Genomic DNA, 72,089 nt, shown 5'->3' on the forward strand with positions numbered 1-72,089 from the left:
AACGCTGACCTGGTGACCAGAGCAAAAAAGTAAACAGTGCTCCTACACCCGCTGCAGTTTCACTTCCTGTCCCACCCCCACCCCCTGCTGACCCTGTTCAGCTGACTCCCTCCTAATTCAGCCCAAGACCCAGCTCTGGAAATAGTGTTTCCCTCTCTTGGGGGGAGGGGGGTCTGGGGGGCGGGTCTTCCTACCTCCACCTAATTAAAGAATCCCTCATAGGTGTAGTAACAAATGGTGTAGCTAATCTAGACAGTTCCTCGATGAGACCCCCTTTACACCACCTTTTCCTCAATCATCATTCTAGCTTTAGCACCTTGTTTAGTTCAAACACATAACTGATCTCTTGGTTCACTGTGGTTCCTGTAGCACACAAGCGCCTAAATTTACTTTCTGACACCCTGAAGAATTTGATGCATTGTTTTGTATTCTGCACATCAAAGTTGAAGTCCTTATCTTGGCACTATGACAATCAGTCGATGGCGGAGTCTTCAATTTTGTCCTCTCACATTGCTGTGGTCACCACAGGACTGATCTCTCTCCCCCCCACCTCCTCCCTGCCTCCTTCCCCTCTCCCTCCCCATCTATCTTGATTCAAATCATTTCTTGACTGTCTCTAGCCGCTTTGGTAAAGAACGGTGACGATGAAAACCCAGAAAACCAGGTTGTATTTTCACCGCTTTCATTAATGGTGTGGCAAAAGCAGAGCCCAAAGCAGAGTTCCTGAATGAAAGACTTACACTATGCACCTCAATACATTAGGTTGGGAAAGTACTGTCAACCTGACAGACAGAAACAAAACACATTTTCAGGGAAAAAAAATTAAATGAGTCATCCTTTCCATTTTGTGTAAGGGCTCTGTGGTGATGTTTTCATTCATAAAAACTTGCTTTGGAACAAGGTAAAATAGGGAGAGAATACTCATCTTTTAAAACTCTGCTTTCCACTTAACCTCAAAAAGATGTTTAAGGTTAAATATTTTTTACATATTAGATCATACGTGAATAAAAATAAGATTAAGATAAATTATGAAAATTGAATCTACCGGGCAGTGGTAGCGCACGCCTTTAATCCCAGCACTCAGGAGACAGAGCCAGGCAGATCTTTGTGAGTTCAAGGCCAGCCTGGGCTACAGAGCAAGTTCCAGGAAAGGCTCCAAAGCTACATAGAGAAAAAAAAAAACAACCCTGTCTCAAAAAACCAAAAAAGAAAAAGAAAAAAGAAAGGGAATTGAATTTACATTTCTCCAGGGATGGTAGTTCGAATGTAATTGGCCCCCATAAGCTCACAGGGAGTGGCACTATTAGGAGGCTTTGGTTTTGCTGGAGTAGATATGGCTTTGTTGGGGGAAGTGTGTCATTGTCGAAGCAGGATTTAGGTCTCATTATATGCTCAAGCCACACCCAGTGTTTCAGTTCATTTCCTGTTGCCTGCATACTATGATGATCATGCATTAAACCTCTGAACTGTAAGCCACCCAGTTGAATGTTTTCCTTTATAAGAATTGCTGTGGTCATGGTGTCTCTTCACAACAATAGAAACCCTAGCTAAGACACCAGGAAAGGCTATTACATAATCAAGTTTATTTCAGATAACAGTAATGGCCTTCCTGATATAGAAACTGGAAGATTCAGTCTGATTTAAAGAAAGCTTTGTTGTTTTTTTTTCCTTTTATTGGAAATAGGTTTTTTTTCTAATAAAATATATCATGATTATAGTTTTCCCTCCCTCTGCTCCTCCCAGTTCCTCCCTGCCTCCCTCCCATCTGGATCCCTTTCTGACTTTCATTAGAAAACAAAGGGGTTTCTAAAGGATAATGATAAAAATAAGCTAAAACATTCAAAAGGTTGTTCTGTAGGAAGAGGAATAGGTAAACTTTGAAGTGACTCACAAAGAGAACCAAGACAACAGGAATCAAGTCCGTGGAAAAAGATGTCTCCCTCAGGATGAAAAGGAAACCAGTCATGTGCTCTCCTGTCTTCCAGACACAATAGGACTGACACATGTGTGAGCTCACAAAGACCTCGGGGACAAGCACCAGGCCTGAACAGGTTCAAGCTGGAAGGGGGTCCAGTGCTGAGAAGGGAAGTAGACACTAGCCCCACCCCAACCAAGAAACTGTCAATCTCCAACTGATACCTGCTTGCCACTGTGAAATTAGTTTTCGCCAATGGAGCCTCACTGGATATGGCAAGCACACTTGAGAGTAGACCCCATGCCCAACAGCAGATGGCCAGCACAAAATGAATTTAATGATGTGTTTGTAAACCTTTGTCTCAGATTGCTTTGTTCAGTCAGATTTTTGTCTTATTGGTCATTTGTTTATATATTACTGTTTCCAGTTTATGTGTCTTTATGGATTTTATTTTTGTGTGCATATTTTTATGCTTTTTCTTTCTTCCACTTTTTAAAAAATTCTTTTTTTAGGATGTATGTATTTATTTATTAATGTGTTCTTTCTGCATGTATGCCTTTATGCCAGAAAAGGGTGTCAGATCCCACTATAGATGGTTGTGAGCCACCATGTGGATGCTGGGAATTGAACTCAGGACCTCTGGAAGAGCAGCCAGTGCTCTTAACCTCTAAGGTGCTAGGAAAATCCCCAGGAATCCACAAGGAAGACATCAACTAAGCCTCCTAGTAATAATGGAGAGGATGCCTGAAATGGCCATCCCCTGTAATCAGGTTAGTGACTACCCTAATTGTCATCATAGAACCTACACCCAGTAACTGATGGACGCAGATGTAGTGATCCACAACCAAGCACTGGGCTGAGCTCCTAGACTTCAGCTGAAGAGAGGGAGGAGAGATCAGAGGAGCCAGTGAGGTCAAGATCATGATGGCGAAAACCAGAGACAGCTGACCCAAGCTGGTGGGAGCTCATGGACTCTGCCTTGTCAGCTGGGGAACATGCATGGGACCAAACTAGGCCCTCTGAATGTGGGTGATAATTATGTGGCTTGATCTGTTTGGGGAGCCCCTGACAGTAGGAGCAGGACTTATCCCAGGTGCATGAACTGGCTTTTTGGAACATGTTCTCTAAGATGGGATACCTTGCTCAGTCTTGACATGGTGGGAGGGGCTTGGTCCTACCTCAACTTAGTATGCCAGACTTTGTTGACTCCCCAAAGGAGACCTTACCCTCTCTGAGGAGTGGATGAGGGGGTGGGATTGGGGGAGGTGAAGAGGGGGCAGGACAAGGGGAGGGAGGGGGAACTGGGATTGGTATGTAAAATGGAAAAAATTTTTAATTAAATAAATTAAAAAAGAAAAAAATTTTGATGTTTGGTTTGTTTGTTTGTTTGTTTTGTCTGTTTTCTAAAGGGAGTTGGGTGGGTGGTAAGGTGGAGAGGATCTGGAGGAGAAACCATGATCAGAATACATTGTAAAAAAAAAAAAGGTATTTTAAATTTTAAAAGAGAGAGAGAAGACAAAGCAGCTTCGGGGCTGTCCCACCGTGGTCACGTGAGTGTGGAAAGTGTGCTCTCGCCAAACACAGCAGTTCCAAGTTGCTCTCCACGTTCCAAGCTAGCTGCTGCACGTCCTCACCATCTCAGCCTCCGGATCCCTGGGTCTCTCAGCATCCGGGTACCTCTCAGCACCATGTCACTCCACAGGAGCATCGGCTTCTTTTCTCAGCTGCAAGGGTGTCTCTGTGTCCCCAAAGCCCAGCCCGAGCCCTTCAGCATGATTCCCAGAGTTCTTCACTGTTCCTCGTCACTTGGCCCAATTGCTCAATTCTAGGTAGGTAAGTGTGCTGTGATACGGGTCAGATTTTTTTAATTTTTCTTTTTTAGATAGAATTAAAGAATTGTCCTGAGGCAGCAGAGCCAAGCCTACCATAAAGATCTTTGCAGTCAAGTTAGATGACTATGAACTCAATTCTGGGCCATGAGTGAGTAGAAACTGACCATCAAGTGTTGACTAATGAAAGACTTGCCAGCCCTAGAAGGGTTAGCTAATGATTGTGAATTTCATTACCTCACAGAATTATTTCCAACGGCATAGTCAGAAATATCCAACTGCTGTTCAGGACATTTGCAGACACCAGTGCTAAAAGGGAAAGAAAATATGCTAACTGGCAGAAATAAGGAGCAAAAAGCTACAACGCCAGAACACCAGATAGACAATACCAGCTGCAATTCAATTAATTAGAAATCCAAACTGTCATCCCAGAAGTCTCTGAAGGAGAAGCATAAAGATTTTAATTCAATTATAGGCTTAATGCAAGCCAACATGTGACTTTCCCCCTCAAAGAAGAAGCTAATATGATCCTGGGTCATATGAATAGGCATATGGTAGCTATTAAAAAGAAGATAAATGGGCCTCTGTCCTCTAGAACCTAAATGAAGAGGAGGTGGTGACCTTTAGTCAGAACAAAGATGGTAGATGGACTGACTGCTCTCTGTGCGTGTAGAAATGGCTCTCAAGTTCACAAGTTCAGGGAGATGAGTAAAACGTAGATCTATGTTATGTGAAGCATCATGGGGTGGAGTAAGTTCTCCATTACTATACTGATGCACACTGGAGATGACTGTTTAACTCACACATTCTACAACTTGCAATAACCCACAAAGCTGAGGGCCAAGGGCCAAAAGTGTGTGATATATCGGTAGCCTGAGCAGGGTGGGATTAGTGAAACACAGTAAAACAGTAAACCAGTCTCAAGAATTAAGAAGCAACATTCTCCCCTGAGCTGCCTCTGAAGGTCTAATAGAGATTATTAATTACACTTCCATACTTACTTGAAACAAATCAAATAATAGAATTCTAAGGAGAAATCTCTTTCTGTATTCTGCTTTATAAAAATTTTAAACTGTTTCCTTATCCTAAACTTACTGTGTAAGGTTTCTTTTGAAGTTGTGAGAACAGAGTTGCTGGGAATGTTCCAGTTGAAAGTTTTAAATTGTAATCAATTAAAACTTGGAATGATAAATTATAAATTAAGTCTGATCTGGAAAATTTAAATTTTTGTTTTAAATTGTGTGTGTGCAGGTGTGTAGCATGTGTTTGCACAGATGTGTACTGCCACACCCAGCTTTCTACATGGGGATATGAACTCAGGTATTCAAGCTTGTATGACAAATACTGCTATTGACCAGCCCATCTCACCAGCCCCATAAACGTTTTTTAAAATCACTTTCCAAGACAATCAAGTAAAATAAGCCTACTCCCTATGTGTCCTATGTATGTGCACGTGCACACACACATACATGTGTCCTCTCTTACACACGTGTCAAATAATGACTGGATTGGTCTGCGTGTGTTTGCTCAACATGAATGATAGGCATACAATCACTATTTCTCCAGGATGTACCTGTGTGGGCTGTGTATCTACAGACCTTGAACATGTTCATTCTCTTGGGTACTTCCTAGAGGCTTCCAGGAACTTCTTTTCTGCTTCCTACTGCTTTATCATGTATTCTTTGAGTCAGTGAGCATCTTGAGAAGTTTGCTGTACTGAAAACGCAGCCCTCAGCATTTCTCCTGAAATCTTCATATGTAATTTTCCCTGCATGTCAAATTCCATACTTTCTTTTTATTCTTACCCAGCGAGCTTGTGACACCAGCCTGTCCCTCACTGTACAGGGGATAATTGTAGGTCTTTCCTTTTTTAAAGGAACAAAATATTCTTCTGTATTTTCTACATTTTCAAAAGCTACTTTTTAATTTTGTTTTGTTTATTTTTAAATAATATGAATGCTGGAGCCATGAAACCAGGAAGGAGGCCTACTAAAATTTTCACTGAGGTAAACCTTATTCACTTTCAAAAGCCTTGTAACCCCAGAAAGCAAATCTGAGCCTCTCACCAGCCTGCCAAGCCCTATGACTGCAAGTTTTCTGACTTTCTGTCTATGTGCCTCTCTGCTCCTTGCTGGGCTCTCTCTGCTTTACTGGTGGCATTGCTGGAGTAGTGACCCCTCCGGCTCAGGCTCACCACTGCCCTGGGACTCTAACTGTTAATATTGTGATCTAGTTCTCCATCCTTAACTCTCTCTCTCTCTCTCTCTCTCTCTCTCTCTCTCTCTCTCTCTCTCTCTCTCTCTCTCTCTCTCCTCTCTCTCTCCCTGCCTCTCTCCTCCCCTCCTTCCCCCCAAGCTGGGTGTGGTGGCATACACCTACAATCCCAACACTTAGGAGATAGAAGCAGGAGGCTCTTAAACTTGACATTAGTCTGAGCTACACAGCAAGATTCAGTCTTAAAAACAACAAAACCCCTTTTCAGTTCTTTTCACAAATATACAACAACGCCCTGTATCTTGAGCCTTTCATTTAGTGTTACTACAGAATTTATAAGCATTGAACATGTAGACACATTTAATTTTTACATGTTCTGCCCATGTTACCAGACTTTATGCCATCTTATCCCACACTAGTTTGTACTTACGCACTTTGCTTCTGAAATATGCATACAGATACAGATATAGATACAGATATAGATTTAGATATAGATATAGATTCAGATATAGATATAGATACAGATATAGATTCAGATATAGATATAGTTCAGATATAGATATAGATACAGATATAGATACAGATATAGATACAAATGCAGCTATAGATACGCTCATTTCAGTCTTCCAACCCTAAACATTTCTCATCCTCTGAGTAGGCACTTGGTCAGCGAGAGTGGCCAGACATGGGCCTTGGGAGACTCTGTGGGTAAAGTCCTTGCCACACAAGCATGAAGACGCAAGTCAGATTCAAGCACCCACATAAAAAGGCGGGCATTGCAGTGTACATCTGCAATCCCAGTGCTGTTGACATGAAAACAGGCAGATCCCTGGAGCCAGCTGTCCCCCAGCCTACCCCAATCAGTAAACTCCAGATTCATCAGAAACCCTGTCTCAAAAAATGAGACGGAGAGGGAGTAGGAAGATACTCTGACTGCCACGTGCAGAGAAAGGGGGAGAAAATAAAATATTTTGAAAAATGAATACATACAAGGTTTTAAAAACTGGAGAGAAACAAAGGGATATATTTTCCTCAAATCTCGAGGTATGCACCAATTTTAGGAAATTGGAAAAGCAAGTGTGCATAAATTGAAAATAAAGGATGGGGAACAGGGAAGAGAAGGTCCAAGGGAGCTGGGAAAGATGTTCCTTAGGCTGGATGTTAGAAGACTGCCCCTCTCTAGGGAGAGAGTGATGGTGGTCACAATGCTGACATAGAAGAGAAGAAACACTGGCAGGGTCCAGGAAGTACACTGAAGAACCCGAATTGAAAGTAGGCTTATCAGAGGCCGTGGTGGGGATGGCTGTATTGGCCAGGAGTCACTTGCTGCATGTGATGGATGTTCAAGTTGAACAAGCTTTGTGAAGGAGAGGAAATCAGAGTCAAGTACGCCTTACACAGTTCAAGAGCAGAAGTTGGTCCTGAGCCAGAGGACATGCATTTAAACTAATGTATCTCATCTGTCATTCGTCTTCTGCAATTCCATACTTCATCTTTCCCCCCAATTCTGCAGGCTGAGTGATGGGAAGGAATGCTAGGTCCTCACATCTCACAGCGTCAGCACCTCAGAGAGAGGAAAAGGGCCTTGGCTTCCATTCCTAAAATCCCCAGCAAATACATGGACTGACGGAGTCTAGGATTCATCTATTGACATGGAGACTCTTTCAGGAAACCCAGGGATTTGTATGGAGGATGCAAAGCATGTTAGTAAGAAGTGGAACCATTTGGAAAAAAAAAGTGTTAAAGAAAAACAACAGAAAATATATACAGGCTACCCAGAGAATCGGTATTCATAAATATTCATATTTATGCTTAAAACCTACAATTCTACATTTTGTGTTCTTAAACTAATCAGTTTGAATTACAAATGCTTACAGCCTCATATCACAGTTTTAACGTGAAAGGAGAGTGTGGTGTTGCACACCTATAATCCCAGCACTTGGGAGGAGAGGGAGAGAATCACAAGTTCACAGCCTCTGGTCCACAGAGGAAAACTTTGTCTTTAAAAAAAAATCAATCAATTTATTTATTAACTAACCTTAAAAAGCTATGCTGAAATAGAATTGATTCATTCCTCTTATTCTATACCACTCCCAAATAATGGCTCCCGATTAATGGTTTGATTTACTATTATTTTTAACTTTACAATGGTGCTTAATTATACCCAAATCCATTCTGATCTTCACTGTCGATATGGTATTCAATAAACAAAAAGATGTCCAACACTTTGTTATGAAGTAGATTCTGTGTTAAATCATTTTGGCCGACAGTGAGCAAATGCAAGCTCTCTGGGCATGCTGAAGGCACACAGACTGAGTTCTGCCTGTGTTTTGACAGTGTTTTTAGCTCACAAGGGGTTCATCAGTTTATAATCCCACGATGAGTGCAGAACCACCTGCAATTTCACCTGCAATTATTAGATAATATAAGCTTGCTTTTTTGTAATCCTTTGCCAACATTTTGCTAAGTCCACATCCCCCCTTCAATTGTCTCTATCTAACTAGAGCAGCATACATACTTTATACATTTATCCGCTCATTCTTCTAGTTATCTTTTTATAATGATAACTCAGGGGATCTGAGCTAACCTCTAAAATACATGTCAGCTTTGTATATATTATGGTTTGAGGCCTAATGCCTTACCAGTTTTATACAGTAAGCCACATTAGAAAGGCCTGTTCCTGCCTTTATTCAGAGAAGACTGTAACAGCTTCATAGTTAAACAGAAACTCTACATATTTCAATGCTAAAGCAAAAAAAAAAAAAAAAAAAGGGGGGGTTACAAGAATGATAGAAAACTGATCTTTGTCTTATGGCATCTCTGAAATTAAAAAATAAAGAAGGCTCTATAATCAGATTGGCTCTGCCAATCTCCTTTGGGATGGCTTTGACATCGGATTTTGCCTACACGCCAATGCCTCCAATCCAGGTCCATCTTCCCTGTGCCCTAATGGTTGAGGTTTTGCCTCCACAGAGCCAGGAACCTCGTCTGGCTCCCTTGGCATTATATTTCATTTAGCATTTAACCAGTATGAGGTCATAGTAAGCAACCAGTAAGTACTGAATAAATGAATGAATTGCATAAAATGTTTGTATTCATAAACAGAGCTAAACATCTTCTGAGCAAAGTAGAGATGGAGAGATACAGGAAGCAGTGACGAAGCATCCTGCTTGCTGTAACTGCTTTCTTCCTTCAAATGTGTTCTTTCATATGTGTTCTCAGTAGGAGACCCTTCACATACCAGAGCTCAGTGACCCCAAAGCCTTTCCTTCCAGAGTGGTCTTCCTTACAAAGAGCCGTCTGTGAAGACAAAACAGTTTCTTGCTGAGAGTCTGCCAGATGGTTCAGGCCACAGGTCTGTTCCGATCATCCAGGGTTTCTTTCGATAAACAGCATGATTGCTTTGCCTAGATAAGTAATTCCTTCCACCAGAAGATGCTGGCAATGAAGTTATGCTGGAGCATGAAAAATGGCCAAGGAAATCATAAGAGAGCCAGTAAACTCAATCAGCAGGATGAGCTCAGCTTTTATTTGTTCCCTGAATAACCAGACAGCACACAGCATACCCTGCAAATAAAATCAGTCCAAGCCCAAACACCCAGTTTCATACAATACATCACATGTCTTTCCTTTTCACCGCAGACATTGTCCTAATGAGCAGAAATCACTAGCATATGGTGGGGGAGTGGGAGAACATCGGTACTTTGAGGCGCTCATAGACAATCAGGGTAAGATATACAGCAGCAAAGACAAAAGGCTAAAGACAGTGATAGCCTGTATCGGAGCCGACATGTAGTAAGGACAAGCTCTGCAGTGTGGGATAGGCTTAATCCATGACCTCACTTACACCCTCTGGTAATCTTCAGGTGTGCTTTACCTGAATCTTCGTCTTGTAGGCAAGAAAAGGTAGGCTTGGAAAGATTAAAATGAGGTTAATAACAAATTTAGGATCTAAGCTAACGCTTTTCTGACTCCACCTATGGACAGATACACGTTTGTGTCCACTAAAACCTTACTCATCACAGGAAAGAGCCATAAGCAGGAAAAAAGGGGGAAAATAAAGAGGAAGAGATCAGAAATACAGAGACTAGAGCCTGCTTCAATGGAAGTCAGTACAGGAGGGACAGAAAAAATAGAATCATTCTAAAGACAGTAATTGAGGAAGAGCTTCAGGAAGGAAGGGAGAGAGAGAGAGAGAGAGAGAGAGAGAGAGAGAGAGAGAGAGGGGGGGGGGGGGATGGGAGGGAGAAAGGGAGAGGAGGGAGGGAGGGAAGGAAGGAAGGAAGGAAGGAAGGAAGGAAGGAAGGAAGGAAGGAAGGAAGGAAGGAAGGAAGGAAGGAAGGAAGGACATCCCACTCCCAAAAAAGCAGGTAACTGACCCACAAGCACACAGACTCTATGTCCAGCAGCAAAGGGAATATGCAGCCTCCCTGGGCCACATCTGGCCTAGCAGGGCACCAAGCATGTGGCCACCAAGGGATGTCTTGTAAAGAACTCCAGCACCTGGCTGGGCACTGCTGAAATCCAAATAGGAGGCTGGCAAGTCTCCAGCAGACATAATGCCAGATGAAGGGCAAAGGACTTTGAAAACTTTCCAACGCTCACAACCCCCCATCCAGAGGAGCAAACAGCGTGATCGAGGGAACCACAGGAATGGACTAGACCCAAGCAGAAATCAGACTCGGGAGGAGCTAACCTTAACCATCAAGAATTAATCGCCAAGAGAAAAGGGCTCAGGGGCCCAAAGCACAGTTCCAGAGCACTGTATACCCTCTCTCTCACCCCTGCTAGTGCCCTGTGCAGGAAGAGACCCTTCAGAAGCACAGAAGGCATGTGGGCACACTAGGAAAGATGTTGCTGCCGTCAAGGTGAACAAGCCCCAGATCGTGAAGACAGCAGAAGGGTGGTAAGGGAGGCTAGAGCTGAGAAAGCCTCGACACGGGGCAGTCCACAGGGAGGAAGGAGAGTGAACACAAGAAGTGAAGGAATCCTGCAGCACCCTGATGTGAGAGCACTAAGGTAAACCCAGGAGCCAGGCTCTCCCGCTCCAGGAAGAACCACTGACTGAGAGCACTCCATCTATTTCAGCGTTTTCCTTGGGCATATTTACATACTTTGTTTCAATTTTTATTTTCCATATTCTAAGCACATTATATGCTGTTCATTTTTTAATTCTTTGATTTTTCTCTGAGTGCATGCAATGTTGTATTTTAAGTGCTCAATATGTTGTAATTAGTATTTTATTGGAAAAAGCTCCTACATTTTTCCTTGTCATCTCCAAATCTATTATCTCTCTACTGCTTTGCAATTCCCACTCTATCTCTTCTTACCCCATACTCCCTTCCTCCGTCATTACTTAAATATGCTACATTTTTCCCAAGCAGAGCCCCAGTACTCCCATCTGAAAACCTTTTGAGGGGACAGGACTCAAGAGCTAAATGTCTTCTCCAGCTAACAATGACATTTGTCAAACCAGTAGATGTTGCTGCAGTCAGCTTTTCCCCAGACATAAATTCAAGTGAAGATCGCCCACAAGGAGGGCTCATCAAACAAGCACACACACACACACACACACACACACACACACACACACACACACGAGGCAATACCCCAGTATGACAACCCCCAAGCTCACAGCTTCTCAATACTGGATAGTTAAATAACAGACACCAATTTCAGAGTTCTATTTTTTAAAAGATTCAAAGACCAGGGCCAGCAAAATGGCTCAGCAAGTAGAGGCATTTGCTGCCAAGCCTGATGACCTGAGTTCTAGCCCACGGAACCAGGTGTTAGAAAGTGGTAACCAGTTCCTGCAAGTTGTTCTCTGACCTCCACATACAAAATCAATCAATTAAATATAATTTTTTAAAAATGTAAAGGCTCAGTGGCCAAAAGGAGGACTGAAATAAACAGAAAATGTAATTAGAGATCTAGAAAATAAACTTAGGAAATTAACTAAACACATAGATCAGAAAGTTACCAAAGTAGATGAAAGATTCAGCAATTTGGAGAAAAAAAATAAATATGGAGGAAAAAATCACCAAGAAAATAGAATCACTGAAAAAGAACCAAACAGAAATTTTAAAAATGAATGAATGTGTCAATCAAACAGTCTCCTGAGCAGACAAGACCAGGCAAGGGAACGAATCTCATGGCTGGAGGATAAGGTCAGGGCAGTAACACATACAGGCACACATAAAGAAAAAAATCAGTGAACATGACCAAAATTTCAAGAATTCTTGAACATACACACAAAAAGAAACCAAACCTAAGAAGTCATGGAACAGAAGGAAGTTACATAAAATCAATGGTCTAGGCAATCTGTGGATGAAATTATAGCTCAGAACTTACAAAACCTAGAGAAAGAAATAGACATCCAAACACAGGAACACTTTACAACCCCAAATAGACATGATCAGAAAAGAGCCACCTCACAATATATCACAGTCAGGATGTCCAAAACACAAGGAAAAGAAATAAGACTAAAAGCTGGAAGGGAAAAGCACCAACCAACATGCATGGCGGAAATACCAGAATAAGATCAGATCTTAACAAATGACCACAACAGCTAAGAAAACATGGAATGATATATTATTTCAAGCCTTGAAAGTAAATAAAATTGTTATTCTAGAGTGTTACACTCAGCAAAATTATCTATGAAAATCAATGGAGAAATAAAGTTATTTAAAGAATACCACAAGTTAAGCAGTATGTAACATCTAGGGCAACATTATGGAAAGTTCTTTTAAAAATACCAACATGGTTTTACACATGAGGACACAGGAGGGGATGGAGGCAAAGAAAGCAGTAGTTGAACACGGATAACTAAGAAAGAACTGATTATGTCTCAAAGAACAAGCTACCGAGCATCCAACAATGCCAGCGAGGAGCCGGGGGTCGGGGTGGGGAACTACCAGCTAACCAGCCAATAAGAACAAAAAACATCAAGTTCACAAACAAGAGCAAACACTTCTTACTTACAAGCTTGAACACAAATGGTCTTAATTTCCCAATTAGTAGACTCTGACTAGTACACTGAATAAAAAAAAAAAAATGCCAACAAACTATCTGCTGTCTCCAAGAAACTCATGCGGTTAAGACATCCACAAACTGCGAGTCAGAGGTTGAAAATCAAATCACTGAGCTGAGAAGAAGCTGCCCCAGTAACTCTCATCTCTGATAAAGTATACTTTAAGTCAAAATTAATCAGAGGAGATAAACAGAGCGATTACATATAGTAACAAGAGAAACAGCTTCTCAAGAAGACATTATATTATAAATGTTGATGTCCTGAATATTGGGACCCCCAATTTAAAAAAAAAAAAGTATAAAAGGCATAAAGGACCACATAGTCCAGACACAATAATGACAGATTTCACCACCTGCTCTATTAGTTACTTCTCTTGCTGGGATAAAACACCATGACTAAGGCAACTCACAGAAGAAAGAGTTATTTGGCTTATGATTCCAGAGAGGTAAGAGTTTATTGTGGATTGGGAGCATGGCAGCAGGCAGCAGGCACCAGACATGGTAGTATGCAGCAGGCATGGCAGCATGGAAGCATGCAGCAGGCATGGCAGCATTCAGCATGCAGCAGGCATGGCAGCATTCAGCATGCAGCAGGCATGGCAGCAGGCAGCAGGCATGGCAGCAGGCAGCAGGCATGGCAGAAGGAGCCAGAAGCTGAGATCTTAAATCTCAGCCTTGGAATAAGATCAGGCAAGGATGGAGACAAATGAATTTGACATCTTAAATAAGATTGGTTGTGGGAGCCAAAGCCAGAGGAAGTGGGGTGAGTAACACATGCCTAGGAGCATGGGGGAAAGAAACAGAAATCCATGTCCTCAAGGCGCACACTGGAACTGTGTCTTCCTACACGTAACTGCCCTTCCCTCTCTCACACACTCTCTCCGGGATGTTCGTTCTACGTATACCACTGGAATGTTTTCATTATTGACCTTGAACCATCCTTTGCAGTTTTATATGATCTCTGTTAATGAGAAATAATAAAATTTAAGATTAACGACAGGGCCATTCAAAATGATAATGTCACACACGTCTCGCCAGCTGAAGACAGCCTCTATCTGGAAGAAAAGGACAGAACTCTATCTAGAACAAGAATTTCCGTTGGCCTGAATTAACCATTGAAGAGGAGAAAGGAACAGACTCACTCCGACTAAGTTCAAGAACCAGGCTACTTACTAAACAAGCAACAAAACCTCAGAGTGTTTCAACTCTCATGCCCACACACACATGCACACATGTATGTACCACACATAAGTGTGAATACATGCATACACCACACAATTAATTAATTAATTTGGAAACTGACTGAGGAAGACACCTGTCACTGACCTTTGGCCTCTTTACATAGCCTTCAAAACCATGCACATACATACTAGCATGTACACACATAAAAAAGGAAAGAAAATCCCTTTTCTGCCATGAAAGGTGCTTTCTCAGATACTCTTGGTAGAAAATCTCAAACTAGACTGCATGTGTAGCCATAGACCAGTCACAGTGGGATCTGAGACCCTCACGATGGAGCGGGGGCCAGGATTGTCGTGCCTCACTGAATATTAGGGTTACCAGTGAATTAGGAAACACCAATATCTGTTCTCCATCTCCGCTCACTTATGTCTGAGTCTGTCGGATGATTCCTAGTGGTGCATAATTTCAACTCCCAGGAAGGTCCCACTAGGTGACAGGAGACGAGAACTCCTGGGAGACTGATTGCGTTCATTTCCTGGAGCTAAGCTTGCGTCTCCATGAACAAAGATAGAACTCACTGTCTGGGAAGAGGGGGTGACTGCTGGATTTTGAGTGGGGAACACGGTGCTGTTGTGGCGATCTAGATAAACACTGTAGGGGCTGAAGAGATGGCTCAGCGACGAAGAACACTTTCTGTTCTTGCGGAAGACCCGGGTTCAATTCTCAGCATCCATATGGTAGCTCACAAGCTCCATAACGCCACTTCCGGGGGATCCGACACCCCCTTCTGACCTCTGTGGACACCAAGCATGCATGTGGTTCATACACACGCACGCAGGCAAAGTACTCACGCACAATATAAATCTAAAACAAATTAAATCCTGATATAATTAGGCTAAACGGTAGGACCTAGGGGTAGAAAGACTGTAAGAATTCTGCTAGAATCCCCAGTGAATCCGGGTGATCACCCAGGAGGCTTATGGGTAACAGCTCTAAGGAACTTTAATGGGGTGACACACATCCATGGGGCTGTCCGTGGAGTCAAAGAAATCAAGAAAGAAGAAATGTTGAAGATACAGTTAGCTCAATGGCGGACACAGTGAAGTGGCTGAGTTGTCTCAAGGCGTCTAAACAGACGCTTAGCGTTCAGCGAAGAGGTAAAGCACGTTCTTTACGTGACATTTGTGAGAACGATGGGGGACCCATGATGAGTAGGTGGACTGGAAGTGTCTTGAGAAAGCCGGTCTACAGAGATGGTGGGCATCATGAACCTGGTGAGGCTAAGCTGTGAGGTGTGTGAAACATAGAGAAAGGGCAGGGCTGTCACCCTGGGCAGGGATCTCTCTGCAGAGGCATGGATTTATCCCGAAGGTTCAGTATTAAATAAACGAGATCACATTGTTTTCAGCTAACACGAATAACAGAATGACTCAGGCAAAGCCAGGCCTTCCAATTCTGCATCCCTTGGACTGAGCCTCGATCCAAATTCTGACTCGCACATGACTCGCAACTATGAAATCTGAGTGACCTTTTGGTCTCCAGTGAAACGCTCTGGGAAAATTCTTTTCCCTGCACTCATTTCAAAACAGTAAGGGCCACATCATTCAAGATGCCTTGTCAAGGGAATTCAATTAGCATCAGTCCTGAGGGTCACCTCAGGACTTCTTAAACTTGGTCATCCTGTGAATTCCTCTGGGTTTCCATGACTCATATCAATTGTCTTTTTTTTTTTTTTTTTTAAAGCCATTCATGCTTCATCTTACAGATTCCAAGGTAGCTCTGGGTGCCCTTTAGTGTCACATCAAATCTGAAAAGCAGATGTACCCAAGGGGAGGCAGTGGATGGGAAACGCTGGGTCATCCATAGTTCCTTGCCTTTCCCCAAGCAGCTGTTGGAGCACAGGGTTGCAGGCCCTGGGACTTCCTGAGAACCTCCCACAATCTCCGGATGGGTCCATTCTCAGTTTGGAAAACACTGGCTATCTATTTGTTACAAAGATAGGTCCCGAGTTAAATAGAACCCCGGAGTGCGAAAACAGTAACATTTGCCAAATCTGCTCTAATAGTAGCATAAAGCAGCTTAAATCACTGAGAAAATGTTGTTGTTATTAGTAAAATTAAGTATGCGCTTTCATTAAAGGATCACAAGGAGAAAACACCATTCACTCCTTAATTCAGCAAATGCTGAAGTGCCTAGGACTCCGGAGTCATCCTGTCAATCACAGGTAAGTAAAACAGAGTTCCTGCTTTTCAGTAAATAAAAACGTTTAAAATACCCTTTGCAGAGGGGGGGAGATAGTTATGGGTGACAGTACTTGTTGCACTAACACAAGGTCGTGAGTTCAAACACCCAGTACCTACGTAAAAAGTCAGGTGTCACCACAGGCACCTGGAACCCCAGCACCAAGGGGACAGAGACAGAAAAATCACTAGGGCTAGCTTGCTGCCATCACAGATCCCGCTTCAGGACAAAGACCCCGTCCCAAAGGGATACGGTGCAAAGTAACAGAGCAGGGTGTCCCACATCCTCCTCTGTTTTCTGTATATATATCAGGTGCAAAGACCCACAAACACATGTCCACACACCTCACATATACCACACACACACACTCACACATCGTGTTGACAGACTCCATGGACTTACCTGCCAGGTATCCAGCCATCTGAGGCTCTTCCTGAGAAGACATTGTGAAAACAGTCTCTGGCAGGTTAGTGTGACCCGAAAGAAATGGCTTCACAGAAGAGGAAGCTATTCCAATGGCCTGGATGTCAGTTGAATGAAAACAGAAAAAAAAGTTTTCACTCACCTCCAGGGACATTAGGCCAGACAAAGCGCAACTTGGTTCCTTTTCCCCAAAAAAGAAATCTCTTGCCGTAACAGCAAATCTTAAATTCAGCCATTCAACCAACTTTTTACCCAGAGTCCACAGAGCAGGGCCTCAAAAAACAAAAAAACAAAACTGGATAACACAGAAATAATATGCACAAGCCAGGAGCTTGTGAGGCTGATATGTTTAGAATTCATGAAATCTGTTCGGGAACTCATATCCTACTATAGACAAACTTCAACATGCAGAGTTCAGGCAGGCCCAAATGAGAGCTGCAGGAGTGGTTGGAAAAGCAAATTAAATTCTGTGAGAAAGGCCAAATAAACCTTAGTTTCTTGAAGAAAGCACAGGACAGGCTTGCTGCAACCTCGCGGTCTGGGGGGCTTGCTCTGTTCTCTTCTTTAAAAGCCCGGACACAAGAAAGCGGACCACATCAAAGGACATTTTTAAAACCCTTGATTCAGTCAGTTAGAGCGTATAACATGGGTACCCACCATGTTGCTAACACAAGAGGCAATTACAAAAATGAGTAAAACATAGTTCAGCCAATAGACGCCATTTCATTCCGTCATAGAGAAGAATTCTTTAAATAAACAGGTGATAAAATTTCAGAACTGGCTGAGAGCGCATCATGTGAACGCTTAGAGGCTGTCAGATTATTGATCTGAGGCCATCATAACCAAAGGACAGAGAAGATGATGACCTCAGCCTCTTTTGAGATCTTTGATGCTAAAACCTGTGTGCTAGTTTTACCACCAATTACTTCCCACAAAGTGACATGAGAGGCAACACAGAACCATGGCATACAGCTGCATAGCCTTCAACTTACAAATATTATAACTTCCTGTCAAATGTTCTTACATCCATTTCTAATTTTTCCATTCAAAAATGATGCTCAAATCCCTAGATGTAAGGGTAAATATGCGATAATCTCCCTGATGAAGAATTTCAAATGTAAAATGCAGACCAAGTTTATTGCCAATAGAGATGTTGCAGCCTTAAAAATGGAGAGGAAATTGTTTATAATATGATAATTTAGTCTGTTTTAATGCAGGTTTTTAGGTTCAATGTCTAATATAAATAACTGGAAAATGAACTATGAGAATTCAACCAAGTTTTTTTTTTTTTTTTCAAGAAAAATGCCGGTACTTATAACCTTAAATCGTAGAAGCACGCCTAAAACATTTATTGTTAAATTCGAAAGAAAAGGGGGATCAAAATATCTGCATTCACATGCCAGATATTTTTATTTGAATAGCTCGTTAAAACTTCAAATTCAGTAATATCAAGAAAGAAAGAGCAAGAGATGAAGAAGCTAAGAAGGCTATGAGGAGGAGGGCCTGGGCACGTTCCCTTTCTCGAATGCTCTTTGCACCTGTGTCCTTTGTTTTAAGGTTGTGATCACCTCCAGAGCACTTCAGACCCGAAAGGTGAGCCATCTTTGACGTCTTCTTCCTTTATTCCCAACTAATTCATGCAGAAATGTACCGAAGACCTACTGTCTACCTGTCACAGTTCTGAGGAGGGAAGATGTAATGTTTTATGTCCATTTGAACCAGTTTTAACCCCCTAGGGAATTGGGCGCTTTTTCTAAATGATATTTCGCTGAGGTCATTGTGGATACATATGCAGTTGTGAAGCACAGGGCAAGGAGAGTGCACACTCTTGATTTTGGTAATATTTTGTAAAAGCAAATAGGATCACCACCAGGGTGCTGTGGGATGTCTTTCTGTACACTGTGATTATGTGTTGCTCTGATTGGTTAGTTAATAAGCTGCTTTGGCCTATGGCAAGGCAGCTTAGAAGTAGGCAGGAAATCCAAGGAGAGAGACAGGAAGGAGAAAGGCAGAGTCTGGAGAGACACGAGCTGCTGCCCAAGAAAAAGCAAAATGTCAGCAGACCGGTAACGCCATGGCCCCCTGGCTAAACATAGATGAATAGAAATGGGTTAAAGATGAAAGAGCTAGCTAGCAATAGGCCTGCCACAGGCCATACAATTTATAAATATTATTAAGCCTCTGACTGATTATTTTATAAATGGCTGCAGGACCATGGGGCTGGGCAGGACCGTGGCCAGGTAGGACCAGAGAAACCTTCCAGCTACACCAGGTTGTTGTCATGATAGTAAGTGTGCCTTGTTCAGGGTTTCCCAGTCCTATTTTTACTCATTTGGGAGTGTTTAATTCTGAACTATTTTATGGCCAGCGTGGGTTCATGTGTCTGCCACCACTGTGTTCAACCACTGTAAGGAAAATATGCACCCCCTGTTATAACTCTTTATAACTCTACTTAGCCCTGCCCCTGGTAACCACTGTCCCCCATTTCTAAGTCTGTCCTTTCAAAAACATTGTGTAAATGACGTAATAAAATTTCAGAGATTGGCTTTACGTATCACCTTAACACTTCAGAGATTTATCAAAGTATTGCATCTATCAATAGCGTGTTCCATTGATCAGCCAGTAGTAGTCCGTGGTATATACTGACCACATTTAACCTTTCACTTGTTGAAGGGGATTGCAGTTATTACAGATAAAGCTACTATGAACACTGTGTGTTTAGATGTGGCTTGGGAGGACTTTGGGTTTGCACTTTGATTATTTGAGACAGGGTCAGTCAGGTCTCAAGCATGTTATGTACTAAGGCAGGCCTTGATCTTCTGATCCTTCTGCCTTTACTTCTTGAATACTGGGATTTTTGCATGCACCACCACTGTGCCAGCATTTCTGCATGCACCACCACTATGCCAGCATTTCTGCATGCACCACCACTATGCCAGCCCTTTGGCATGCACCACCACTATGCCAGCATTTCTGCATGCACCACCACTATGCCAGCATTTCTGCATGCACCACCACTGTGCCAGCATTTCTGCATGCACCACCACTGTGCCAGCATGTACACATTTTCCTATGAGCATATACTTTTTTTTTTACCTTAGGAAAAAGAACTGCTGAGTTGCAGAGCAGTTGAATGTCCTGACATTTCTAAATATATGACCCAACATTTCCAGATTGCCTGTGCATTTTATAGTAGTACCAAAAGTACTTGGGTGACCAGGGCTCTCAGTATTCACCAGCATTTGGAGTCGTCTCAAGTTTTTAATGAGGTTTTTCAATGGGTGTGTAGTGTCACGAAGCTAGTTTTATAAAATAATACAAATATTTTGTTCTATGAGATAGAAGGGAACAACCCAAGTCCAGACATGAATGCAGGAAAATGTTGGGGCAAGGGAAACAGGCTTCGGGAAACATCCATACAAGAGGTCACGTTTGAGCAGGTCTTCAGAAATGATAGACAATGGAAGAATACGCATGTCACAGTAAGTAAAAGACTAAATATGGTGGGATAAGCAAAAGTAGGGAGGATGGAGAACAAGACTCTGCACGTGCAGCCCGGTGTGCCCTGCTTGTACGGAAGGAGTGGGAAAGGTGAGGGGCACGAGAAGATGCGTCAGGGATTTCCAAGTGCCTCCTGGGTAAGTGGTAACCCTCAGATCAGCTGAGGACAATGACAGAGCTGTACCCAATCGGTTCCCACCTGCTGCTGATTGTCCTTCATGCTCTCCTTCATATCTATACCTCTCTTTCCATTCTTACAGACACCCTCCTGCTTCAGAAGTTTATCTTCTCCCACTAAACCTACCTTAAGTCGTTTTCATAAATCCGGTTACTTTTGTAACTCTTATGGTTGGTGTTATTTCTCTCCTCCAAAATCTCCGCTGGCTTTCTTCTCTTTGTGGAAGAAAGTCTGAGCTCAGGTGCATGCAAGAAAGCCATGACCCTTCCCCTCCCCTGTAGAAATATAAACTCCATGTTTCTGATCCTCACTAGATGATTTCTATTCCCCACATGGCTAATGGTTTTTTCCAACTTCTTAGCTAAAATCTCCTGTTTCCCACGCTGGTTGCTCCACCTGAATCAATGTTCCCAGTCCTGAAGAAGTCAAGGGTGCTGCTTACTGGCTTGCTCTTCATGGCTTGCTCAGCCTACTTTCTTAGAGAACCCGGGACCACCAGACCAGGAACAGCACCACCAACCATGTGCTGGGCCCTCCTCACCAATCACTAATTGAGAAAATGCCCTTCAGGCTTGCCTATTGCCCAAACTTATGGAGGCATTTTCTCAATTGAGGTTCCCTCCTTTCAGATAACTTTAGATTCTGTCAAGTTGACATAAAACTAGCAAGCACAACATCCAAATAGCATTTTCTCTCCTAGTATTAGATCTATCAGATATGGTTGTCATAGATTTATGCAGCGGCTGAGAGAGAGTTGCCCTTCAAAAAGGTCGCCCATTTGAGACACTTTCCTGTAGCTGTACTTTTTCATCTGGACCGACAGCCTGCAAATGATGACATGGAGACATTATTAATTATGAAAGCTTGTCCTTAGCTTAGGCTTTTACCCAACTAACTCTTTTAACTTAATGAACCCATAATTTTTAAATCTACATTCTGTCATGTGGCTCGATTACCTCTTCTTAGTGTGGCACATCTGACTTACTCCGAGTCTGCTGGTGAAGTCCATGCACCTAGATTCTTTCTCCTCTTCCTCTCTCTCCCTGGAAGTCCCACCTATCCTCTCCTGCCCAGCTATTGGCCATTCAGCTCTTTATTAAACCAACCACAGTGACACATCTTCACACAGTGTAAACAAATATTCCACAACACTTTCTAAACATGGTGCCATGACAGTACTTCCCCAGAGTGAGGTTTATTAAAAGTTGCTGTTTATTACTTCTAAGATGCAGCCAAACTTTTCCTACTGGCTTTCATTTAACCCTGGTAAAATATGTCAGAAATCTTAGGACAAATATGTAATGAAAAACTTATTCCCTGACGATGGGCCAATGAATGGACTGAGATTTATCAGAAAAGACTAGACCTCCCTTGTCATGTTTCAATTTATGGAATTCATTCTCTTAACCAAGACCAAATAGATGTCACCTTTCTCTCTATCCAATCATCATTCCTTTCCTACAGCATGCCATGGCACCAATACATCTCTGCTTTCAAGGAAGGGAATATATTACTCTGAACTAACATGTTTTAAGTAAATAGCACAAACATACAAAGTTTAAAGTAGAATTGCTGGGGTCCCTTCTCCCCCGGGGCACACAGTCATTGGGAGCTGATACCTGGGACCTGGTCAGCTATTTAGAGTTCTCGTAATGGTTATGTTTTTATGTGTTTTATTTTCTCCAACCAGGCAAACATTCTTAGTTCTGAAAGAAAATAAAAATCGTACCTGTCATGATTCTTACTGACTACTAAAATTGTAGCCAGCATCTAACATGCATCTTTTGACAGTCTTTTAATCAGATTTGAGTCGATTTAATCAGATTTTAGTGCATTTAGTCCACAGCACCAGACACTGTAATAAAAGTTACTTTCTGACTTACTGCACCTGGAAAGATTGCAATTTTTCAGAAATTCCAACCCGTACTTGCTCACACACACAGAGATTTACCCAGAGCCACCTTTGTTTTCCCCTGCTTTCTGATTAGAAAACAAAACACAAAGAACATTTAACCATTAGGTTTATCACAGACCGCGAATGACTATCATCAAAGGGAAGCTTTGCCGGATGGTATAAGATACGGTTAATAGATGGGGGCCGAGGGGCTCGGAATAGCTGGCCGGTGATGGCTGCTCATGAGATACTTCAAATGTTTGCATTTCTTTGTTTAGTCCTCTGCCTTTAAGAGTCAAGAGACTCTGGAGAAATTCCAAGAGGAGGTCACAGGAAGGGCACAAAGGAGCACACTGGTGTGAAGAGTCAGAGAGTGTGGGGGAGTCGTAGCAGAGACACACAAAGCTTTGTGTAGATCTACTTCATATGAAAACGCCAAGAGAGAGAATAAACTCAACAGGAAAGAAAAGAGAAAGCCATTCCAAGCCTGATGCTGGTTCAAAATCAGAACCTAATGCTGGTCTAATTACTTATCATCTGATTAATGTGTGGGATTTATACCACACTCACCCCCACACATTTCCTTTTATAATAAACCAAAGAAGCTAAAAAATTACAAGCAGTTCTGTGTGGCCTACTGAAGCCTTCAGCTCCAGGGATGGCATACCTTCTCTTGGTGATTCCTGAGTAGAGCCTACCTTCCCTAAGTACGGAAGCTGAGTGGGGATCCATCATCCACAGCATGAATGTGCTAAGACTATGGATCCACTGAGCACCTGCATGTCTGACTTCCTGTGTGTAACTGACCCTCTATTCACTGCTGCAGCCTGGAGGCCGCTCCTTGATCACATTTGACTTCCAATGATGCAGGCACCATAAGACGTTCTCCTAGTGACAGAATCAGTAGGATTAAAAGGCAACTATAGGGGTATCTCTGTAAATGAAACAGTTCTGTAAAGTGTTATTAAATAAATCTCCTGAATCGGATCTGGGGAAGGGAACAGCTATAGTTAAACTGCACAACCCAACCAAGCTCTTCATCCTATTGTAAAATGTGCGCCCCTGAACAAGGACCAGGGGGCCGTAAATGAAAGGTTACAGCACTAACAGAGTTATAGTTATTTCAAAAAATATTTCACATCCCTGGACAGTCTGTTACCTAAGACATGTTTAGTCTGAAATGAAGCACAATCATGAATATGGTAATTATGGCCAGAGTTCTGACCTCTCCAGGCTCACGGGGCCTCAGAGAGCACCCTGAGTCAGCCTTGTGGTCTACAGTGAGGAGAAGCAATGAGTCTGAGGCTGGAGCTCAGCTCCAAAAAGTGTGTGTGGCCCCACACGGACCAACAGCTAATACAGCTGAGTCATCACTGTCTACAAACCAAGCCAAGGTTTGTTTCCCAAGTGGAACGGGCTTCCCAGGACTCAGTGCGGGCCGCAGCCTGCTTCTAACACATGCGACACCCAGAACAGAGCCCATGGCTCTGAACTCTTCAGCAGCTCCCCAGGAAGTGACGAGACCCTGTGAGACTTAGAGAATGACGCTAGGGTGCTGAGTAGAATGACAACCAGGTGGAGAGGCTCCCATCCCCTCCTGGGTAGAAAGCGCTTCTTTACGCTTCTCCTGTATTCCACGTAGTCAGCCATGAGTCTAAGTCCAATTTGGATCTTATTCTCTCCTCTCCTCTAAGTTTGCTCACTGAACGGCTTTTCCCCTCTGGAATCTTTTACAATTTCCTTTTAATCCTTCATGACTGAAATTCAAATAGGATATGGCTAGATAAGAGCTCCTTTTTTAATAAGACTAAACAAAGTCATTAGCCCAGGGGAACTTTCTGTTATCTTCTCATTTGTTCTGTTTCCTGTGTTCATATTCCATTTGGGGGCAACTCCTACTACAGAGTGCTGAACATATAAAATACATGTACTTCAGGTTTTCATTTTTCTTAACTTCTAGGACTACTCTGCTCTCTAATTAATCATCTTCCTAGCTGTGTCCTCCTCTTCCTCTTTCTCTCCCACCTTCTTCCTTCCTTCATCCACCCTTTTCTTCTTTCTTTTTCTTTTAATGATAATAACAACTTAGCACTCTCCAAAGATTTTTTAAGATGTTTCTTTGGTAAAGTTTCCATCTGGTGCTTGTATGGCTGCTCTTATAACGTTGTATTTATGGTTCCTTTAGTTCTCTATGGCCTTTCCTCTGGTTTGCAAGTAATCTCTGATGATAATGACTTTTTAAACACAGCTGGTACAGTGGCCACCGCAGTGGCAGAACTCAGCTGTTTCTCTCTAAGTGAAAAGTCTACTTCTCTGTTCCATACAGTGAGTAAGGTGGTTCAACCGCACAGTGTGCAATAAGGTTCATGGAGTCTGGGCTGGAAGGCAGACTACAAGCCTGCCTTTTCTCACTCATCTTAGGAAGACAATAGGGGAGTATGTCAAGGTTTCAACTCCTGGCCAAGTAGGCTGTTCCTTGTGTTTTATTTTCTGTGCCCAGGGACATTTCAAGTCATTGCATCATCTTCTCCCCTTTTTTAGGTGGATCTTTGTTGTGCATAAATTTCTTCCATTCTAGAAAGAGACTCCTTAAGACTTAGGTAGTAAACAAAACTTACAAGGCTCAGGAGTAAGCAACTCACAAGTCTCAGGAGATTCCTGAAAGTTACAAGATTCACAAAGTCCCTGCCCAGTGTTAGACAAGCAATAACAACTACTGAGAAATGAGGCTTTCCAACTGGCAGAAGGTCCTATACATCTGTTTGAAAGTCCCTTAGGGAGCCCCAAGGATGTGGCTTTTGGGAGTCACCTTCCATGCTGGGGTGGGCTTCTGATGATACAGCTGTCTATGAGTTGTCCATGCTGCTGCAGTTACCCCAACTGTGTTCTGTAAGTAGATCCATAAACTCACTGGTTCACCAAGTTGGACTTTGATGGAGTTGTTTCTTTATTCTATTATCAGTGCCCTACCTGGAATGAACCAGTCAGTTGTTCATGTTTCTAGAAGGAAAGCAACATGATTTTGTTTGCTAATATTTTTCAGGTTTATCTTGAAACTAAGTTCTCATGTTCCCAGAGTAAAGAGTGGAGGATCACTCATAAGTCACAACAAGCCAAATCTATGTGTTGACTGCAACATTAATCGTTGCTATGCCAACTACCTATCTGTGATATGAACCCAAAATCCCGAGGGCATTGGCCTCTCCTTATCCTATGTTCAACTCCCTTCTCAGGAGTAAATAGGGAATGAACTTTGACCCATAACAAGATCTTGTCTTTAATGCACTCATACACTCAACTTAGTCTTGAGTTCACAAGAGATGCACTCTACATGGACAAAAGCATAAATACAGAAAACTGAACAATATTTTTTATAAGGAGTAAGCTGCTAAGATGCCCAGGCATTAACTGCAGTTCCCACTGAAAAGCAGCATCTGTGTTAAACTCACTACAGGGTTAACTGACTGGTTATAAACTCAGTTATCGTGGAGAGTTGGAATGTTACAGTTCAGAGACAAATAACTCCCCCCCACCCCCTGCCATGTGCCAAGTAGCTATTTATTTTCTAATTTTGCTGGTGACTTGCCATCCTTGTGACTGTTGGGTAAATCCTTTTGGAATGTACAGACTCCTAGCTTCTATAGACGCCAAGGCTAGGAATGACATCAGAATATCATCTGAGGCTTCTAACACATTTCCTGTTTTGATGTAATTCACCTCCTTCATGTTTTCATTAGTACACTTGGAAAATGCCGTGTTTATGACTTTCTTTGTTCTATTTCTATAAAGAAAACTTCCTAAAACTGCTATCATGGTAGAACAAGGTCACCTGAATCAGATATTAATCAGTCTTCTCATTGTTTTATTTTCTGGATACTAAGCCTTCAGATCCATTCCTTTGTTTTTTTGTGGTGTTTTTTTTTTTGTTGTTGTTGTTGTTGGTTTTTTGGGGGTTTTTTTTGTTTTTTTTTTTGTTTTGTTTTTGTTTTTTTTTTTTGTTTTTTTTTTTTTTTTTTTGGTTTTTCAAGACAGGGTTTCTCTGTGTAGCTTTGCGCCTTTCCTAGAACTCACTTGGTAGCCCAGGCTGGCCTCGAACTCACAGAGATCCACCTGCCTCTGCCTCCCGAGTGCTGGGATTAAAGGCGTGCACCACCACCGCCCGGCCCCCATTCCTTTGTTTTATTGACTATTTTTAGTTCAAGTATAATAATCCATTTCTTACTTAAAGGTAATTCTTCCCCTATGAGAGAGAAATACTTTGTGTGTTTAACATGCATAACTTAACCCATGGTTTCTGTGTAACCTTGGTAGACCTAGGAAGTTATTTATTGTGACTAAATGTCTGGATATCTGACAGCTTTCAGAATATTAGTAAACATATGCAAACATGCTTAACACGTAGTAAGTGCTCAGTAAAGCCACAATCCCACACTTTCCATCTACACAAGAACCTCTAGCATTAACTGGGATAATTTTCCAGTGGGGAATATAAACTTAAATGCCTCATGTTTCTGTACACCAGCACCGAGCTAAGAATTTCTTAGAGATCTTGGATATCACTCTAGTCTGATCCTCAGAGGGGATGATTCCATTTTAAAATGAAATGTTAAAAGTTTTCTACGTCTACTCTGTGCCTATAGCAGCACCCTTATTCACCTGCAGAGTCTCTCCCCAACAATAGTCTATCTGGATCAGGAAGCAACGAATATAGAAGGACCAATGAAACACGGATGCTCTGAGCATCTCTCTCCCGTTAGTGCAAAGGGCAATCCTGAGAGCTATGTGGCTACAGATGTGAGCTGTGCATGTGGGAACTCCTCTTCCTCAGCTCACAAGCTAATTCCCCAGCTTACTTGAGTGAAGAAAGAGATGAACAGGTCCTGGGAAGTAAAAGGAGGGTCACAGCTCCAGGGTAAAGCTTTGCCCAGAAGTAGTCATCATCAAACAGAAGTGGATTTAAAGACAGGGTCTGAACAATCCCAAAACATCTGAGTAAAACAGCTGGGAGAAGGGAGTCTTTTACACTTTTCAGAACCAAAGCTGCTGCGCATTACAGAGCTGGGTCTTGGAAGGTGCCAGCATCAGACTGTGACTGTCCTGGCCCGTCTGGCACACACATTCCCCTCCGAAGGCAGATGTTTCACACATCCCTAGACAAGTACCATTGCATGTTCACTCACTCATTTAAAGCCCTGTGTGTCAGAGTCCAGGATCACCATGCGTCTCTGATTTCAATTTGTTTAACACTGGGGAAAGAGCAGACTGATGATAAGGACTTTGCCCACAGCTCTGTGCACTCGGTCCAGGCTTTCTAATCATGATGAAGCATCTCATGAATGTTTGTGTACAGGGGGGGGCTGTGTTAGTCACGCTCTCAGTGTGTACTCCCAGCCTACACAGTACTTGTATTTTCCCTCGTCAATAAATTGTCATTCTGGGGTTTACCTTAGTCATGCCAGGATTTCATGAGTCACAGGCTGAGGCCCTGACTGTTCCTGGGAAATGCAGGTCCTTTGAACTTGAGAAGATGACTAGGTTCAGCTGTTAGCTGACCTTTTTGTTTGTTTGTTTGTTTGTTTGTTTTTTGTTTTTCGAGGCAGGGTTTCTCTGTGTAGCTTTGTGGCCTTTCCTGGAACTCACTCAGTAGAGCAGGCTGGCCTCGAACTCACAGAGACCTTTTTGGTCTCTTTTTGTCACTACAGATGGAACTCATTCAGAATCCCTTTGAGCTCTCGGATCTCCCTCCTCTCCTCCGCTGACGTGAGTTCTGTGTCTGAAGCTGATTCTTCCTCCTTCCTCTCTGCTGCAAGCTCAATTGATTCCCAGTTATTACTCTATTCCAGGCCGCCACTGGACAGTGCAAGAGTGTTTCCTGGAAACCCACAGTTTTGTTGAATTTGCATTTGTTGCTATTAGAGATTGTGGTCATGTGATGAACCCAAACCAGGGTCCAATTTTTCCTTCTCCAGCCAACTGTGTCTAGAAACAATTGGTACTTCACAGCTATTTCAGTGGCTTCCAAGGAATTTTCCCCAGAGATGTGCAGGCTCACTTGTGACCCTCCCAGGAGCTCCCTCCAATAGCTGCTGCCTAAACCTGCCACCAAAACCAAGTCACTTTGTTTCATGAGTCTTGCATGAATACATGAATCTGGATTCAATAAAGCCGTTTTCTGCTGGCCTGTCAAAAAAATCAACCCCACAAAGGATTAAACTTTTCTCAATTTGTCTTCCAAACACGAACTGGACTTCCCAGTGATTTATCTTGGCAAAATGTGAGCGTAGCAGGCCAGAGGCATGCTGGGTAGAATCCCATCATTAGTCATCAAAGAAGTGACTCAGTTGACTTGGCATTAACCTTTGGCCTTTGACCAAACATATAGAAATGTTTAATTGTTGACAAAGCAGACTAAAGGCATTCAGAAGAAAGATATGGGGAAAGGAGAGGAAATACATAAATAAGTATGAACCTTGTGGCTTATGAGTCAGAGGACATGTTACATCTCAGGCCCAAATATGGGTAGAAATTGTCTTATGTTTTTCAAGATAGGATTTCTCTGTATAACACCTCTCACTGTCCTGGAACTCACTCTATAGACCAGGCTGGCCTTGAACTCACAGAGATCCATCTGCCTCTGCCTCCCAAGCACTGGGATTATAGGTGTGCACCACCACCTCCTGAATAATAGTTATTTTTTTGAATCATTGTTTCTCCAATGTATAAGTCAGCATCTGAATCCTAATAAACATTCACCTTTAAAATTTTAAAAAGAAAAAAAACAGAGAAAGAAATTTTCTACCTAAGGCGGTGGCTTTCACCACTTTAAAAGCAGGGTTAAGTTGCCTGAGAGCATGTTCACATTGACTCCATTTTGGAAAGTCTGTTTTTCTCTATGTTATAAGAGTCATGCACAGTTAATAAACAATCACATTTACTTTTTACAGTTTGGTTTGTCTAGAAGATGTCCTGCTTAACACAGATGTTTCATGAGCTGTCACTTTTATGTGGATGAAGTACCTCATACCATCCCCGTGAATACACCTGAACACACACACACCTAAATGAAAGAGTTTACACAGAAGATGATGTCGTTCCTTGGCCCTCCTTCCTAGGAAAAAGAGTGCCCTATATCACTAATTTTTAGTAACAAAAAAGAGCACGTGCACCAGTGCACACTTGTGAAACTAGTGATTGACATCAAGAGAATTACAAATTAGAGGATGGGTGGTTTAAAGATGACGAAAACATTTTTATCAATTTTAAATTGCTCTATAAAAGCTAGGGCAATGAAAGTTTTCATTTCAGTGCAACTAAGAAATTCACATTTCCCTAAACCAAATACATGGTCTCAGAGAACACATAGGACAATGGTAAAAATAATAATAACAATAATAATAATAATAATAATCACATACACAGAGATCGCATAGGACAATGGTAAAAAAACAAACACATAATCGCATACAGAGAGATCACATAGGACGATGGTAAAAATAATAATAATAATAATAATCACATACACAGAGATCACATAGGACAATGGTAAAATAATAATAATAACCACATACACAGAGATCGCATAGGACAATGGTAAATAATAATAATAATAATCACATACACAGAGATCGCATGACAATGTTAAATAATAATGATAATGATAATAATAATAATCGCATACACAGATGGCATAGGACAATGGTAAAAAATAATGGACAGGGCGATGCAGAGGAGATGTAAAATATTCTGATCTCCAGAATCCTGGAAATTTTAAAGTGCAGTCATTGATAAAACTGGGTTCAGAAGCTCTCCCAGTTAGGGGACTATACCCCAAATACTGAAACAGAGGGCTCTAGCCCAGAACACCATGCACACAGCAGGCTGGGGGACAGTGTCTGTTAAAGCACTAGGATCCTTGCTGTCAACAGGAAAACCCGTGGAAGCCTCCAACCCACGCTGCCCCCCAGTTCCACCACGCTGAAGGTCCCACGGAAGGAAGTTGAACACCTTGTCACAACAAAAAGTCTCAGAAGTGCACAACTGGAAAGGAGAGGCTTTGGCCAGCACGGTGACATCCAGCAGCCTGTGTCGTTCAAACGTGCTGATGTGGCTGGTTGTTTCTCTGCTTCCCTCCGATGTGTGAACAGATAAGGGTGACCAGGCACCTGGGAAATGTGACAGATGGATACACGAACTGCCTCGCTGGGCTCTGTGATAATCATAGTTTATAAATTTAAAGCAACCAGCAGAGCAAAGGAGTTGTGTGTGGAATTATTTTATGATATGAAATTCAAGCATACATTACCTGCCCTCAGGAAACAAGCAAAGCTTTATCTTCATATCGTGTCTTCAGTGATAGACGGAGAACTCGGTTGTGTTACTGCCTACCTCATATTATTAATAAAGAGGAAAGACTGTCTTGGCCATTAGATGGAAGAAGCTTGGAGCGAAAATACCACAAAGCTAGAAAATCCGCTGTTTCTGTGCACGCTCGTGAACACTGTTAGTGACATAAAGAAAAATCATCTTTAGGTGCACCCTCGTTACAGGTATATGCATTAAAATCTTCCTACCTGGAGCTCAAGAGAGACCCGGGATAAATATAAATAATTAATCAATTTGATGATGCTTTATTATATGAATTAAGAACATTTTCCCCTATTAGCCTAAAAAGGGAAATAGTTGATAATGCAGCATTAAAAAGCATGATGACAACATTGCTAAGTAGAATGTGTGATCACAATGTAATTTAAATTGCAAACAGAAAATTAACATGACTATGCATGACTCTCAGCCTTTTCGAACCGGTTCACACCTGTCCTGGGGTCTTGGCTGTGGAGACCTGTGTGCATAGGACTCGGGTTGTACTTCTGACCTGCTCAATGTCAGAAACACTCAGTGGTGCTTACTGAATGACTTGAAAACAACAGGCTGAATAAGCAAACGAGTCTCTGACCTTGTCGAACAGGAAGCCATGCAGTATAGACCTTCTGTACAGATAATCACTAATCTGGATTTAATGATTTCCAAGAATGGGTGGAAATTCCCGGCCACCTTCCATGGAAAAAAATACATTCAATTAATTTGATCTAATCCAACTAGATTGTGCTTATAATATACTTAGTGCTTGTTTAGAGATTCCGAAATACAATTAAATTGGCAAGCTTCTTGTCACCTAGAAACTTATCAGATAATAGGGGTATAACACGGGAACATTTTAAGGAAATATGAACAAACATATATATATATATATACATACAGAAAATATAAATACGTGTGTGTGTGTGTGTGTGTGTGTGTGTGTGTGTGTGTGTGTGTGTAGATCCACACTGGGCTGATGAAACCGATATTGGTGTCCTTGTCCAGCCTTTCACCCATGAAAGCATCCTTAGGGAACGTCTGTCACAGACAGGCACTACAGGCACTTCCACAGTTGGAGACGCAGAGTCCTCACCTTTGGTCCACTGTAGGCAAGGCATGCTTGGAAACTTCTTCCATACATTAAAACTGACCCCGTGGAATCCTGATCTTACTTGTCCGTGCTGATGTTCCTCATAAGCTATAGGTTCTGCTCCATTTTAGACGGCTCTGGGCTTGTTTTCTTGTTTGGTTTGGGTTGGTTTTCTTGTTTGGTTAGCTTTCATTTATGGAGTGTGTGTGTGTGTGCGCGCGCGTGTACTCGCATGCACAAGCACGCACAAGCACGAGCATGCTTGCTTACGCATATGTGTAACACGAATCAAATCAGATTCCCAAAGAAAGCCCTTTACTTTCCCAGGGGGACACAGACCCGACCCAGACACTCTTTGTTTCAGAGTCTTCTCTTCCTTAAGCAATGTAGAATTCTTTTTTTAAAAAAAAATTAAAGAAAATTAAAAATCTTCACATGATTCTGAATTGTTTAATGATCCTAGAGATTCTCCTCCAAATATCAATTCTTAGTATAATGAAAATCATGATTAAGGGACTTCTCTGCCCATTGATTGTGTTCCATTCTTTCGATACGTTCCTGTTTCTCAAAGTCTGAACAATTTTCCTGAACGGCCACCGTTCTGATACCCGTGTTACCACAGGACCGTTTGCTGTAGTGTGCGGCGCCAAGGGCGCTGTGAGCGCCACAGCCGCAAAGGACAGGCAGCTGAGAACATGATGGAGCGCGTACTGAGCCTGAGTGATGGCTGCCCATGAGCCTCGTGGGGCTCCTCTACGACGCGAAACTTCTGTAAATGCTGCGGAACAGAACTGACCGCAGAGGCTGCTCCAGACCTGTAGGACGGAAGGGAATCTTTCAAGCGAAGGCTGGCCTGGTCAAGCATGGGACCCTGCCTGTCTTTTCCAAAGTGTAACATCCTCTCCCGAGAACCCCAGAGCCAATGCTGATTCTAATGATTGGTGGTCTTACAGCATCCTCTGTGCAAGCTAATGACAAACTTCTTGTTTTTAGAAAAGATGTTTTTTTGCTTAAGAAAATCACTTAATGTTCTTTTAAACTATATTTTATAAAAATTCATATAGATTACAGATTCTGATTTTTGCAGTAATAACTTGGTAGGCAAATATATTAATTATGTAATGTCTACATTATTGAATATCTATGCTGAATATATCTACTTTCCATTCAACACAAAACATCCACAGACATACAATGAATTTTTGAAGTGATCTGACATTTAAATTTAAAAAATATTTTATAGGACACTCACATATTTTAAAAGTGTTTATTTCTTACCATATTGACATGTCATGTTATATATCAAAGCTAAAGTGTCTTCTGTAAAACACTGTGCTCCTTCAGAGCTAAGATATGTAAATCCATAAATACCAATCTGGGAAGGGTAGGCCTGAAGTCTAAGAAAATAATCTTTTCTGTAGGTATTGATTCTGTCGATATTGTAGGTTAAATAATTTGCTGATGGATAGGCAGTATGTGGTTGAGCCAAAACTACATGTTTTCCTTCCCATGGGGGAAAGTGTGTGTGTGTGTGTGTGTGTGTGTGTGTGTGTGTGTGTGTGTGTGTGTGTGGTCTGTCTGTCTGTATCTGTGTGTCTCTGTGTGTGTCTGTCTGTATCTGTGTGTCTGTCTATGTCTGTGTGTCTGTCTGTCTGTGTCTGTGTGCACCCACGAGCACAAGTGTGTAATACACATGAATCTACAGAGAGGGACCAAGGCAGAGAGAGAAGGTGGGCACACAGTGAGCCAGAAGGGCAAGCAAGAGAAGGTACAGTCGAGGAAGAAGAATAATATCACACACCTGCCCTTGTGCAGAATCTAGATTGGGATATTTATGACACGAAAGCAGAAGAAACGTGGAGGGGAGAGTAACGGGGGAGGGAAGTATGGGCAAAGTACAGCTGTGTGTGCGTGTGATGAGAACGCCGTGATGAAATTCATTGTTTTATGTATTATCTAAAATTACTTTTGATGTAAATCTTTGTCTCATTCCAACATCCATGACCTTAAAAAGTGGGACATATTAATTTAAAGAATAACAACCAAATAAAATGTAATATGATTAGTCTGGCAAACTCATATGGAGTACAGTTTGGTTTTATATTAAATACTTCGGTGTCTAACAGTGTACACTCGAATATAACTGAATGAGGTCAGGGATTCGTCTGTTTTGTTCTGTCCTGTAAGTCTAAAACCCATGGAAGATGACTAATACATAGAGCCATTAAGAAATATTTGTGGACAATAGATTATTATTATTTCCCTTTAGAATTTACACAATCTAATGCCTAACTTGCTTAGCATTAAGAAGACAACAGTAATTTTATTGTATTTCTATCTGACTAAAATGCTTAATTTTTCCACGAACAACTGTGACTCTTCCATTATGTAATCATGACATGTTCTAAAAATAATATTTACTGGTTCAAGTCTGAAATTCCAGAACTTGGGAGGCTGTTTGAGGCTAGCCCACACTACATAGTAAGTTCCTGAAGAGCAAGAGCTACAGTTCCAGACTCAAAACCAAGACAAGGGATGGGGGGTGGTTCAGTCAGAAAAGAGCTCGCTGCACTTTGAGGAGTGAACTGAGTTCGATTCCCAGCATTCACACTTAAAGAAAACAAAAATATCACATAGCACATCAAGTTGCAGTACGACTAAGCACCTCCCTTTGTATTTAGGCTGGGCAAGGCGACCCAGTATGAGGAATACATTCCCCAAAGCCAGCCAAAGAGCTAGAGGCAGCCCCTGCTCCCACTGTTAGGAGTCCCACAAAAAGACCCAGCTACACAACTGTCACATATATGTAGAGGGCCTGTGTCAGTCCCATGCAGGCTCTGTGGTCGTCGGTTCAGATTCTGAATTGATATCCATGGGAGGCCTGCCCTTTTTCTGAACAGGATTTGAGGAGGAGTGGACGCGAGGGGAGAAGGAGAAGAGGGAGGGGAAACTGAAGTCAGGATAAATCTATAAAATATATATAATAATAATAAAATAATAATAATACACCACATAGGCCCAATGACCTACAACTTTAATCCTAACACTGGGGAGGAGGAGACAGGAGGATCCTGGGGCTTGCTAGCCAATCATTCTAGCCTAAAAGTGAGCTCTAGGTTTGGTAAGAGACCTTGACTCAAAATAATAATGTGGATCATATACTTGAGTAAGATAGCCAACATTGACATCTGACCTCCATGTGAGTGCACACGCACACACACACACACACACACACACACACACACACACACACACAGTAGGAAAACAAATAGGAAAAAGTATTTATTCATCAAACAAATATTTATTAAATGCATGTACCATGTTGTGATATCTAATTATTTAAGATCTATCAGAGGTCAGAACAAAATGTCCTGTTTCACAGAATTTGTGTTCTATTGTGAAAGACAGACAGTCAATAATACATTTTATAAATAATTATGCTGAAAAAATAAATCGTAAAATAAGAAAGAAAATGTACTAAGAAGATCAGAGTGCTGTAGAAGGGTTACTATTGTTTTATTTCATCTTTTTTCCAAGCAAACTTCATTAAAATGTGACACTGGAAGGTGACACAATTAGACATTGGAATACCTGGAGGAAGAGTGTTGCAGAGAAAAGAGCCAGTGTAGGAAGCTAAGGAGGATGTGGGAACCCAAAGGAGGGTGTGGGAGCCCTAAGGACGGTGTGGGAACCCAAAGGAGGGTGTGGGAGCCCTAAGGAGGGTGTGGGAGCCCTAAGGACGGTGTGGGAGCCCTAAGGATGGTGTGGGACAGTGTGGGAGCCCTAAGGACGGTGTGGGAGCCCTAAGGACGGTGTGGGAGCCCTAAGGACGGTGTGGGAACCCAAAGGAGGGTGTGGGAGCCCTAAGGACGGTGTGGGAGCCCTAAGGACGGTGTGGGAGCCCTAAGGATGGTGTGGGACAGTGTGGGAGCCCTAAGGACGGTGTGGGAGCCCTAAGGACGGTGTGGGAGCCCTAAGGACGGTGTGGGAGCCCTAAGGAAGGTGTGGGAGCTCTAAGGACGGTGTGGGAGCCCTAAGGACGGTGTGGGAGCCCTAAAAACGGTGTGGGAACCCTAAGGAGGGTGTGGGAACCCTAAGGAGGGTGTGGGAACCCTAAGGACGGTGTGGGATGGTGTGGGAGCCCTAAGGACGGTGTGGGATGGTGTGGGAGCCCTAAGGACGGTGTGGGAGCCCTAAGAACGGTGTGGGAGCCCTAAGGACAGTGTGGGAGCCCTAAGGACAGTGTGGGAGTCCTAAGGACAGTGTGGGAGCCCTAAGGACAGTGTGTGAACCCTAAGGACAGTGTGGGAGCCCTAAGGACAGTGTGGGAGCCCTAAGGACAGTGTGGGAGCCCTAAGGACAGTGTGGGAGTCCTAAGGACAGTGTGTGAACCCTAAGGACAGTGTGGGAGTCCTAAGGACAGTGTGTGAACCCTAAGGACAGTGTGGGAGTCCTAAGGACAGTGTGGGAGTCCTAAGGACAGTGTGGGAGCCCTAAGGACAGTGTGGGAGCCCTAAGGACAGTGTGGGAGTCCTAAGGACAGTGTGTGAACCCTAAGGACAGTGTGGGAGTCCTAAGGACAGTGTGTGAACCCTAAGGACAGTGTGGGAGTCCTAAGGACAGTGTGGGAGTCCTAAGGACAGTGTGGGAGCCCTAAGGACGGTGCGGGAGTCCTAAGGACAGTGTGGGAACCCTAAGGACAGTGTGGGAGCCCTAAGGACAGTGTGGGAACCCTAAGGACAGTGTGGGAGTCCTAAGGACAGTGTGGGAGTCCTAAGGACAGTGTGGGAGCCCTAAGGACAGTGTGGGAGTCCTAAGGACAGTGTGGGAGTCCTAAGGACAGTGTGGGAGTCCTAAGGACAGTGTGGGAACCCTAAGGACAGTGTGGGAGTCCTAAGGACAGTGTGGGAGTCCTAAGGACAGTGTGGGAGTCCTAAGGACAGTGTGGGAACCCTAAGGACAGTGTGGGAACCCTAAGGACAGTGTGGGAGTCCTAAGGACAGTGTGGGAGTCCTAAGGACAGTGTGGGAGCCCTAAGGACAGTGTGGGAGTCCTAAGGACAGTGTGGGAACCCTAAGGACAGTGTGGGAGTCCTAAGGACAGTGTGGGAGTCCTAAGGACAGTGTGGGAGTCCTAAGGACAGTGTGGGAGCCCTAAGGACAGTGTGGGAGTCCTAAGGACAGTGTGGGAACCCTAAGGACAGTGTGGGAGTCCTAAGGACAGTGTGGGAGTCCTAAGGACAGTGTGGGAGCCCTAAGGACAGTGTGGGAGCCCTAAGGACAGTGTGGGAGTCCTAAGGACAGTGTGTGAACCCTAAGGACAGTGTGGGAGTCCTAAGGACAGTGTGTGAACCCTAAGGACAGTGTGGGAGTCCTAAGGACAGTGTGGGAGTCCTAAGGACGGTGTGGGAGCCCTAAGGACGGTGCGGGAGTCCTAAGGACAGTGTGGGAACCCTAAGGACAGTGTGGGAGCCCTAAGGACAGTGTGGGAACCCTAAGGACAGTGTGGGAGTCCTAAGGACAGTGTGGGAGTCCTAAGGACAGTGTGGGAGCCCTAAGGACAGTGTGGGAGTCCTAAGGACAGTGTGGGAGTCCTAAGGACAGTGTGGGAGTCCTAAGGACAGTGTGGGAACCCTAAGGACAGTGTGGGAGTCCTAAGGACAGTGTGGGAGTCCTAAGGACAGTGTGGGAGTCCTAAGGACAGTGTGGGAACCCTAAGGACAGTGTGGGAACCCTAAGGACAGTGTGGGAGTCCTAAGGACAGTGTGGGAGTCCTAAGGACAGTGTGGGAGCCCTAAGGACAGTGTGGGAGTCCTAAGGACAGTGTGGGAACCCTAAGGACAGTGTGGGAGTCCTAAGGACAGTGTGGGAGTCCTAAGGACAGTGTGGGAGTCCTAAGGACAGTGTGGGAGCCCTAAGGACAGTTTCAGATTCCTAAGGACAGTGTGGGATCTCTAAGGATGGTATGAGAGCCCTAAAGAGGATTTGGCAGAAGGGATTTGGGCAGAAGGAAGGAGGTCCTAGGTCCTGGGATAGAGACAGCAAGAGTGAGAGCAAGAAGAAATAAGGGGAGATGAGGGGTCAGGTGTGCAGCACGCTGGGTCTTCTGGCCACTGTGAGGCCTGGCTTGTCCTTCAAATGAAATGAGGATTTTCAGCATAGGTTACCATGCCAGGGGAAAATTATGTTTAACATAAAGGGCAAATAATATGTACTATCTAATATTAATAAATAATAAAGAGAGTTGGAGAATTGCTACAAAGAACTGGGGGAGAATTAAGATTTAACAGAGGGTTATTTTTAAAAATAGGAATAGTGGTACAGCATGCATATAAGAATTTAACATGGGAGAGTGCAAGTTATGACTTCATAAGAAGTTTCAGAATTTCTGGAAGATGTTCTTGGGGTGGAATCCATGTATAAAGGTGACTATCTACCTGGTTCTAAAATTCACGCTAGTAACACTGTGGAAATCAGTCGTTTACATCTTCCCAGTGAAGAGGAAAAAGGAAGAAACAATACCATTTGAGGAGAGGGACAGAAAATGTTGTCACCTGGGATCTGAGGAAGGAGTGAATTGGGGGCGTGCAAATGATTGGTGGCAGCATTCAGAGAAGGCTGGTGGCTGTGGTCCAAGTGCAGGGTGTCCACACAGAAGCAGGCTTTCAACAGCCACTTACCCATGGGCGCAAGCGTTGTATCACCTAGAGCTAAGGTTAGGTGGAAGACAGCGCCGGAGAGGTAACTGTTCAGGCTCCAGTTCAAGCATGAAATTCAGACTGGTGAGGAGGGGGCAGAGAGCCCTGAGGAGGAAGAGAAAGTCAAAAGTAGTAGGACCACCCAGTGGAGAGACTGAACTCCACCCTCACTGTTGGGCTCGCTTTTGTCTATCATTCGATTCTTTCTGAACCCTGAGTCTGTCAGTTATCACATTATATGTTTATATGCCATATGGAAGTAATGATAATCATAATAAGGATTCATTCATTTGCCTTGTCAAAACTTCACAGCTTCACCCCCCACACACCCTTTCTAATGTTTATGGAGTACCAGAGGCTATATAATATGAAAAGAAAACAGACTGCCAATTGACTACAAAAACATTATACAGCCTGGTAAAGGAAACAAATAATTGAGTGTGTGATGTACATGTCCCCCGTGGGTACAAGTAACTGTATCCCATGACAGCTTGTGTCCAAACACTTGATCTCCAGTGGGTGGGCGATGCTACTTGGGAAGGTTATGGAGGTGAGGACTTTCTCTCCTCCTCCTCCTCCTCCTCCTCCTCCTCCTCCTCCTCCTTCCCCTCCTCCTCCTTCCCCCCTCCTCCTCCTGATCCTGCTCCTTCCTGCGCATGGATGAAAATGTGATCAGTAAGCTTCCTGCTCCTGGCTCTTGCCTTCCCTACCACGAAGAGCTCTGGAGCCATAAGCCAAAATAAATTCCTCTCCTCTAAGTGGCTTTGGGTCACAGTATTTCCTTACAGCAAGAGAAAAGTAACTAATCCAGTGAGGAATCATGAACAACATGGTCTGATGGGAACTTATTTGATAAACACAAGACAGAGCTCTAAACCAGACTGGAGACATCCACTGAAAGGAGATTTGAAAGTCGAATTCTGAAGATCAAATATGTCTTAGCTAAAAGATTACAGAAAAGGGCCCTCTGTAACTCTTCCACATTAAAAACTGAAATGCTGAGCAGGCGTGTGCCAAGACTGGAGATTTGCAAAGCACACTTTCAACACCACCTCCTAAGGTCTATAACATCATTAATAGCCATGACTCTTCCTCCCACATCTGCTTCTCCATCGTGTCTAAGAAGCTGCCTGTGAAAGAGTCAGTCTTCCTGACCTTAGCCAGTACCAGTGAGAGAGAAGGTTGGTATAACGTGTGTTATTTGTTCCAGAAAATTCATAATTAATCATGGTCTTCTCCCTGAGGGATAATGGAGCTCTCGTAAACAGGTTTTGTTTTAGGATTTTGCCACTAACTGACATCATACTCAGTGTATACCTGCATGTTTATAAAAGATAAAAATCAAGGAGATGACAACTCCTCTCTGAAAAGATCTGAAAGAAATGACGAATCTGGAGGATCGCTTTCCTGCTATGGTGTAAAGGAGAGAAATCATTCATTACCTGAGACAAAAGGTGAAGAAAAACACAGGAAAAAAAGCCCATTGGCCTCGAGAAATGGAGTGTTATTCAAGAGGCTTGCATTCAGTCCATGAAGAGAGGCAATCTAGGTCAGCCTGGGCAAGGTCCTTAGAAGCCAGAGATAACGTCTGGGCTCTGACATCTGGTATACCGCTCTCTCAGAACTTGAGATAAAAGCCAGACTTGCTTGGGGGGAGACTTGGAAACCTCTTAAAATGAAACAAAGGCAATTATTTCCTATGACATCACACCAACTCTGCCAACTTCCAGCTTGCCAGCGCTTGTCACAATGTTTACAATTAGGAATTCAAATACACAAAAGTCCTTGGTTGCACGGCGGATCAGCAAGGCTGCCAAGAACTTGGGATAATGCCTTCCTTCAAGGGAAAGGGAGAAGCAAACGAGGGCACCCAAAACGGAGGACGGGCAGCGCTGCAGCTCAAGTCAGATGAAGGCCCAGAGCAGTGCATCTCACTCAACTCCCCAGAGCAGTGCATCTCAACTCCCCAGAGCAGCGGCATCTGAACCCCCCAGAGCAGTGCATCTCAACTCCCCAGAGCAGCGGCCTTTAGTACAGTTCCTTGTGCTGTGGTGACCCCAACCACAAGATTAGCTCCTTGCTACTTCGTAACTGTAATTCTGCTACTTCTATGAGTCCTAATGTAAAATCTGATATGTGACCCCTGTGTCAGGGTTGTTTGACCCCCAGGGAGGCTGTGACCCACCAGTTGAGAAACACTGCTCCAGCAGGGTGAAGAAGCTTGCAAAGAAGTGTTGCTGAAGTATGCCTTTGACCACCACGCCCCCACACACACTAATTTCCATTTTCTTTCCTTAATTGCAAACGTTTACCTTCAAGCTTTGCTTTCTTCTCTTTCCTTGGTGCCTTATTTTTTTTTCTCAAAATCAGAATATAGACAACAGTTTTTATCATACTTAAAAGCAATGCCCAGCCGAGGATCAGAGTCAGCAAGGGACCAGACTTCCCTTGACTGGCTTTGGTTAATTTTTGCTGTATTTTGTTGGCTTTTGTTTTTCTGTCTTGAGTAAGGCTTGCATGAAGTATCTGGTGAGCAGGAAACCCAATTCTCTATTCAGCTTTGTGCTGGAGACATGGGAGAAATCCTGCAGTTGCCAAATTTAAAACACTCTGATTAAATTTCTTCTCGGCTTAACATTAGGAACAATTTATAATTGTGCCAGAACTGTCCAGTCCTGGAAACAAATATGTTTCCTTTAGGAAAGGCAGCTAAGGCAATTAGAACAATATGCCAAATGCGGCAATTTAGAAATGTCATCAAAATATTCTCTTTCCGTGTCAACATCAAAATATTTTAAAATATCAGTATTATTTATGAAACAGCAATCCAAACATCATGATTAATTACTAAGTGAAAAGTCTATTCTGTGGGTGGGTGTTGTCTCTTTTTAAGATTTATTTTTATTATTTATGTGTGTGTATGTTTTTTATGTGTATGTGAGTGTGTATATGCAGTGAGTATGTGGGTACTCGTGGAGGCCAGAAAAAGAAATTGGATCCCCTGCCCCTGGAGTTATAGGCAGTTGTGAACAGCCCATCACAGGTGCTGGGCACCACCGTATGCCCTCTGAAAGCGCTGCAAGCACTCTGTGCCCGTTAGTTTTTGTCCACTTGGCACAAACTCCAGCCCCCTGGTGTGACAGAACTTCAACTCAGGGATGGCCTCCATCAGATTGGCCTGTGGAGCATTTTCTTGGTTGATGGAGGAGGGCCTAGCCCATTGCGGGTAGAAGGATACGCCACTTGGTCTTGTGGCTGTATGATGAAGGGACCTGAACGTGAGCCTGGGAGCAAACCAGCAAGCATCATTCTTCCATAGCCCTTTCTTCAGTTCCTGCCTTCAGATTCCTTCCCTGGCTTCTCACAAGGATGGGCCAAAGAAATCCTCTCCTCCCAAGTTGTCTTGTTCAGTGTTTTATTACAGCCACAAAGGACAAACTAAAGCAGAAATTGGTACTGGGAACGTGGGGTGTTTCTTCGATAGACCTAACCATGTTGTCTTGGACTGTTTTATGGCAAGAAGGTGGAGGGTAAGTTACAGCTATGAGGGCAAAGGCTTCCCTAATGCACCTGTTACGGCTGTGAAGGGAAAGATATCCTGGCAGTCAGGAGCCTAGGAATACCACAAAGTCACACTGCACTACAAACCTTCTGCAAGAGATTTCTTGGGAAAGACACAAGAAGATGGCTGCCTCTGCTCAGGCAAGAAGCAGCAGGGAGCTGAGCAAGAGGCAGGTTTATGAAAGATTTCATGAGGGAGTTTTCCAGAGTAGAGATTCTCTGGGGTGGGGATTGGTGGGATTTCGAGCTCAGGGACTGATGGTGTTTTGAGATCAGGGATTGGTGAGGTTTGGTAGGTTTTCAAATCCAGAAATGGGCCTGGAGCTTTCACCCTACGTGAAGGTTTTGGGAGCTTTGGGCTGGAAAAGCCTTTGTCTGCTCAGGGCCCTAATGAGCTGCAGTGGGGGCTAAGACAGGAAGAATGTGGAGAGAAATGCAGAAAATGGAGGCCAGGCTTTGGAAGTTTCAGAGGGAAGCAAAGACTCTATCAGGATCATCTGCATGATATATTTGTATCAAAAATCTGTGAAAGTGAAACCTTTGCTGTGCTGAGACAATGGATGATGGTTAGCTGGGACTGAAAAATCAGCCACAATTAAGAGACTGGTGTCATTGAGGTGAAATCTTCTGGGAAATGTTCCCTCAGTGTCAGCACACAGAGCTGTGCTCCAGAAGGAGTCAATGCCGCACAAGCCAGCTGCCAAACTTGAAAACGTGAAGAGTCTCTCACATGGTGCTGGTTTTGAAGGCATGAAAGGTCATGGAGAGCAGCTGAGGCTTGGCGTCATGTGGCAGGGTTGGGGATCCCTGCAGAGAACCTCCGTTGCAATGGGAACCCCAGGATTGAAGGGACTGCAAAGAGACTCTAAGGTTTAGCACCATGTGGCAGAGTTGGAGTCCCTGGAAATTCAGAAGAAACAATTAGGGAAAATAAACCCAGCCTCGGTTGCCGTGGAGACCCCAGCGTATCGGATTTGCCAGGACCATGGGACAACCACCAAGAACAGCAGCAGGTGAGAAATGGGGCGAGGCTGAGCCGAGAGACGAGCTGTGTGTTGTGGGGGGAGAGCTATAGAAATGGGGCTGCCAAGCCCATGGAGCCCAGAAGATCATCACTGAGTCCCGGACATCAGACACCGAGCTTTTCACGCTCCTGAATTTCACTTTGATTTGTTTGTAATCATGCCCTAGTTCTCTCTGGGAATAAGAAAATATGTAACCTATGTTGGACTTTACAGGAGCCCACAAGGACTTCAGGTATTTTAAAAAAAAGCTCCTTTCTGTTTATCAGTACCCACTGTCAGCATTGCTTAGCAGGGCTCCTCCTGCTGTAATTCTTACTCTTTATCATACAAGTTCAAACAAGGCTCTTAACTTGGTGCCTTAAGTTGAAGCCCAAGATTTGTCGCAGGAGCCTCTCGGCCCCGCCCCCACGCCCCTCCTCCCATTCCTCCACCAACACAGCAGTCCTTTCAAATGCCACTTTAGCCACTCTGCCTCCATAAGGACCTCCACGTCCTTACGTCCTTACGTCTAAAGCACCAGGAAAACGGCCATGTGGGTTATGTCAGAGGAGGAGCAGATGCGATCTCAAGCAAGCACACACTGGCGGGAACATGCAGGGCAGGGTGAGAGGAGCGCATCAGTCCTTTCAGATTGGAGAAGAAATGGGTGAGGAGGGCTCTGTAGAGAAGGAAGTAGGCAATCTGTGACTCTTCACCCCGATACCTTCAGAGAAAGCACAGTGCTCCCTCGGACTGATTTCTTTTTTTGCTTTCTTGATGACAGTAAGACCTTAATGATAGCACGAAGTGCCTTGAAAAGAGAGGTTGGGAACTCCATTTTACAGGTGTATTTTCTGTCTTGTGCACTGTCTTGAGACCAGGATGGACATAATACCTCAGACAATGTAAAAATGTAAATGTAGATGGATTTCTAAATGGAAAATTGTAACTACAACTATCTAATCTTCAACTCCCTCAGAGACCCAAGAAGGAAATAATATTACCTAGTAAAACAGGAAGTGCAAACAAGCGGCTTCCAAAAAGATGCAAGTTGGCAGAAGCAGTCAGCTGCCTGGACAGTCACCTGAGGATTTTCTGCACATTGGGGCACCATCTTTGACCTACAGGCTTAGCATATCTGACAGACTCCTCTGTGAAGTAGGATGTACACAAGGTCTACAACTCAACTTCACATTCGGTGTGAGTATTCCATGTACCAGATAAACCTGAATTCCACCAGTGTCCTGTCATGATTCAGGATTTTAAATTTTGGAAAATGCTGGTGATTTTGGAATTTGGCTGTCTATTCTTCTCGACTTGTGGGTGGCTTCATCTCCTTTATTAAGTGCCAATCTACCACTGAGAGGTTAGACTCTGTCTGCCTAGTTACTCTTTCAAGAATAACTGTTTCAGCTACTGTTCCACTGCACACCAGAAGCCATCGGTCCACTGCCTGTTCAGCTGCCTTCGAAGAAAGAGGCACTGTACCTTTTCCAGATTGCAAAGGCCACTTCAGTGATGGTACCATATTGTCCTAGCCTCAGAGGACACCTGTTGCCAAAGCTGCAACCACACATCTTGGCAAGAATCAGTAGTCCTTTGTGTGTGTGTGTGTGTGTGTGTGTGTGTGTGTGTGTGTGTGTGTGTGTGTGTTCGCGTGCACGCATGTGTGTCCTGTCTGTTAATTTTGGACAGCATACTGTCAGCAGTCAATGCAAGGGCACTTTGTTACCCAGTGGCTAACTTTTGCCACAATGAAAGTTAATTCCATATGCATTTTCTTCAATGCCCATATCTTTTCTGAAGTAGATTGGTGCTGCCAGGAGCAGACATGTCTCATAGTCATAAAAAAGGGAAAAAAATCTATGTTATTAAAACATCTTAAATGCCATATTCAGTAGATCTCTGAAGGGTTTGAAGATGACCTGTCTTTCTAAAATATATCTCTGCTTGACCTTGAAAACATACCTAATATGACTACAAGTTTGATTGTAGTGTCTAACTAACTTTCATTTCTTTATATCCTAATAGTTGGTAATAATAACATTCAAGAATTAGCAAGTTGCATTGTATTGTTAAATGAACTGTATACCTACAATATCCTGAACAAGATTAGAAATATACATACAGCATTTTCTAACAATATATATATATATGTATATATATAATTTGTATGCAATATATAAAAATCCAATCCAATTTAAAGTATTTAAAACTCACAGCTGTCTTTTTAAAGTAGATTCAATAATCTACCTTTTTATCTATATCATAACTATATCCTCTCTTTTTTTTCAGAGTAGATTCAATAATCTACCCTTTATTCTATCATTTCTATGTATCTTTTTTTTCAGAGTAGATTCAATAATCTACCTCTTATTTATATCCTCTTTTTCTTTTCTTTTTTGTTTTTTTATTCTTCAAACAAGAACCTTACATCTAATCTCCTTTGTTTAGCCCTTTCCTTGGCCATTAACACCAACAACTTGTAACCAACCCTCCTAAACAATGACAACTATCCCAAGCCCAAAACCCATTGAAAGACCAAAAACCACTCACCCCACCTCTTGGGAATGTGGGCATCATGTTCTTAAAATTACTTCCTGCTGTTTGTGGGCAAAAGCAACTTTAGGGGATCCTGAAAAGAAAAATTTTGGGTTAATTGTCAAGTTCAGAAGTAGTAGCTATATCATTTGTTGTCCAGTCTCTGCATAATGCAAAAGTGCAGGGCTTATCTCAAGTCGTCACTCAAACAGTCTGTGAGGCTGGATCATCTCAGCTAGCCATCTCAAAATTGTCCTCAGCAGTTTGTAGTCTAAAGCTGATCTTTTGGTGATGTTTGTCAGCTTAGTGGTATTATTATTGTCCACATGGAATTGTTGTTGTGGGGCCCCATCAACTTTCTGGAGACTTCAAATTTGCTGTTAGGCATGGTCATGATTCCCTGCAGAAAACTGATAGAGACTCCAACACAAAAACATGTATAGGCAGCTAAATGAAACCTTTTTTCTAGAATTAGTTAGTACTCTATATGACCATTAATATCATAACAAAAGTTTAAAATATATATTAATCTTATAAATTTTGATATAAAATTCATACCTTAAGAAAAGTTTGAAGAATCAAAATAGAACCAAAGAATTAAGATTAGTGGCAATAGAATAGTCCATTAATTTTTTGGTTTTCTTCTGTCCCATATCAAATGGCTCTTTCTTCTGACATGATACAGAGATTTTGGATTTTCCTTTTAACGGCATGCTTGGGTTTAGAGGAGAGAATCATTCTCCAACTCCAAAGCCAGCTTTAATTTTTAATTGAACTGGGACTACAAAAAGACCATTTGTGTTAAGTGTCTGTAGAGAAGAACAGAAACAAACATTTAGGAAGACTTATCAAATTTTATATGTGATATACCAATAGGCCAATTTACTCCTTTTCTTGGGACATTTTCTTCTGGATGATTTGTCCTTTTTCTTCAGATGTCTCATTTGTCCAGTGTTCTTCAGATTCCTTACCCTTCATTCTCCTGAAAGACAAAAACAAATGACTGGATTATCTTTAGTCATTTTCTTTTCAAGGAAGTGTAGTCAGCTAACCCTAGATTACAAAAACGTGAATTCAGAACCGTCTAGGCATCCAAGGTGTGGAAGTAAGAACACTGTCCAAGGTCCAGTTCTGCCTTATTCATCCAGTGTCTAGGTACTAAACAGGAAGAAATCTATGTTCTGCCTCAAATCTACCCATCAGCTTATATTTTTGTGTGAATTTGACCCTTTTAAGCTATTGCTGGATCTTAGGCTATACTACTTCATTTTTGTGTGTGTTTTGCTTTTTTGGGGGGAGGGGGTTTAAAGATTTATTTATTTATTATGTATACAGAGGAGGGTGCCAGATCTCATCACAGATGGTAGTGAGCCACCATGTGGTTGCTGGGAATTGAACTCAGGACCTCTGGAAGAGCAGGCAGTGCTCTAAACCTCTGAGCCATCTCTCCAGCCCGTTTTTTGTTTTTTTGAGACAGGGTTTCTCTGTGTAGTTTGGTGGCTGTCCTAGATCTCGCTCTGTAGACCAGGCTGGCCTCACAGAGAACTCACAGAGATCCACCTGCCTCTACCTCCCGAGTGCTGGGATTAAAGGCATGTGCGGCCACTGCCTGGCAATGTTTTGCTTTTTTTTTTTTTTAACTTTGAAAGTAGAACTTACTTATTTAAATGTGTTGAGGGGCTCCTTCCTGTAAGGCTGTACCAACACTCCTGACTAGGAAAGCATGAGACTCCCACACCTATTATCCTCAGGGATGGGAAACCACTTATTCATCCCAGGCACTAGATAGTGGTCCTACCCTAAACATTCACAAGGAAAGGCAGTTGGGAACATCTCTCGATCCAGCAATACTAACCACAAAAATAACTCTTTGCTTCCAATTTGTTTTCCTTAAACATCTCTTGGAGCTTAGTAAGGATTCAATGAACCACCTTATAGTGTATAGCAGCAATAGGAAGCTTTTCATTTCTAATCTGAATCTTGCCTGCTGTAGTTTAAACCCACTTCCTCTCATATTCTGTTCTTACAGAAGACAGGAAGTCCATTCATCCTGCATATAACAACCTTCCATGCATTAAAGATCCCAGCCTTCATGTCTCCAAGTTACAAATTGCCAGTTCCTATCATTTTACTCATATATCTTATTTCCCAAGCCTTTAAATTAATTCCAATGCACTTCTTTCGGGCTCTGTGGATAATGAAATAGTTATGCAGTTCAGATTCTAATTGGGTAATAAACCTTCAGGGAAGGGAGTACTTTTAAATCTTAAATCAAAGTCTCACATGATCTCAGACCTAAGACATTTTTAGAGAGCAAAAGAAGGTTGGAAAACACATGTAAAATTGGTACGTAAAGTTGAGAAAAATGGGAAAGCACCCCATGCATGTTATAGTTTCATAAAAAGGTAGCTAAGATGGGTCACAGGAAATAGTAAAGGATACAAGATTAAAGTCCCAATTAAAATAACCAGCTGCTGATCTCGGGCTTCCTACCAACCCACTGTTGAGTGATTGTGTTTGGTAATAGTAATGGAAACTGAAAACTTGAGAGTAACTATATTTTTACAGTTGAACAAGGTAGGGGGCCTCCACCGGTTACTGAGCTGATTGTATTTTTCTATAAAACTTACCAGTTCTCTTCCTTCCTTTCCCAAGTCCCGCAGAAGACTCCCTCTCCCTGCTACACTCTGAAAAGAGAAACACGAAGACTTAGGGCGTCAGTGTATGAACGACGCTTCATATAATATCTAAAATCAGCTAGCACATGCATAAACTACTTTCCTGAAAACACTAACAGAATGGATGAATTGCAGTGGAATGTGATACAGCAACAAAATGGAACGAATTACCAACACATATTGAAAGCACAGTGCCGAATGACAAACGCTGGACACAAAATTCACCTGCTTGGGATCATGTTTTATGAAATGTTCAGAACAGGCAAATCCATAGACACGAAAGTAGACTAATGGTTGCCAAGGGGTTGGAAAAAGAGAGTGACGAGGTTTGACTGCTCATTAGGGACAAGATTCCCATTTAGGAAGTTTTTGTCTGGTTGGTCGATTGGTTGGTATTTTTAGGTTTAATGTTTGTTGTTTGTTTTTGGTAAAGGTATTTTTGATGGTTTTCATTTTGGTTTGGCATTTATTTGTTGTTTGTTTGTTTATTGATTGATTGATTGATTGAAACAAGGTCTCATTGTGTAGCCCAAGCAGGCCTCCAACTCACTGCACTCTTCCTGCCTAGGCCTCTGGGGTTACAATAGTGAGTCCTCGTGCCTGGACTGGGGAATTTATTTTAAGTACTGGAATTGCATAGTGTGTTGACTATCCAACAGCATAAATGTACTTCATGCCACTGTACTGTACATTTTTTTAAAACTTAACATTTTATTCTGCATGTATTTTGCCACAATAAATACAATTGTAGCTAAAAGTTTTCCTTTGTCCCTCCCGGTCTGCAGCTGCTCAGACCCAAGTAAACACACAAAGGCTTATATTAATTACAACTGCTCAGCCATTAGCTCAGACCTGTCACTGACTAGCTCTTACACTTAAATTCAGTCCATTTCTGTTTATCTATATGTTGCCACATGTTCTGTGGCTTTACTTGTGTGCCATTACATGTTGCTCCCTGGACGGCAGGCTGGTGTCTCCTGATTCAGCCTTCCTCTTCCCAGAATTCTCCTTATCTGCTTATCCCACCTATACTTCCTGCCTGGCTACTGGACAATCAGCGTTTTATTAAACCAGTGTACAAAAGCATTATCCCACAGCAAACAACCATATATTTTTTCCTGGCACTGTACCAAATACTGAAAAATTAGGCAAAAACAGAGATAGAAAACATGAAAGGCTGACTTTCTTCACGGTTGTTGTAATCAGTCACTGGAGCATTTATTGAGTGCCTACTGAGAGGAAAGCCCTGGGCAGGGGAATGAGACACAGACACAAATAAACACAGATACGGCTCTGCCCTTACACAGCCCTCCATCTTAACAAGATATCCATACTTCCATTTCTTTTCTCCTGACAGAGACATGTTATGCTTAGATGAAAAACGTAAGACAAAAATAATGAGTGAATGTTACCAATCCATAAAACATGCATACATACACAGACGTGAGTGTGTGTGTGTGTGTGTGTGTGTGTGTGTGTGTGTGTGTTTGTGTGGTGTGTGTGTAATGGAACATCTGTCATGTGCAGGTGATATAATAAGACATATCTGTAATGTGTTCACATCATTATGCTTGATTAATGTATTCTTGCTCTTTGCCACAAGAACTAGTTGGGGGTAGGGCTGAGACAGGAGGATCAAAACTTCTATACTAGCCTGTGCTACCTTTTGAGACCCTGTCTCAGAAAGGGGTTTCATCTCAACATCTAAACCATCCAAGGCTGACGGCTGTTCTCTATATTATAGCCTCTCCTTCCCTTTTCACTATCCAACGTTTCAGTGATCCAAGGTCAAATACAATCCAAAAATACTCAATGGAAAAATCCTAGAAAAAAAATTACTTTACAAAAGCAGCCTATAAGTTGTAAATAGCTTTGATATCAGCATACGGTCATAAATGTTTTATTATATTGTTAGTCGGTAGTCTCTGGCTGTGCCTAATTAATAAGTTAACTGTTGCCATAGGTTAACTTTTGCCATAGGTGGAAAAAAATGAACTGCTGAATAGACACTGGTCCAAGATTGGTAAAAAAAAAAAAAAAAAAAAAAAAAAAACAGACAAGTACAACAAAATATATAATATAAATAAAACCTGAAGAAGCAGCCTGGAGAACTCTGTGCTTCCAGACTAGATCAGACTATAGTCAAATCCGTGTTCTATTATGTCATAAAATTATGGGTTAGTTCTGATAGCTATCTAATGGAACCCACCCATCAAAATTAACTCCAGAATCCTTTCATGTTTGACTTTCTACATATTTACATGGCTAGCCACCAATAATGTTAGCTTCCCTCTCAATGTTTTTCTGCTCAGTTATAGACTTAATATTAAAAACCATTAGCAGTATAAATTAGAAATTTAAACTAAGCAATCTACACTGCATCTATTCGTGTGTAACATTAAGATTTTGAATGGTAAGAAATGACATTTGTTGCATATACACTGCTATAATCAGATTCCAATAAACATCTTAATGCAACCAAATTAATCAGTAATTTGGCATTTTCCTTTGGCAAATGAGCAAAATCAGATTTTGCATTACATGAAAATGTGTTTGTGAATGAAGATGGCAGTTCTGTCAAAAATACAATGTTACTTAATATTCTCACAATAACTTTCCATTTCAGAGATGCATGTCTTGAGTTTCATCTTTTTCAGATCTCGGGACAAGGATCAACAGAGCAATGTCACCTTTTTGTGAATCTTTACTTATGAAATATTCAAGAAGTTTACGTAGAAAGGATTGGGCACACTGAGAAGCCCTTGAAATCCTGCCCCTTCCCTGGTCCAGCAGCAGGATTGTGAGAGCTGCTCTTGGTTCACACAGTGAACATTAAGAAGAAACTGATTTTAAAAGCATCGAGTCCCTTAAAGAAACACAAGTGTTTAACTCTTTTCCACTAAGCCTCCGATTCTTTTCCTAATAAAGTGCTAGATTATCCAGTATCCATTGTTCATAAACTATGATGGAATAGTTAACACAAGGCACTCCTTTTCCTTACACACTCCGACGTTCGTGTAGATCGAGGAAGAAAAAATCTAAAACTGCATATGGAAGAGAAAAATGTAGCAACCTTCATCAAGAAACCACACAAGGGGCTTGGAGCTCAGTCAAGAAAGCAAGCATTCAGAACTAAGGTAGATCTCCAGAACCCACATTAAAACTCAGGCATGGTGCTGTGCACTTGTCTCCTAGTAACGGGGAGAAGGGAGCAGAGACAGGCAGGTCCCTGGAACTCACCGAATGACTAGCCTCACCTATTTGGCAAGGTTCCAGGCATGTGGGAAACTTGGTCCCAAACAAAACAAGGTGGCAGATGATGGAGGAAGAACAGCTGAGGTTGTCCCCTGACCTCTGCATGCCAACTCATGCATGTGTCACACACAGAAAGAAAGAAAAAGAAACATCATGAAAAGGAATTTAACCCTTATGAGAGTTGTGAGGACACTTTAAAAAAAAAAAAAAAAAGCAAGGGAAGTAGGGAAACAGACCTTGTATCTGATTTGGCTGCGGTGACTAAGTTTTTGTTTTAGTTGTTGTTTTGCTTTTTGTTTGTTTGTTTGTTTGTTTGTCTGTTTGTTTGAGACAGGGTTTCTGTATGTAGTTCTGGTGGCTGTCCTGGATCTCACTCTGTAGACCAGGCTGGCATCGAACTCACAGAGATCCTCCTGCTTCTGCCTCCCGAGTGCTGGGGTTAAAGGCGTGTGCCACCGCCACCCGGCATGACTAAGTTTAAAATAACTTTAGATAACCACAAAAGGGAGGTGAGTGTAGAACCCCAGAGGCCCTCCGCCGAAGTCAGTCCAAGACGAGTGTCTTGACAACATGAGAGCCTGCATGTTCGTGCACTGTAAAGCAACAAGCCTTGTGATCAGGAAGAAAACCTGAACACCACCAGGAAAGAAGGCATTTGAGAACAGCTGTAAATTTTACTAATGTAAAAACTGGTAGGTAAAATGTTTTATATATAAATTCAGAATTGTTGTAATCTCCTAAAAGCAATTAATTTTAGTACTTATAAGACCAAATAAACTTCAAGTCTTAATTATTTTGAAGGTGTAAGTGACTCTCAGAAGGCTAACATATTTTTAATCTCTATGGTAGACAAAGCTCTACAACAGTCCCTAAGACTGCTGGTATTTGGTACTGGCATGTCTCAACACTAGCGCTTCTTCCTAGCTCATCTCAGAGCGACGTGTCTGTGACAGCAACACTCAAAGCTCTTCTTTTTCCTTCTTCTCTCAAGCGTCCATCATTTCTTACCACATTTTTTTATGGTAAAGACAGTCTCGCCTCCGGTTTTACCTGCAAGACTGAAGTGCCATCAGAAGACAATCTGACAGGGTTCTACTGCTGCACCCTCCCAACCCCCACCCACCCCCACCTACCCCCACCCACCCCCACCCACCCCCACCCACCCCCACCCACCCCCACCCACCCCCACTCGGAGCAGGCAGCCATTGCAGAATAATCCATAGAGACTGATAAATTTACTTAGAAATTAGTTTGGGGAGAACAACTCACTGAACAGGACAAGGCATTTCTGTCACAGGGTCCTGGAAGGCTAACGGTCTGTTTCACGCAGCCTCTGCTGCCCAAGTCAGTCCCCACCATCCAAGTCTACGAGGAAGAGCAGAGTGAGGCCTCCGTGCCCCTCGGGTCTTAGAGATAACCCCGAGGCCACGCCCTAGGGGCTGGTACTTCAAGGCATGGGTGGAACAGGTACCCACTACAGCCATCTGCCTCCTATTCGTTCTTTGTCACAAGGGGAGCAGCTTGTGACACCCAAGTCCACCAGCCTCCAGCTGGATCCTTCTGTCCCACAACCCAGACTCACATGTCGGGCAAAATCTGTAAGACAGAGAAATAAAAAAACAGAACATATCTAATAAAAGACAGATGCAGAAAAAGACTTCCAAATAAGATACGGAAAAAAACATAAGAATAGTTTAAGAACTGGGCAGGCTGAGAACACACACACACACACACACACACACACACACACACACACACACACACACACACATGCCTGGGGTCGTTTGCACTAGGTGGAGAGAGAAACCATGGGCCTGCCCCCACTTTGCAGTGCCGGGTGATCAGACACCATATGGTGAGCAGATATAGAGTGGAATATGGAAGAGAGAGACAGGCAGGATGGTTCATGTCCTATGGAACGAGGCAGAACTGAAGAAGGTGAGGAACCGGCTGATGTCGGAGGCCTGCTTGCCACTCGGGGCCAAGGTGATATCTGGTCCTGGGCTACTGTCAAGGGCCATGTCTGGGTTCATGGTCCCCCCACAGCTGAGGTCTGTGTTGATGTCCGTTACCCATGTTACCACAGGGGCTCATGTGAACCAGATGTTGAACCATGTGTTGAACCATGTATTGAGTATGAGGGCTGTGCTGACCTGGCCCCGCCCCTCACTAGCCAGGGGAGAGCCGCCCCCTCCACACGCTGGAGAGCTGACCCCGCCCCTCACTGGCCCCTGGGGCACAGGAAAGTTATCCCCCAGCCCTAATAGGAGAACTGTCCCCTTGCACTTGGGAAAGGTGGTCCCACCCCTCACCTCAGGCTTGGAAGAGCGGGCTCCACTTCTCATCTGAGGGGGCGATCTCAGCGGCCTAGTTAGATCAACTCAACTGCCACCCAGGCCTACATCTAGGGCTTTGAGTTGGCTCACCCCAACATCCACCCCATCCATGACCCACTGGAGCATGTGAAGGGACTAGCCCTGGAGGCAACAGTAGTGTATCGGAGAGGGGCTTCGGTTATGGTCCAGTATTGATGGTGTACCAGAAGCCAAAGGCCTTGAACCAGATCAACAACACATTAAACAATGGAGATCTACAAGGAGAGCAAAAGGGTCTGCTGCGTGATATACCACAGCTCCCAATGCCACAGAGACGAATGAGGAGGCGATGGAGAGGCGGAGGAGTGAAGTGAGGTGGTGTTGTTGTTGTTTGCTTTTTTGTTTGTTTGTTTAGTTTGATTTGGTTGGTTAGTTTGGTTTGGTTGTTTCTTTGTTTTTTTAATTAATATTCTTATTTGTATTTTTTTATTTTTTATTTTTATCTTATTTTTATTATTTCTTTTTAGTTTTCGTTTTGGGGGGGAATAAGTAGGATTGGGGTGCATTATGTGAAATTCCCAAAGAATCAATAAAAAAATGTTAAAAATGAGTATTTCAGACAAAATATCTCCAATATGTGAGGAAATCACAGACAAGACACACAAAGGACCAAAGGTGGCGTGCTGCTTCAACTGAAGGAGATTTAAAAGTTACCAGGAACCCTAAGGAGAAAACGCCTTACAGAAATGGGAGAAAGCTGGTGGATGAGAAACCCGACTCTGATAAAGACGCAGAAAGGACACTGAAGGAAATTACTGAGAAGTGAACAGATTTGGAAGGTGTCATATCAGAAGGATAAAATATAAAATTATTCATCAATAACGGTCATTTTCTGAAAGAAGACCTACCCGAACAGGTTCCTGTAATTTGTTGTTTTTGTTGGTTTGGTTTGGTTTTTTGTTTGTTTGTTTGGTTGGTTGGTTTGGTTGTGTTGTGTTGTTTTGTTTTTAGGATGAACTCTGGCTTCGCCTCAAAAACCCTGAAAAGACCAGGAATCTTACCCTCACGGTGTGGAAGGTGCAGGGGATGAAACTCAATACTTTCTATTCACACAGGCTGCTATGCACAGAGAAGGACGTGTCTGAGTTGACAAAACTTGTGGACTAAAAGCACTTCGAAGCTCTTCTGGGGGCTGGAAAGATGGCTCAGTGGTGAAGAGCACCGGCGGCTCTTCTAGAAAACCTGGGTTCAATTCTCAGCGGCCACATGGTGGCTCACAAATGTCTCAAACTGCAGTTCTAAGGCATCTGATGCTCTCTTCTGGCCTCCACGGGTACCAGGCCTGCACAGGGGTGCACAGATATACATGCTGACAAAACACTCATACACATGTAATAAAAAATAAGTAAATTTTTCAAAGCTGCCCTTAGCTGGGCATGGTAGCACTTTTAACCCAGTACTTGGAAAGCAGAAGCAGGCGATATCTCTGAGTCCAGTGCTAGCCTGATCTACATAGTCAGTTCCAAGTGAACCAGAGTTACATGTGAGATCCTGTCTTTTTTTTTTATTAATTAATTAATTTATTTATTTATTTTGGTTTTTCCAGACAGGGTTTCTCTGTGTAGCTTTGCACCTTTCCTGGATCTCACTCTATAGCCCAGGCTGGCCTTGAGCTCACAAAGATCTGCCTGGCTCTGCCTCCCGAGTGCAGGAATTAAAGGCGTGTGCCGCCACCACCGCCCAGCTAAGATCCTGTCTTTAAAAAGTAAATAAATAAAATAAAATAAAAATAAAGATTGAAAACCTGCTTTTTCTGAAAAAGCATACATGAATCCTAAACAAATCCCACTGAAATACTCAAAGAACTCACAAGGGAAGAAGAGTGAAAGAAATCAGTGTATACGCTAATTAAAAAAAAATACAGTCACAATAACATTGGAAGCAATGCAACAGACCTTGAAAGAAGAGTTATGAAGCATTAGTTATGATACTAGGTCTAGAAATATCAAAAAGCAGGTAGCATCATCACTGTTCACAGACTACACATTGGACGTCTCACAATCCAAAGCCAAGCCAGTGAGAAAGGACTGGGGGAGAGATCAATATCTTGAACATTTTGCTGGGCCCAAACTGAGTATTCAAAACCACTTGCTTGGCATTTTCTTAGAATCATAGTGGGGAGTGTGGAAAGCATATTTATTACTGAAACAAAGACTACAAACCTTCCCAGGAAAGCCAGAAAGGCACCCCTCATAAAAAGAAAGGAATGCGATCCTGCCACAGACATTAATGAGGACTAGAAAAACTACTTTCATTTTTGGCCAGAAAGACTCGATTTAAAAGCATTATTTTTCCTCAAATTAATCTATAAATTCAATAATATAAAAATAAATAATCCCATTCTAGTTTTAAAATTAATCTTTTTTTAAGCAAGGGGAAGTGAAAGATTGCTTAATTATTCAAATACATTAAAACTATAGAAATAAAACCACAGCATTCATCTCAGAATTAGGGAGACAAAATACACCCAAACATGAAGTCCAATATCTGATAAGGAAAGGATTTTAAGTCAGCAGAGCAGGACACAGACTACTCAGAGAAGCAGGCTGTAAAATAAGCCAGCTATTTGGAAAATAATTAAATTGAATTCATCTTGCTACAAAATAAATTCCAGAAGCATGATAAACTTACATAAAAAGCAAGAAATTAAGCTCACAGAGGAAGCGCTATAAATATCCCTCGTAAGCTGAGAATACAGTGTTGCTAAGTATCACATGAAACACAGGAGAAATTAGAGAAATACATGTTCACGCAAATATTTGAAAGCTACAAATCACAAACAAAATAAAGAGAAGAAAGGCAATAATGAAAATGCATAGGCAACATACATAATGCATGTGAAACAAATTAACATATATATATATATTAAAATCAGTATTTTAAGTGAAAAATATAGACTTTAATAGGGAAGTCATAGAAGAAAGACTGGAAGCTAACAATGCATATAGAGCAAAAGAAATACAGACATGGTGATACATATTTGTAAGCCTAGTCACTCAGGAGGCTGAGGCAGGAGGATCATCAGGATTGCTTGTGTGTAAATAAGTGAAACCCTGTCTCAAAACTTAAAAAGAATTCTTTTTTAAGGCTAGAGATGCAGTTCAGTGCTAGAGTGCTTACCTGGGATCTATGAGGCCCTGGATTTAATCACCAATACACACACATACACACACAAACTCACACTCGCACATTGTCAGTGGATCTTTCTTATAGATTCATTATTCATCTGTTAAGGTGGCTGTGAGGAAAAACTTACAGAGACTCTGCTATGCCAAAGCAATGTCCTTACCTGAATTGTCAGTCAGGCGTGGTGGGGCACACCTGTAACCCCAGAACTTGGAACACTGAGACAGAAAATTCTTTAGTTCAGAACCAAGTTGAGCTACATAGAGAACTCCAAGCCAACCTGAGCTATGCATCGAGACCCTGACTCAAAAAGACAAACAACTGGCCAGCAAGATGGCGCAGTAGGTAAGAGCACCTTTGACAGCTTAAGTTTCATCACCAGAACCCATGTAAAGCAGCCACTACCTGCAGCCCTAACACACTCACAGCAACAGAGGGGGCAGAGGCAGGGGAATCACCCAGAAGGTCCTAAGGCAGCTAGCCTGGACTGCGCAGTAGGGCAGAGCAAGAGTAATCCTGCCTCAACAAAGTGGAAACTGAGAAAGGGTTCCTGGTTGTTCTGGGACCTCTATACATGTGCTGTGGCTTGACACATCCACACACACACACACACACACACACACACACACACACACACACACACACAATAAATTCTAGATAAAGATAGACACAGCAGTATTTGTTCCATAAACAGTAGGAAGAGAAGAATTAGACTGAAGAGAAGACATGGGAAGAAGGAAGCTAGAAAAGAAGAGAAGGAGAAGAGAGAGGAAGAGAGGAAGAGAAGAAGCCAAAGAGGAAAGGACGGGATGAAAGAGAGAGGAGGAATGAGCAGAGAAAAAGCACTGCAGAGAGACTTAAAATAAATCCTAGAGGAATGCACACAAAGTGTTAGTAGCAGTCATTTCTGGAGAGTGAGACTGTAGGGGAATTTTGTCTTATTAAATATTTGCATACCATTTAATTATTTACTACAGTCTATATTGCTTTGAAATAAATATTTCAAGATAAAAACGAAGATGTGAGCCAAGTTGGAAAGACAGCATGTCTCCACATTGGTTTCTCTTCTGCTTTGTTCTTTCTGAGCCCCTGTCCTGTGACCCATTTGTGAATTTATTTCTATCCCATGTGTGGTCATTCCATCCCTTCCGGTCACTAACAGAGAAGATTAGAGAGAGCAGAGTAGTCCCCATCAAAGCTTTACCCTGACACCCAACACTCCCACAATCTATCTCCCTGGAGTGCTTGGATTGTTGATTTTCAGAGCCATTAGGCAAGAAATGTTGGAAAGCTATTGCTGATTTATAGAAATAATATGAAAGGAATGGAAATAATTGTGCTTTGCCAAGTCAGCAATCTAAGAATCCTGTTGGGGAAGCAACAGAAGGTTATTTATAGCAAGAGAGTTTGCAATGTTTTCAGAATCCAGGAACACTCTTGGACAGGCTTCCTCCTTATTAATCTTTTTTTTTTCTTTTTTGGTTTTTTGAGACAGGGTTTCTTTTTTGTAACAGCCCAGACTGTCCCGGAACTTGCTTTATAGACCAGGCTGGCCTCAAACTCACTGAGATCCCCCTGTCTCTGCCTCCCCTAAGTGCTGGGACTAGAGTCATGCACCACCACGCCCAGCTGCTCCTTGTGAACCTTATTACTGCTGGATTAATATCAGCAGACAGCCTAGGAGCTGTTCAGCAGCGTGAGGAGGAAGGTTTTTCACTTTGTGAACTTTCTTTCTTTCTGTCTTCCTCCTATTGGTCCAGTAGCATATGAACTGTATACTGGCTTCTACAGACTAGAAATATACTCAATGGATTTACATATATTCATCTACAATTTATATTTCCACAGTATAGGTAATGATAAATGATAGGAACTTTAAACAAGGAAGCTTTCCCAGTTGATACATTAAATATTTCTAAGACAAAAGGTCAAAGTTCTCATAGAAAATTTTTTTCTTCCATTAAAATATAGGGATGATTCATATAAACAGATGTGAACACCATCTTCTCTAGATCTCTAGTGATTTAGGAGTTTGTGTAGGGATGGAGACATCCACAATGTAGATACCAGACATCCTTTCTATGGAAAGAAAGTAGCCTGCTCTGTTGTGCCCTCTCGTAGCAGAAGGCTAATCACAGCCTGTGGCCCTTTGCTGTGTCCCTTTGTGAATTTACAGAGAAACTGTCTTTCCTTCTGTAGTCTCGGTCTCCAACAAGGGGTCTGATCCTCTTGAGGTCCAGATCCACGTGTGTATGTGCAGATATGTGTGTGTGTGTGTGTGTGTGTATACAGACACACACCACCACACAAAACATTCTGGGCAAACCCAGACCATGTACAATAGTGATTCCATGAGATTTGTATAAAATGTGAGCAAAGCCTACCATTACCAACCTGAAGAAGACCTGGCCACAAGTCTTCAAGGATTAAAATCCTAAAAGCAAACCTCAGCTGTCTAGAGAAAGCATACAATGGAAGGCTGTTACCCCATAAGGTATCTTTGGTCTCATTTGGCTCAATCCAGTCAGGGCCTTGAACTGTGGGGAGGTTACCCAAACTCACAGACATATAGACCTGCCTCCCAGACACAGAAGACAGCACTTCCTGGTAGCTGTGCAAGGCCAAGAAATGAATTCTGGTCAATGTTACAAGCTGAGTGCTGAGTGCCTTTTTTGGACAAAAACATTTAATTACTGGCATGACACTCTCCAGAGTTTCTGCCTGCTATTGATCACATAAACATGTTATGATTCAGCATTGCCACAGGACAGTGTATCCTTCCTCCTGAGATAAGAAACCTGCTTCTGGCCCTTATTAAGTAGTTTGTTATTTTAAATCACTAAGGTTTGGTGGTTATCTGTCACAACTATGTAATCTAGTCTATCTTGGCTGATGCATATGCTTAATTGTCATATAATAGATGGAAGATCTTTTTGATGTCATCATTATGAGCAGATAAGATGTACTGAGGACCTAGTATTATTAATATCTGTCAAAGTCTAGAATAAAGTTTGTAACATTGTTGACTCATGTGTGCGTGTGTGTATGTGTGTGTGTATGTGTGTGTGTGTGTGTGTGTGTGTGTTTCCCTGTCTATATACAATGGACATTCTGTAAGATCTTTAGAGAGCTGAAAATCTCCAAGGTCAGCTGATGTAGTTGCTGTGACATCATAGCATGATGTAACACTTCCACATTAGTGGTGACACTGGTATGAACACACCTTCTGCACTCCCAGCCAAAAAAAAAAAAGAAAACACATGCAATTATGAATACACATGATATTTGACAGTAATAACAAATGACAAATTATGTTGTTACTTTATATATTTCCTGGGCCACATTTTATCTTTATTTGAAAGCATGCTCCTATTTATTAAAACAAACAAAAATGCTTACTGCAAAGCAGGGTCATCCCATCATGGTGGCAGCAGCAGCAGCAGCAGCAGCAGCAGGCTGCAGCAGGCTGCAGGTTTTTTACTGAATCAAGAGCCCATTTTGAGTGATTGACCTACATGCCTAGGCTTGTGTACATACACTCTATGGTGGTATTATGATGAAATTGCCTAAGGGCACATTTCCCAGAATCTGTCATAAAGTGGCACAAGACATATATATGTATGTGTATATACATATATATGTATGTATGTATAAATATGTGTGTATGTATGAATGTGTGTGTATGTATGTATAAAAGGATACAAGCAAATAAAACTTACAGTGATTGAGTTTGTTTCTACTAACTTTTGGTTCTGTATACATTCTTCAAGTTCTTTCTTTCTACAGTTGACTTCTAGAATGATCTTTAAGTGAGGTGAGTGGTCATTATATTTTAATTTTGTTTTAAAGGAGGGAAGAAGTGGGGATAAAAATATAAATCTATGCTTATCTACTAACAGGTGTACGTGTTCAGAGAAGGAAACTGTCTCCTATCTCAGTCAAAGAGTGAGGCCCTTACTCATTTGTCATGTTTGTAAGGTGTACAACATCAGAGTGTGTGTCCATGTGAAAGAGCCTTCACCTAACTAGACAGTTGGCTAGTGTGTATGGTGTGTTCTGTCTGCCTCATTCAGACCCCTCAGCCCTCCTCTCTAGCCTGCTCTTACCCAACAGCCTTCTGTGCCTTGAGATTTCTGGTAAGTTCCAGCCTATGTGGAAACTCAAACCCTAAACAGAAGGGAAGAGTTTGAAGCCAGAGTACTGCTCCTCAGATTCCTCCCTCCAAGGCTTCACATGCAGCTGCTTGCATCACTCAAGAGGAAGACCCTGGTTCTCCCAAGCTGGGTGCCTGAACTACACTCTCTGGCTTCCAAGAGTGTCTCTTTTCCCTTGTTCCATTCAGTCCAGGGGTGATAACAGCACCCTCCTCTTGGCTCTGAGTTTCTTTATTCCCTATGCTTCCCCTTCATCCTGCTCACAAGTCGTAATTACTGCATCACCACACCTCTAGTTTGCATAAGTAATGACCATAAACTATCACTCAAAACAAATAAAGCCACAGAGAATTAATAATGAATTCCAATGTGCTTTTTCTTACCTAATTGATAAGCCACAGGTGTATTAGCTACATATGTGTATACATTCATATTTATATATACACAAATGCATTCATATTTATATATACACAAATGCATGTAGTGTGTATATGTAGAAAGGAAGGAAGGAAGAAAGGAAGAAAGTTCTCGATCCAGAACACTCTCCGTGCAGGACAACCTGTAGGTCTAAGGTTTTGTGGCTACCTAGTGAGTTCCAGGAAAGGCGCAAAGCTACACAGAGAAACCCTGTCTCGAAAAAAAAAAAATGACATCATAAAATTTGCAGACAGATGGATGGAGATAGAAAAGATCATCCTGAATGAGGTAACCCAGACCCAGAAAGACACACATGGTATGTACTCATAAGTGGATATTAGCAGTAAAGTAAAAAATATAATCATGCCACAGTCCTCAGACACAGAGAGGCTAAGTAGCAAAGAGAGCTTAAGGGAGGACACAAGGCTCTCCTTAGAAAGAGAAAATAGAATAGATTTTGAGGGTGGACTGGGTGTGGGTGGGGTTGGAAATGGGAGGAATCAGGTTGAGGGGAGAGAATACTGAGGAAAAGAAATGGAATTGGCAGGGAGCATTTCAACAGTGAGGTAGAAACCTTGCATAATGGAAAGTTCATGGAACCTATGAGAGAAACCCTAGCAAAGACTAGTAATAGAGAACATGGAGCCTGAACCAGCCATCTTCTGTAACCAGGCAAGGCCTCAAGTGGAGGGTTTGGGACACCAACCCAGCCACAAAACCTTCGACCTACAGGTTGTCCTGCATAGAGAGTGTTCTGGATCCAGAGTCTAGTAGAATCCTCATCAAAGAGACCAGAGAGACTTCATCCACAGCTAAACATCAGGCAGAGCTTGGGGAACCTTCAGAAGAAGGTGAGGAAGGATTGAATGTGACAGAGGGGACAGGAACACCCTGAGAACTCAGCCCACAGAATCAACTGACTGGGACTTATGGGGACTGGCAGAAATCAGGGAGCCTGTACACATCTAACCTAGGTCCTCTGCATATATATTATGACTGAGTAGCTTGGTATTCTTATGGGATTCCTAACAGTGGGAGCAGGGGTGGTCAATGACTCTTTTACCTGTTTATGGAACCCTTTTCCTCTTACTGGGTTGCCTTGTTCAGCCTTGATGTGATGGTATGTGCCTGGTCTTATTGTAGCTTGTTATGCTGTGTGTGGTTGATGTCCCTGGGAGGCCTGTTCTTTCCTGAGGGGAGGCAGAATCAGGGTGGATCTGGGAGAGGGGAGGAGGTTTAGGCGTAGGGAGGGAAAATGCAGTCAGGATGTAATACAGAGAGAATAATTTTTAAAAAGAAAGGAAGGAAGGAAGGGAGGGAGGGAGGGAGGGAGGGAGAGAGGGAGGAAGGAAGGAAGGAAGGAAGGAAGGAAGGAAGGAAGGAAGGAAGGAAGGAAGGAAGGAAGGAAGGAAGGAAGGAAGGAAGGAAGAGAAGGAGGAGAGAAGGAAGGAAGGAAGGGAGGGAGGGAGGGAGGGAGGGAGGGAGGGAGGGAGGAAGGAAGGAAGGAAGGAAGGAAGGAAGGAAGGAAGGAAGGAAGGAAGGAAGGAAGGAAGGAAGGAAGGAAGGAAATAGTGCTACCCACACTTAGAATGAGTCTTCCCCACCTCAATTAACCCAGTGTGGAAAACCCTTCACAGCCATGCCCAGAGGCTTATGTCCAGATGACTAAGATTAACTATCACAACCAGCAAGATAGGACAATGTATGTGTAGCGTGAATTCACTATCTTGATAGGAAGAAAGCGTGTTGCACAGGTTAAGCCATTCTGAACATGATGCTCTGATGGCAGGACCACATTCCCAGCAGCTGGAGCTAGCAGCAGCCTGGGATCTGCAGCCATTCACAATGTGTATGCTGAATACTGTCAGAAGGGCCTGAGACGGTGAATTTAGCAAGAGATTGCTAACAGCAGTTGTTCTTCATATGTGTGGTCTAGAAAGACAGCAATATCAGGGCACTTCAAAGCGAGGTCTAGCAAGCACTGAGAAGTTTTTGCACATGAATAACTACAGAATTGTACCTTTTCTTTCATTTTAATCTTCAATTAGCCTAAAAGGAAAAAATAGAGTTTTGGAAGAATCAGTTCTCTAAACAATAAAGAAGTGTTCCTTTCCTTTTGGTCATAGCTTTGGTTCAGTGACTGGTTCACAGCTGTCACGTCACAGTCTTTAACATGCGTGTATTCCTCATGGAGCTTCCATGGTTTTAAAAAAGCAGACATTGAATTTGTGTCATTAATGTCATTTGAGAAAATATGTAACACTTTTTAAGAAATGAAGGCACCTATGGGAAATCCACAACTTTTCAGTTTGCTTTCACTCTGGTTGTGTGTGTGTGTATGTGTGTGTGTGTGTGTGTGTGTGTGTGTGTGTGTGTGATACATGTATGTACACACTGATGTGAGTATATGCACATTTGTCTGTGTGTGTCTACATAGGATAGAGATCAGTGTGGGGTAGCCTTCTCTACTGTTCTTTAATTTTTTGAGGTAGAGTCTCTCACTGAACCTGGAGCTCAGCAATGCAGGTAAGCTAGCTGGCCAATGAGCTCCGGGAGTCTTCCTGGCGCTGCCCTACTTCCAGCACTGGGACTACAGATGCATATTGCCATGCCCAGTTTTCCCCATGGATGCTGGGAGTTAAAGTCCGTTCCTCAGGATTGTGCACAAACCCTTCATAGACTGGGCCATCTCTCCAGCCCTTTCTCTCTGTTCCCAAACCTTGGACATTGATTTGAAACCCAGCAGCATGACTGGACATCAACTGTCTGTGTCAAACTTATGGCATGTAGAATACATTGTGCACAGTATTTTCTAGAATTTGACTAAGGCTGGGCCGTTCCATCATGAAGTTATCTTTAATTTTATTATTTCTTATTTTATAAAATGATATTTATAATTTGACATTAAATTTTCTCCCGCCTGGACTGGAGAGATGGCTCAGTCAGTAAAAATGCTTCCTTAGCAGGCATGAGTTAGACCCCCAGAACCCATGTAAACAAAAGCTGGGCACGGCAGTATGCACTCACAACCCCAGTGCTGAGAGAAGGGACTATGGGGGTCCCCGGGACTCTCTGGGCAGACGGTCTAGCCTAAAACTCAAGGCCTATGAGAGACCTTGTCTCAAAATTCAAAACAAATGGACAGGAGTGACCCTCAAGTTGTCCTCACCCCCATCCCCAACACACACACACACACACACACACACACACACACACACACACACACACACACTCCCCCCATCATCCCAGCACTTGGCAGCCCTAGTACTCTAGGACGGCTCTAATGCCTAAGCAGTCTCCCTCGGCCTGGTGCTGGTGGGTTGGTAGATTCCTGCAGCCCACCTGTCTTCAATCTACACTGGGAAGCTGAAGGAGCTGGGTCCTGATGCCAGCAGAGGATAGCATCGGCAGAGGCCGCACCAATGGCAATGGCATCAAGAGCAAATGAACTTACAAGCAGGGTAGGAGAACCCACCAGCAAGGTACAAAATCAAGCAGGCAGAAAGTAAGTGATTTCCTCTCAGCCCTCCTTATGTATCTGGGTCACCACTGAAAAATGCCCTCACATTTACACTATGTCTTCCCACTTAAATTAACTGGGTCAAGAAAAAAAACCCAGTAGGTGTGCCCACAGGCTTGCCTCTTATTTGAGTCTAGATCAAGTCAAGTTGACAAGACCAACCATTGCAGTGGGTTTTCCCTGGTTGTACATGTTTGAATGACAGCGCCCCCCTAGGTTCCTATGTTTGAATGCCTAGCCTCCAGTTGATAGCTGTTTGGGGAGGATTAGGAGGTGTAGTCTTGCTAGAGGATATATGTCACTTTTGAGTTAGCTGTGTCTCTCTGCCACCTGCCTGTGGATCAAGACGTGAGCTCTCAGCTGTTCCTGTCACCATGCCTTACTCCACCATCCTGGAGTCTAATTCTCTGGGACTGTAAGACCAAGGAAACGCTTTGGTTTTGTTTGTTGTTTGCTTGCTCTTTTGAGACAGAGTCTCACAATGTAGCTCTGGCTAGCCAGTAATTCACTGTATAAAGCAAGCTGGCCTCAAACACACTAAGATCCACCTATCTCTGCCTCTGCCTCCCAAGTGCTGGGATTAAAGGCCACTATGCCCAGCTCACTTTCTTTTTTAAGTTGCCTCGGTCCTGGTGCTTTATCACAGCACCAGAAAAGTGACTAAGACAGAAATTTGTACCAGTAGGAAGTAGGCTATTACTGTTACAGACCTGACTTTGTAGTTTTGATTTCTGAAAGACCTTGGAAGACTTTAGGCCTTGGGGCGAGCAATATGGTTAAACACTGTAGTAGAACATAACAGACCATCCTACAATGAGCTCAGAAGACAATGGGGCTGAGAGCAATGCATACTATAAAGGTCCAGCTCTCCCTATTCAAGAGGTTTCAGACGGGAACAATACTGGCCATGAGACAGGGTTGGGAACCATTTTTGTGTTATTTCAGCAAAGTATGTGACTGCTTTCAGGTCTTTTCATAAGAATTTGCCTGAAGCTAAATTAAAAAGTAATATACTCATTTATCTGGTGGAAGAGATTTCCAGACAGCTTAATACTGACTCTGTCATGTGGTTATTAGTAATCAGCCTCGTAGGGATTTACAAAGAAGAAGGACAAGTGGAGCAAAAATAAATAGAAAATGTGCAGTTTGAAGAGAAAAGGGGCACCAGGAGATTCCATGTTGCAGCCAAGAGGAGGAGATTAAAAACAATGTGTGCTTTCCTTCTTGTTGAGCGGGCTGAAGTCCAATTAGAGAGCTGCTGGTTACCAACAAAGCATGTGCACCCCTATTGCACCCTCAGGTTATTATGCCAGGCTGGTTTGGGGGTGGTTCATGGGTATCACAATTTGTTAGGACTGTTGGTTACTTCCCCTCTTTGGAAACTTGCATGGCATCTTCTGGTCCCACGAAAGTCCTCAGGGAGGAGGCTTTTTTTTTTTTTTTTGGTTTTTTCCGGGACAGGGTTTCTCTGTGTAGTTTTGGTGCCTTTCCTGAAACTTGCTTTGTATACCATGCTGGCCTCAAACTCACAGAGATCCACCTGCCTCTGCCTCCCAAGTGCTGGGATTAAAGGTGTGCACCACCACCGCCCGGCTGGGAGGAGGCTTTCAAATCAGTTCCAGATCAGCCTCTGGACCCTGTGTCTGAAGCACGTGGCATCTTCAGCAAGAAGGACTTACCTTTCACTTCTGGAGGGCAAACAAGAGCAATAGTAGTAGACTGTAATGCTTTGAAAGTCTCTTGGACAACACTGACCAACAACTCAAAAGAGGGCTTCTCATGCTTCAGCTAGGGTTTATAATGTTAGATGGTCTTTGCCTCTGGAAGAGAGCATTGTCAGCCCAGATGAGAAATTTTCATTTAAACTATATATATGTAAAGTATATATATGTAAACTATATATATGTAAAAAACTATATATAGAAAGTTATACACAAACTTGTGAGTATTATGGGATTTTTAGGTAGATCATTAATAGTATGATTCCTTATGACTTTTAAATACATTTTAAGTGCCATTTTACTCTCCTTATTCTGCATTTCTCTCTCCCCCTCCTCCCTAATTAAAGCCTCTCCCTTTTCCCGTTTCCCTGATCATATCACTAGTACCCTGCTAACCCCCTCTATATTGCTCCTTCACGTCCTCTACCATTGGTCCATTGTTGCCTTCCTGGTTTCTGCAATTGTACCATGATATGTATTCACATGTACTGGCTGGTTTTGTCTGTCAACTTGACACAAGCTAGAGTCATCAGAGGAAGGAGCCTCAGCTGAGGAAATGCCTCAGTGAGATCCAGATGTAAGCCATTTTCTCATCTAGTGATCAATGGGGGAGGGTGTTGCTAGAGTTTTCCTGCCTTGCCCACAGTCAGCACAAATCTTTGTCACCCGCCAGTCCCACAGCCACTCAGACCCAACCAAGTAAACACAGAGACTTATATCGCTTACAAACTGTATGGCCATGGCAGGCTTCTTGCTAACTGTTCTTATAGCTTAAATTAATCCATTTCCATAAATCTATACCTTGCCACGTGGCTGGTGGCTTACCGGCATCTTCACATGCTGCTGGTCATGGCGGCGGCTGCAGTGTCTCTCCGCCTCAGCCTTCCGCTTCCCAGAATTCTCCTCTCTCCTTGTCCCACCTACTTCCTGCCTGGCCACTGGCCAATCAGTGTTTTATTTATTGACCAATCATAGCAATACAGACATACAAACCGTCCCACAGCACTTCCCCTTTTCTTTTTTTTAAAAAGGAATGTTTTAATTTTTACACATCTCCAAAGCCAGCTTGGTATATTTGGGAATTTGGGCGTAGCTTCTCTTACTACTTCCTGCTGGAGGGGGGCGCTGTATCTTATGGGGACACAAAGAAAATTTTAGGATCATGGAGTAGTCCGTGAGACTGTATGGTCTGAGCCAGTTGCCTTGAAACGATTCTGGATGTTGGATCATCTGGGCCATGGTGTCATCGGAGACCTTTCAGGTGGTCTTGGCTGGTCAAACCTGATGTATCTTAATCTGGAACAAATCCATAGCCTCTGGCTTTCTGTAGAAACAAAAGCAGAGCCTCTTTTCCAAAGCAACATATCCTTACAGCCAAATTTTGAAGTCAAGGTACCTTTAAAATATACATTTTGGCATAACTCAACAGCTTTTGCAATCAAATGTTTTTCTTCAGTTACAAATATCAAAGAGAACATAATCCAGATTCTCTGTGTGGTAGCCATCTTTGTGTGGCTTATGTTTTATATTACCTTGAGACTATTGCTTTAAACTGCAGCCTTCTTAGCACTGTGGCTGCTGACTCCGCCCACTTCAGCTTCCCAACATAGCGGTGGTACGTTTTCCGCCAGCTCTGGGAGCCATCAACTCTCAGAAATAGTGGGTCTATGCTTCTTATCAAAGCAGCATGTAGCCCAGAAACCTCTTTTTGTTTTGTACTAGCAAAGGCTAAATCCACCATTCAGCTTAATGTGCCACTTGCAGAGGCCTCATTCCCGCCATACTGCAGACTGAGCGTGCACGCTAGGAACCCGCCAGTAGCTCAAACCGGCAGCTGCCACTCATTTGAGAGAGACAATTAGGAACTGTTTTTAGCTCTGTTTTAGAATCTTTTTTCTCAGGTTTTAGGTGGAAACTCTTGCCAACACGTTGGGCGCCATTTGTTGCTGGAGGGCTTCTCTCCAGGTTCCCCAAGCCCCGCAGTCCCACAATCCACGTATAAAATAATCACTCAGACACTTATATCACTTATAAACTGTATGGCCGTGGCAGGCTTCTTGCTAACTGTTCTTATAGCTTAAATTAATCCATTTCCATAAATCTATACCTTGCCACGTGGCTGGTGGCTTACCGGCATCTTCACATGCTACTGGTCATGGCGGCGGCTGCAGTGTCTCTCCGCCTCAGCCTTCCGCTTCCCAGAATTCTCCTCTCTCCTTGTCTCACCTACTTCCTGCCTGGCCACTGGCCAATCAGTGTTTTATTTATTGACCAATCATAGCAATACAGACATACAGACCGTCCCACAGCAGGAGGGCCTAGCCATGCCTGGTAGGTGGTGCCATCCCTGGCCATTGGTCCTGGGTTCTATAAGAAAGCAGGCTGAGCAAGCCATTGGAAGCAAGTCAGTAAGCAGCACCCCTCCACAGCCTCTGCATCAGCCCCCTGCCTCCCGGATCCTGCCCTATTTGAGTTCCTGTCCTGACTTCCTTCAGTGATGAACAGCAATGCTGAAGTGTAAGCTGAATAAACCCTTTCCTCCCCAACTTGCTTTTTGATCATGGTGTTTCATCACGGTGATAGAAACCCTAAGACATCACATCTGACAATTTGGGGATAGGAGCCATTGATGAGATAGAACACACGATGTTTGTAATTCTGGGTCTGGATTACTTCAGTAATATGATTTTTTTCTAGTTCTAATATGTACCTTCAAAGTTCATGACTTTATTTTTCTTTACATCTGAATAGTATTCCACAGTGTATACATACCATGTTTTCATTACCCACTCATCAGTTGAAGGACATTTAGGTTGTTCACAGTTTTATGTTGAGATATTTTACTTTTTAAAGATTTATTTTTTATTTTTTTATTATGTGCAGGTGTGTGTGTGTGTGAATTTGAATATGTGCATATACAGTGCCAGTGTCCATCCAGGCCAGAGACATTTGAATGCCTGGCTTTGGAGTTATAGATGGTATGGAGCCACCTCATGTGGGTGCTAGGAACCAAACTTGGACCCTCTAGAAGAGCAGCAAGTGCTCATAAACCATCTCTTCATCCCAGTGTCTAGACTGTCTTAAAGCATGGTGGTGTGCTAAACAATGAATAAATATATGAGATGAGATCCCCACAGAAAGGCTTGACGCAGTGAGAATGCAGTGTCTGGCATTTGCTTGCTTTTTAAATCACTTCCTGATGCCTTAGAGAGAAGCTATTCTGTTCTACCTCTATAAGAGATATGGAATTTTCCTGAAAATGTGGGTCATTTTAAAAATTAATGCACTATATTTTCATTGACTTATACTTCCACCCTAGTCTAGAGGTTGATTTTCCACCTTGATCACCCTAGGCATGATTCCTCAGAGAAGCTGTAAATGTATTTGCTTTTCTGGTCCCTGTCAAATAATTAATGATATGTAAGCAGGCTCCTAAGAAGCAGAATTTGCAACCAAAAAGATTTAATTCATGCCATTGTGTCTGAAATAATCACCTTTTTATTTATAAGCCTTAAACTTTGATTGTATGTATAAATGGGCTTTTTTCCTCAAAAACTAATTTTTTTTAAAAACTGAGCTTTGCTCCGCTAGCACATGAATGTGATCAATATAAAAGAATAGAATGAGAGTCAAAAGGTCTCTTCACCGCCAATCCCTACTCTATGCCCTGAACTGACACTGTGCTATGTGGATTGCCAGTTAGTCTTGCAAATAAATGAGACTTTGAGGGGGCTGATGTTGTGTGCATTGTGTGACTGCGTGCTTTCACCCCCATGTAAAAACACCTGGAAACCCAGGCAAGTAAATGGATCTACTTTGTGTTTTGTAATCCATTACACCGTATCTGTAAGATGGTTTCACAGTCAGCCATTCTGCTGAGGAAGACTGGTGGTACTCACCCTTCCAAACACTGGTTCAGCGTTCATTATGCCTATCTGTTGTGCATCTTTCTGAAGAAGAGGAACCCTGGAGCAACTGAGCACAGAACAGAAATGTTGAGAGAATGTGCATATCCCCCCAAACTAGGGGATTCTGATTTATCTGGAATCAGTTTGCCTTGATGGGATATGGGAAGGACCCTGCAGTGGGCCAGGAATGCATACCCCAGTGGCAAGCCAGGGCACAGGCATCGTGAGAACCACTTTCCAGAAAGGCTAGCAGTGCTTCGCCTGGTATAGGGCCAAGAGTCCAAAAGCTCCAGCAAGAAAACCATCGCCTGCGCCGCACTGCACCCAGAAGCCATGGGTGAACTGTTCCCCACAGGGAGCCTGCGAAGAACCAGTCCCAGCAGCCTGTGGGGGAAGGGCATCTGAACAGCCGCTGTGCAGAGATGGCACACCAGCTCCGTCAACTTCTAACATCTGAAAAGGGGATGGTCTCCAGTTCATGAGTAGTTACATCATCTTCCCCAGACAGTACCCCTTTCATAAAGAAGAGGATGAGGCAAGGCTTCTGGGTAAAATAAATTATGAAATAAAACTCCTCCCTGTCAGAATCCCACCAAGAAAACAGTTATGTGGTAGCATTTCTAGATCCAGCAGAGAACAGCTGTGCCCTTTGGTCCTCCTGAGGGAAGTGGGTCACATGGTGAGGAGAGACTGTACGCATGCATCCTCCATCCTTCCGTCTTGATAACGATGGACTAAGACTGCCCAGGGAATCCACTGGTAACAGCCACGATCATGATGTTCGCAGAGTGCCCTGTACGTCTGTGCTAAGGACTCCACATCTGTTTCTCAGTAAATTCCGTCCAGAAACCCGGAAGGTAAGTCCCAGCATTAAACCTGGAGGATGGGTCCTAGCACAAGGAGTTATAGTCACATCTTCCTGCCTCACCATCCTGGGGAGCCTGGCACTCTTGGAGAGCCAAAGAGAGAACTAAGGCAAGCAATCTCCCTACCACTTCAGTTCCTTCAGTGAGGTTTGATAGACACCCTCAGAACCAAAACTTTAAAAAAAAAAAAATCTAGATTTAGTACCCACTTTTCACATCAGAAACAGGTAGTTGCAGCAAAATTACAGAACGCAGTAAATAGCTTTTACTCGCTATCCATTCCTAGCCCAAAATTACTTGATTCATACCAATAGTTCTGGCTCTTTTTTTTTTTTTTTTTTTTTTTTTTTTTTTTTGGTTTTTTCGAGACAGGGTTTCTCTGCGTAGCTTTGCGCCTTTCCTGGAGCTCACT

At 42.9% G+C, this 72,089-nt stretch overlaps 1 long non-coding RNA gene across 1 annotated transcript; it reads left to right on the forward strand.

Moving 5' to 3' along the window:
• Positions 1 to 15,164: 15,164 nt before the first annotated feature.
• On the forward strand, positions 15,165 to 51,792 carry LOC121824081 (uncharacterized). Its single transcript, XR_013045900.1, has 4 exons — positions 15,165 to 15,326; positions 16,309 to 16,393; positions 18,391 to 18,426; positions 50,993 to 51,792. It is a non-coding gene; the product is annotated as an uncharacterized LOC121824081 (long non-coding RNA).
• The last annotated feature ends 20,297 nt before the right edge of the window (positions 51,793 to 72,089 follow it).

Source organism: Peromyscus maniculatus, chromosome 19 (genome assembly GCF_049852395.1).
Source record: "Peromyscus maniculatus bairdii isolate BWxNUB_F1_BW_parent chromosome 19, HU_Pman_BW_mat_3.1, whole genome shotgun sequence".
NCBI lineage: Eukaryota > Metazoa > Chordata > Mammalia > Rodentia > Cricetidae > Peromyscus > Peromyscus maniculatus.